Genomic DNA, 70829 nt, shown 5'->3' with positions numbered 1-70829 from the left:
ACCTTGCGTCTGGGAGGCATCTTGCGAGAGGCGCAATCTCCAGGTGCCACACGGCTATTAAAGGCGGCATTAACCTAAACCATTTTACAGGCTTTTTCCTTGGGAAAGAAAACAAACAAGCCACTGTTCTGGGTGTCAGTTTGCAGGACCCACCTGGAACTCTCAAACCAGACCAAGTTGGCACTGGTGCCACCTTGCGTCTGGGAGGCATCCTGCGAGAGGCACAATTCCAGGAGGCACCCGGCAATTTAAGGCCGCAGGACCCTGAACCATTGTACAGGCTTTTTCCCTGGGAAACAAAACTCACAAGCCACTGTTCTGGGTGTCAGTTTGCAGGAGCCACCTGGCACTCTCAAACCAGACCAAGTTGGAACTGGTGCCACCTTGCGTCTGGGAGGCATCCTGCGAGAGGCCGAATTCTAGGAGGCACCCGGCAATTTAAGGCCTCAGGCCCCTGAACCATTGTACAGGCTTTTTCCCTGGGAAACAAAACTCACAAGACACTGTTCTGGGTGTCAGTTTTCAGGACCCACTTGGCACTCTCAAACCAGACCAAGTTGGCACTGGTGCCACCTTGCGTCTGGGAGGCATCCTGCGAGAGCCTGAATTCCAGGAGGCACCCGGCAATTTAAGGCCTCAGGACCCTGAACCATTGTACAGGCATTTTCCCTGGGAAACAAAACTCACAAGCCACTGTTCTGGGTGTCAGTTTTCAGGACCCACTTTGCACTCTTAAACCAGACCAAGTTGGCACTGGTGCCACCTTGTGTCTGGGAGGCATCCTGCGAGAGGCCGAATTCTAGGAGGGACCCGGCAATTTAAGGCCTCAGGCCCCTGAACCATTGTACAGGCTTTTTCCCTGGGAAACAAAACTCACAAGCCACTGTTCTGGGTGTCAGTTTTCAGGACCCACTTGGCACTCTCAAACCAGACCAAGGTAGAACTGGTGCCACCTTGCGTCTGGGAAACCTCTGGCGTGATGCGGAATTCCAGGAGGCACCCCGCAATTTAAGGCCGCAGGACCCTGAACCATTGTACAGGCTTTTTCCCTGGGAAACAAAACTCACAAGCCACTGTTCTGGGTGTCAGTTTTCAGGACCCACTTGGCACTCTCAAACCAGACCAATTTGGCACTGGTGCCAACTTGCGTCTTGGAGGCATCCTGCGAGAGGCGGAATTCCAGGAGGCACCCGGCAATTTAAGGCCGCAGGCCCCTGAACCATTGTACAGGCTTTTTCCCTGGGAAACAAAACTCACAAGCCACTGTTCTGGGTGTCAGTTTGCAGGAGCCACCTGGCACTCTCAAACCAGACCAATTTGGCACTGGTGTTGCTTAGCGTCTGGGATACCTCTGGCGTGATGCGCAATTCCAGGAGGCACCCGGCAATTTAAGGCCGCAGGCCCCTGAACCATTGTACAGGCTTTTTCCCTGGGAAACAAAACTCACAAGCCACTGTTCTGGGTGTCAGATTGCAGGACCCACTTGGCACTCTCAAACCAGACCAAGTTGGCACTGGTGCCACCATGCGTCTGGGAGGCATCCTGCGAGAGGCGGATCTCCATGAGGCACCCGGCAATTTAAGGCCGCAGGACCCTGAACCATTGTACATGCTTTTTCCCTGGGAAACAAAACTCACAAGCCACTGTTCTGGGTGTCAGTTTGCAGGACCCACTTGACACTCTCAAACCAGACCAAGTTGGCACTGGTGCCACCTTGCGTCTGGGAGGCATCCTGCGAGAGGCGGATCTCCAGGTGCCACCCGGCTATTAAAGGCGGCATTAACCTAAACCATTTTACAGGCTTTTTCCCTGGGAAAGAAAACTCACAAGCCACTGTTCTAGGTGTCAGTTTGCAGGAGCCACCTGGCACTCTCAAACCAGACCAAGTTGGCACTGGTGCCACCTTGCGTCTGGGAGGCATCCTGCGAGAGGCGGAATTCCAGGAGGCACCCCGCAATTTAAGGCCGCAGGACCCTGAGCCATTGTACAGGCTTTTTCCCTGGGAAACAAAACTCACAAGCCACTGTTCTGGGTGTCAGTTTTCAGGACCCACTTGGCACTCTTAAACCAGACCAAGTTGGCACTGGTGCCACCTTGTGTCTGGGAGGCATCCTGCGAGAGGCCGAATTCTAGGAGGGACCCGGCAATTTAAGGCCTCAGGCCCCTGAACCATTGTACAGGCTTTTTCCCTGGGAAACAAAACTCACAAGCCACTGTTCTGGGTGTCAGTTTTCAGGACCCACTTGGCACTCTTAAACCAGACCAAGGTAGAACTGCTGCCACCTTGCGTCTGGGAGGCATCCTGCGAGAGGCCGAATTCCAGGAGTCACCCGGCAATTTAAGGCCTCAGGCCCCTGAACCATTGTACAGGCTTTTTCCCTGGGAAACAAAACTCACAAGACACTGTTCTGGGTGTCAGTTTTCAGGACCCACTTGGCACTCTCAAACCAGACCAAGTTGGCACTGGTGCCAACTTGCGTCTTGGAGGCATCCTGCGAGAGGCGGAATTCCAGGAGGCACCCGGCAATTTAAGGTCGCAGGCCCCTGAACCATTGTACAGGCTTTTTCCCTGGGAAACAAAACTCACAAGCCACTGTTCTGGGTGTCAGTTTTCAGGACCCACTTGGCACTCTCAAACCAGACCAATTTGGCACTGGTGTTGCTTAGCGTCTGGGATACCTCTGGCGTGATGCGCAATTCCAGGAGGCACCCGGCAATTTAAGGCCGCAGGACCCTGAACCATTGTACAGGCTTTTTCCCTGGGAAACAAAACTCACAAGCCACTGTTCTGGGTGTCAGTTTGCAGGACCCACTTGGCACTCTCAAACCAGACCAAGTTGGCACTGGTGCCACCATGCGTCTGGGAGGCATCCTGCGAGAGGCGGATCTCCAGGAGGCACCCGGCAATTTAAGGCCGCAGGACCCTGAACCATTGTACAGGCTTTTTCCCTGGGAAACAAAACTCACAAGCCACTGTTCTGGGTGTCAGTTTGCAGGACCCACTTGACACTCTCAAACCAGACCAAGTTGGCACTGGTGCCACCTTGCGTCTGGGAGGCATCCTGCGAGAGGCGGATCTCCAGGTGCCACCCGGCTATTAAAGGCGGCATTAACCTAAACCATTTTACAGGCTTTTTCCCTGGGAAACAAAACTCACAAGACACTGTTCTGGGTGTCAGTTTGCAGGAGCCACCTGGCACTCTCAAACCAGACCAAGTTGGCACTGGTGCCACCTTGCGTCTGGGAGGCATCCTGCGAGAGGCGCAATTCCAGGAGGCACCCGGCAATTTAAGGCCTCAGGACCCTGAACCATTGTACAGGCATTTTCCCTGGGAAACAAAACTCACAAGCCACTGTTCTGGGTGTCAGTTTTCAGGACCCACTTGGCACTCTTAAACCAGACCAAGTTGGCACTGGTGCCACCTTGTGTCTGGGAGGCATCCTGCGAGAGGCCGAATTCTAGGAGGGACCCGGCAATTTAAGGCCTCAGGCCCCTGAACCATTGTACAGGCTTTTTCCCTGGGAAACAAAACTCACAAGCCACTGTTCTGGGTGTCAGTTTTCAGGACCCACTTGGCACTCTTAAACCAGACCAAGGTAGAACTGCTGCCACCTTGCGTCTGGGAGGCATCCTGCGAGAGGCCGAATTCCAGGAGTCACCCGGCAATTTAAGGCCTCAGGCCCCTGAACCATTGTACAGGCTTTTTCCCTGGGAAACAAAACTCACAAGACACTGTTCTGGGTGTCAGTTTTCAGGACCCACTTGGCACTCTCAAACCAGACCAAGTTGGCACTGGTGCCAACTTGCGTCTTGGAGGCATCCTGCGAGAGGCGGAATTCCAGGAGGCACCCGGCAATTTAAGGTCGCAGGCCCCTGAACCATTGTACAGGCTTTTTCCCTGGGAAACAAAACTCACAAGCCACTGTTCTGGGTGTCAGTTTTCAGGACCCACTTGGCACTCTCAAACCAGACCAATTTGGCACTGGTGTTGCTTAGCGTCTGGGATACCTCTGGCGTGATGCGCAATTCCAGGAGGCACCCGGCAATTTAAGGCCGCAGGACCCTGAACCATTGTACAGGCTTTTTCCCTGGGAAACAAAACTCACAAGCCACTGTTCTGGGTGTCAGTTTGCAGGACCCACTTGGCACTCTCAAACCAGACCAAGTTGGCACTGGTGCCACCATGCGTCTGGGAGGCATCCTGCGAGAGGCGGATCTCCAGGAGGCACCCGGCAATTTAAGGCCGCAGGACCCTGAACCATTGTACAGGCTTTTTCCCTGGGAAACAAAACTCACAAGCCACTGTTCTGGGTGTCAGTTTGCAGGACCCACTTGACACTCTCAAACCAGACCAAGTTGGCACTGGTGCCACCTTGCGTCTGGGAGGCATCCTGCGAGAGGCGGATCTCCAGGTGCCACCCGGCTATTAAAGGCGGCATTAACCTAAACCATTTTACAGGCTTTTTCCCTGGGAAACAAAACTCACAAGACACTGTTCTGGGTGTCAGTTTGCAGGAGCCACCTGGCACTCTCAAACCAGACCAAGTTGGCACTGGTGCCACCTTGCGTCTGGGAGGCATCCTGCGAGAGGCGCAATTCCAGGAGGCACCCGGCAATTTAAGGCCTCAGGACCCTGAACCATTGTACAGGCTTTTTCCCTGGGAAACAAAACTCACAAGCCACTGTTCTGGGTGTCAGTTTTCAGGACCCACTTGGCACTCTTAAACCAGACCAAGGTAGAACTGGTGTCACCTTGCGTCTGGGAAACCTCTGGCGTGATGCGGAATTCTAGGAGGCACCCCGCAATTTAAGGCCGCAGGACCCTGAACCATTGTACAGGCTTTTTCCCTGGGAAACAAAACTCACAAGCCACTGTTCTGGGTGTCAGTTTGCAGGACCCACTTGGAACTCTCAAACCAGACCAAGTTGGCACTGGTGCCACCATGCGTCTGGGAGGCATCCTGCGAGAGGCGGAATTCCAGGAGGCACCCGGCAATTTAAGTCCGAAGGACCCTGAACCATTGTACAGGCTTTTTCCCTGGGAAACAAAACTCACAAGCCACTGTTCTGGGTGTCAGTTTTCAGGACCCACTTGACACTCTCAAACCAGACCAAGTTGGCACTGGTGCCACCTTGCGTCTGGGAGGCATCCTGCGAGAGGCGGATCTCCAGGAGGCACCTGGCTATTAAAGGCGGCATTAACCTAAACCATTGTACAGGCTTTTTCCCTGGGAAAGAAAACTCACAAGCCACTGTTCTGGGTGTCAGTTTTCAGGAGCCACCTGGAACTCTCAAACCAGACCAAGTTGGCACTGGTGCCACCTTGCGTCTGGGAGGCATCCTGCGAGAGGCGCAATTCCAGGAGACACCCGGCAATTTAAGCCCGCAGGACCCTGAACCATTGTACAGGCTTTTTCCCTGGGAAACAAAACTCACAAGCCACTGTTCTGGGTTTCAGTTTTCAGGACCCACTTGGCACTCTTAAACCAGACCAAGTTGGCACTGGTGCCACCTTGCGTCTGGGAGGCATCCATCCTGCGATAGGCCGAATTCCAGGAGGCACCTGGCAATTTAAGGCCTCAGGCCCCTGAACCATTGTACAGGCTTTTTCCCTGGGAAACAAAACTCACAAGCCACTGTTCTGGGTGTCAGTTTTCAGGACCCACTTGGCACTCTTAAACCAGACCAAGTTGGCACTGGTGTCATGTTGCGCCTGGGAGGCATCCTGTGAGAGGCGGATCTCCAGGAGGCACCCGCCAATTTAAGGCCGCATTACCCTGAACCATTGTACAGGCTTTTTCCCTGGGAAACAAAACTCACAAGCCACTGTTCTGGGTGTCAGTTTTCAGGACCCACTTGGCACTCTCAAACCAGACCAATTTGGCACTGGTGTTGCTTAGCGTCTGGGATACCTCTGGCGTGATGCGGAATTCCAGGAGGCACCCCGCAATTTAAGGCCGCAGGACCCTGAACCATTTTACAGGCTTTTTCCCTGGGAAAGAAAACTCACAAGCCACTGTTCTGGGTGTCAGTTTGCAGGAGCCACCTGGCACTCTCAAACCAGACCAAGTTGGCACTGGTGCCACCTTGCGTCTGGGAGGCATCCTGCGAGAGGCGCAATTCCAGGAGGCACCCAGCAATATACGGCCTCAGGACCCTGAACCATTGTACAGGCTTTTTCCCTGGGAAACAAAACTCACAAGCCACTGTTCTGGGTGTCAGTTTTCAGGACCCACTTGGCACTCTTAAACCAGACCAAGGTAGAACTGGTGTCACCTTGCGTCTGGGAAACCTCTGGCGTGATGCGGAATTCTAGGAGGCACCCCGCAATTTAAGGCCGCAGGACCCTGAACCATTGTACAGGCTTTTTCCCTGGGAAACAAAACTCACAAGCCACTGTTCTGGGTGTCAGTTTGCAGGACCCACTTGGAACTCTCAAACCAGACCAAGTTGGCACTGGTGCCACCATGCGTCTGGGAGGCATCCTGCGAGAGGCGGAATTCCAGGAGGCAACCGGCAATTTAAGTCCGAAGGACCCTGAACCATTGTACAGGCTTTTTCCCTGGGAAACAAAACTCACAAGCCACTGTTCTGGGTGTCAGTTTTCAGGACCCACTTGACACTCTCAAACCAGACCAAGTTGGCACTGGTGCCACCTTGCGTCTGGGAGGCATCCTGCGAGAGGCGGATCTCCAGGAGGCACCTGGCTATTAAAGGCGGCATTAACCTAAACCATTGTACAGGCTTTTTCCCTGGGAAAGAAAACTCACAAGCCACTGTTCTGGGTGTCAGTTTTCAGGAGCCACCTGGAACTCTCAAACCAGACCAAGTTGGCACTGGTGCCACCTTGCGTCTGGGAGGCATCCTGCGAGAGGCGCAATTCCAGGAGACACCCGGCAATTTAAGGCCGCAGGACCCTGAACCATTGTACAGGCTTTTTCCCTGGGAAACAAAACTCACAAGCCACTGTTCTGGGTGTCAGTTTTCAGGACCCACTTGGCACTCTTAAACCAGACCAAGTTGGCACTGGTGCCACCTTGCGTCTGGGAGGCATCCATCCTGCGATAGGCCGAATTCCAGGAGGCACCTGGCAATTTAAGGCCTCAGGCCCCTGAACCATTGTACAGGCTTTTTCCCTGGGAAACAAAACTCACAAGCCACTGTTCTGGGTGTCAGTTTTCAGGACCCACTTGGCACTCTTAAACCAGACCAAGTTGGCACTGGTGTCATGTTGCGCCTGGGAGGCATCCTGTGAGAGGCGGATCTCCAGGAGGCACCCGCCAATTTAAGGCCGCATTACCCTGAACCATTGTACAGGCTTTTTCCCTGGGAAACAAAACTCACAAGCCACTGTTCTGGGTGTCAGTTTTCAGGACCCACTTGGCACTCTCAAACCAGACCAATTTGGCACTGGTGTTGCTTAGCGTCTGGGATACCTCTGGCGTGATGCGGAATTCCAGGAGGCACCCCGCAATTTAAGGCCGCAGGACCCTGAACCATTTTACAGGCTTTTTCCCTGGGAAAGAAAACTCACAAGCCACTGTTCTGGGTGTCAGTTTGCAGGAGCCACCTGGCACTCTCAAACCAGACCAAGTTGGCACTGGTGCCACCTTGCGTCTGGGAGGCATCCTGCGAGAGGCGCAATTCCAGGAGGCACCCAGCAATATACGGCCGCAGGAATCTGAACCATTGTACAGGCTTTTTCCCTGGGAAACAAAACTCACAAGCCACTGTTCTGGGTGTCAGTTTTCAGGACACACTTGGCACTCTTAAACCAGACCAAGTTGGCACTGGTGCCACCTTGCGTCTGGGAGGCATCCTGCGAGAGCCTGAATTCCAGGAGGCACCCGGCAATTTAAGGCCTCAGGACCCTGAACCATTGTACAGGCTTTTTCCCTGGGAAACAAAACTCACAAGCCACTGTTCTGGGTGTCAGTTTTCAGGACCCACTTGGCACTCTTAAACCAGACCAAGTTGGCACTGGTGCCACCTTGTGTCTGGGAGGCATCCTGCGAGAGGCCGAATTCTAGGAGGGACCCGGCAATTTAAGGCCTCAGGCCCCTGAACCATTGTACAGGCTTTTTCCCTGGGAAAGAAAACTCACAAGCCACTGTTCTGGGTGTCAGTTTTCAGGACCCACTTGGCACTCTTAAACCAGACCAAGGTAGAACTGGTGCCACCTTGCGTCTGGGAAACCTCTGGCGTGATGCGGAATTCCAGGAGGCACCCCGCAATTTAAGGCCGCAGGACCCTGAACCGTTGTACAGGCTTTTTCCCTGGGAAACAAAACTCACAAGCCACTGTTCTGGGTGTCAGTTTGCAGGACCCACTTGGCACTCTCAAACCAGACCAAGTTGGCACTGGTGCCACCATGCGTCTGGGAGGCATCCTGCGAGAGGCGGAATTCCAGGAGGCACCCGGCAATTTAAGGCCGCAGGACCCTGAACCATTGTACAGGCTTTTTCCCTGGGAAACAAAACTCACAAGCCACTGTTCTGGGTGTCAGTTTTCAGGACCCACTTGACACTCTCAAACCAGACCAAGTTGGCACTGGTGCCACCTTGCGTCTGGGAGGCATCCTGTGAGAGGCGGATCTCCAGGTGCCACCCGGCTATTAAAGGCGGCATTAACCTAAACCATTTTACAGGCTTTTTCCCTGGGAAACAAAACTCACAAGCCACTGTTCTGGGTGTCAGTTTGCAGGAGCCACCTGGAACTCTCAAACCAGACCAAGTTGGCACTGGTGCCACCTTGCGTCTGGGAGGCATCCTGCGAGAGGCGCAATTCCAGGAGACACCCGGCAATTTAAGGCCTCCGGCCCCTGAACCATTGTACAGGCTTTTTCCCTGGGAAACAAAACTCACAAGCCACTGTTCTGGGTTTCAGTTTTCAGGACCCACTTGGCACTCTTAAACCAGACCAAGTTGGAACTGGTGCCACCTTGCGTCTGGGAGGCATCCATCCTGCGATAGGCCGAATTCCAGGAGGCACCTGGCAATTTAAGGCCGCATTACCCTGAACCATTGTACAGGCTTTTTCCCTGGGAAACAAAACTCACAAGCCACTGTTCTGGGTGTCAGTTTTCAGGACCCACTTGGCACTCTCAAACCAGACCAATTTGGCACTGGTGTTGCTTAGCGTCTGGGAAACCTCTGGCGTGATGCGGAATTCCAGGAGGCACCCCGCAATTTAAGGCCGCAGGACCCTGAACCATTGTACAGGCTTTTTCCCTGGGAAAGAAAACTCACAAGCCACTGTTCTGGGTGTCAGTTTGCAGGAGCCACCGGGCACTCTCAAACCAGACCAAGTTGGCACTGGTGCTACCTTGCGTCTGGGAGGCATCCTGCGAGAGGCGCAATTCCAGGAGGCACCCAGCAATTTAAGGCCGCAGGAATCTGAACCATTGTACAGGCTTTTTCCCTGGGAAACAAAACTCACAAGCCACTGTTCTGGGTGTCAGTTTTCAGGACACACTTGGCACTCTCAAACCAGACCAAGTTGGCACTGGTGCCACCTTGCGTCTGGGAGGCATCCTGCGAGAGCCTGAATTCCAGGAGGCACCCGGCAATTTAAGGCCTCAGGACCCTGAACCATTGTACAGGCATTTTCCCTGGGAAACAAAACTCACAAGCCACTGTTCTGGGTGTCAGTTTTCAGGACCCACTTGGCACTCTTAAACCAGACCAAGTTGGTACTGGTGCCACCTTGTGTCTGGGAGGCATCCTGCTAGAGGCCGATTTCTATGAGGGACCCGGCAATTTAAGGCCTCAGGCCCCTGAACCATTGTACAGGCTTTTTCCCTGGGAAAGAAACTCACAAGCCACTGTTCTGGGTGTCAGTTTGCAGGACCCACTTGGCACTCTTAAACCAGACCAAGGTAGAACTGGTGCCACCTTGCGTCTGGGAAACCTCTGGCGTGATGCGGAATTCCAGGAGGCACCCCGCAATTTAAGGCCGCAGGACCCTGAACCATTGTACAGGCTTTTTCCCTGGGAAACAAAACTCACAAGCCACTGTTCTGGGTGTGAGTTTGCAGGACCCACTTGGCACTCTCAAACCAGACCAAGTTGGCACTGGTGCCACCATGCGTCTGGGAGGCATCCTGCGAGAGGCGGAATTCCAGGAGGCACCCGGCAGTTTAAGTCCGCAGGACCCTGAACCATTGTACAGGCTTTTTCCCTGGGAAACAAAACTCACAAGCCACTGTTCTGGGTGTCAGTTTTCAGGACCCACTTGACACTCTCAAACCAGACCAAGTTGGCACTGGTGCCACCTTGCGTCTGGGAGGCATCCTGCGAGAGGCGGATCTCCAGGTGCCACCCGGCTATTAAAGGCGGCATTAACCTAAACCATTTTACAGGCTTTTTCCCTGGGAAACAAAACTCACAAGCCACTGTTCTGGGTGTCAGTTTGCAGGAGCCACCTGGAACTCTCAAACCAGACCAAGTTGGCACTGGTGCCACCTTGCGTCTGGGAGGCATCCTGCGAGAGGCGCAATTCCAGGAGACACCCGGCAATTTAAGGCCTCCGGCCCCTGAACCATTGTACAGGCTTTTTCCCTGGGAAACAAAACTCACAAGCCACTGTTCTGGGTTTCAGTTTTCAGGACCCACTTGGCACTCTTAAACCAGACCAAGTTGGAACTGGTGCCACCTTGCGTCTGGGAGGCATCCATCCTGCGATAGGCCGAATTCCAGGAGGCACCTGGCAATTTAAGGCCTCAGGCCCCTGAACCATTGTACAGGCTTTTTCCCTGGGAAACAAAACTCACAAGCCACTGTACTGGGTGTCAGTTTTCAGGACCCACTTGGCACTCTTAAACCAGACCAAGTTGGCACTGGTGTCATGTTGCGCCTGGGAGGCATCCTGTGAGAGGCGGATCTCCAGGAGGCACCCGGCAATTTAAGGCCGCATTACCCTGAACCATTGTACAGGCTTTTTCCCTGGGAAACAAAACTCACAAGCCACTGTTCTGGGTGTCAGTTTTCAGGACCCACTTGGCACTCTCAAACCAGACCAATTTGGCACTGGTGTTGCTTAGCGTCTGGGATACCTCTGGCGTGATGCGGAATTCCAGGAGGCACCCCGCAATTTAAGGCCGCAGGACCCTGAACCATTGTACAGGCTTTTTCCCTGGGAAACAAAACTCACAAGCCACTGTTCTGGGTGTCAGTTTGCAGGACCCACTTGGCACTCTCAAACCAGACCAAGTTGGCACTGGTGCCACCATGCGTCTGGGAGGCATCCTGCGAGAGGCGGAATTCCAGGAGGCACTCGGCAATTTAAGTCCGCAGGACCCTGAACCATTGTACAGGCTTTTTCCCTGGGAAACAAAACTCACAAGCCACTGTTCTGGGTGTCAGATTGCAGGACCCACCTGGCACTCTCAAACCAGACTAAGTGGGGACCGGTGCCACGTTGCATCTGGGAAACATTCTGCGAGAGGTGGAATTCCAGGAGGCACCGGGCCATTTTAGGCCTTAGGCCCCTGAACCACTGTACAGGCTTTTTCCCTGGGAAACAAAACTAAGAAGCCACTGTTCTTGTTGTCAGTTTGCAGGACCCACTTGGAACACTCAAACCAGACTAAGTGGAAACTGGTGCCGCTTAGCGTCTGGGAATGTTCCTGGAGGAGTCGGATCTTTAGGAGGCACCCGGCAATTTAACGCCTCCGGCCCCTGAACAACTGAACAGGCTTTTTCCCTGGGAAACAAAACTCAGAAGCCACTGTTCTAGGTGTCAGCTTTCAGGACCCACTTGGCACTCTCAAACCAGACCATGCTGGCACTGGTGCCACCTTACCTCTGGGAGACATCCTGCGAAAGGCGGAATTCCAGGAGGCACCTGGCCTTGTAATGCCTCAGGACCCTGAACCACTCCACAGGCTTTTTCCCTGGGAAACAAAACGCAGAAACCACAATTCTTCGTGTCAGTTTGCAGGACCCACTTGGCACTCTCAAACCAGACTAAGTGGGCACGGGTGCTGCTTAGCGTATGGGAAAAATCCTGCGAGAGGCAGATCTCCAGGAGGCACCCAGCAATTTAAGGCCTCAGGACTCTGAACCGTTGCACAGTCCTTTTCCCTGGGAAACAAAACTCACAAGCCACTGTTCTGGGTGTCAGTTTGCAGGACCCACTTGGCACTATCAAACCAGACCAAGTTGGCACTGGTGCCAGCTTCCGTCTGGGAGGCATCCTGCGAGAGGCTGAATTCTAGGAGGCACCCTGAAATTTAGGACCTCAGGACCCTGAACCACTCTACAGGGTATTTCCCTGGGAACAAAACTCACAAGCCACTGTTCTGGGTGTCAGTTTGCAGGACACACTTGGCACTCTCAAACCAGACTAAGTACGCACTGGTGCCGCTTAGCGTCCGGGAAACATTCTGTAAGAGTCGGATCTTTAGGAGGCACCTGGCAATTTAAGGCTGCAGGACCCTGAACCACTCTTCAGGGTATTTCCCTGGGAATCAAAACTCAGAAGCCACTGTTCTGGGTGTCAGTTTTCAGGACCCACTTGGCACTCTCAAACCAGACCAGGTTGGCACTGCTGCCACGTTGCGTCTGGGAGGCATCCTTCTAGAGGCACCCGGCAATTTAAGGCTTCAGGCACCTTAACCATTCTACAGGCCTTTTCCCTTGGAAACAAAACTCACAAGCCACTGTTCTGGGTGTCAGTTTTCAGGACCCAATTGGCATTACCAAACGAGACCAAGTTGGAACTGGTGCCACATTGCATCTGGGAGGCATCCTGCGAGAGGCCGAATTCCAGGAGGCACCTGGCCATTTAAGGCCTCAGGACCCTGAACCAATGTACAGGCTTTTTCCCTGGGAAACAAAACTCACAAGCCACTGTTCTTGGTGTCAGTTTTCAGGACACACTTGACACTCTCAAACAAGACTAAGTGGGCACTGGTGCCGCTTAGCGTATGGGAAAAATCCTGCAAGAGGAATATCTTCAGTAGGCACCCGGCAATTTGATGCCACAGGACCCTGAACCAATGTACAGGCTTTTTCCCAGGGAAACAAAACTCAGAAGCCTCTGTTCTGGGTGTGAGTTTGCAGGACCCACTTGGCCCTCTTAAACCAGACTAAGTGAGCACCGGTGCCGCTAAGCGTCTGGGAAACATTTTGCAAAAGGCAGATATTTAGGAGGCACCCGGCAATTTAAGGCTGCAGGACTCTGAACCATTGTACAGGCTTTTTCCCTGGAAAACAAAACTCACAAGCCACGGTTCTGGACGTCAGCTTTCAGGACACACTTGGCACTCTCAAAGGAGACCAAGTTGGCATTGGTGGACGCTTGCATCTGCAAGGCATCCTGCGAGAGGCCAAATACCATGAGGCACCCGGCAATTTAACGCCTCCGGCCCCTGAACAACTGAACAGGCTTTTTCCCTGGGAAACAAAACTCCGAAGCCACCGTTCTGGGTGTCAGTTTTCAGGACCCACTTGGCACTCTTAAACCAGACCAAGTTGGCACTGGTGCCACCTTGCGTCTGGGAGGCATCCTGCGAGAGGCCGAATTCCAGGAGTCACCCGGCAATTTAAGGCCGCAGGCCCCTGAACCATTGTACAGGCTTTTTCCCTGGGAAACAAAACTCACAAGACACTGTTCTGGGTGTCAGTTTTCAGGACCCACTTGGCACTCTCAAACCAGACCAAGTTGGCACTGGTGCCACCTTGCGTCTGGGAGGCATCCTTGTAGAGGCGGAATTCCAGGAGGCATCTGGCCATTTAACGCCTCAGGACCCTGAACCACTGTACAGGCCTTTTCCCTGGGAAACAAAACTCAGAAGTCACTGTTCTGGCTGTAAGTTTTCAGGACCCACTAGGAAGGTGGAAAGCTGCACGCTCAGTGCCAGTGTTCTGCAGCTTCTTTTTTCACGTTTCAGTAGCTACCACTCTCTCCGTGTGCTGGAGAAGCAGGAGAGGCTTCCTTGCCGGAGAAGCGGCACCTTCGCCGGCAGAGAGCATCCTGCCGGCGGCGGTGCGCTCCGGAGCGGGGCTTGTGCCGAAAGACGCCGGGAACAGGCGCTTACCTTCGGACAGCTCCGGATCCCCGTCTAATGCGTCTCTTGTCGCCTACATGGCAGGGAAAAGCTTTTCCACTCTGTCTTGGAAGGAGAAACTGTGCCAGCACAGCAAATGCCTGCCGGACTTTCCCTAGAATTCAGCAAGTGCTTTGCAGCTTGAAATTGGAAGGAAAGCCTCAGATTTAGCAGCCAGAGCTTCAGGAGGAGCAGCAGCGAGCACAGCATCGTTTTTGCAGCAGCTTTTTCCATGTGCATGTTTTTGGGAGTTGAAAGGCTTGCAGAGTTTTAAAGTAGCTTTTTCTGTCCGCTGGAAAGCTGCACGCTCAGTGCCAGTGTTCTGCAGCTTCTTTCTTCACGTTTCAGCAGCTAGCACGCTCTCCGTGTGCTGGAGAAGCGGGAGAGGCTTCCTTGCCGCAGAAGCGGCTTCCTTGCCGCAGAAGTGGCTTCTTCGCGCACAGACCATACTGCCGGCCGCGGTGCGCTCCGGAGCGCGGACCCTGAACCACTGTACAGGCCTTTTCCCTGGGAAATATAACTCACAAGCCACTGTTCTGGCTTTCAGTTTTCAGGACCCACTTGGCACTCCCATACCAGGCCAAGTTGGCACTTGTGCCGCATTGCGTCTGGGAGGCATCCTGCGAGATGCGTAATTCCAGGAGGCTCACGGCCATTTAAAGCCTCAGGACCCTGAACCACTTTACAGGCTTTTTCCGTGGGAAACAAAACTCAGAAGCCACTGTTCTGGGTGTCGATTTGCAGGACCCACTTGGCACTCTCACACCAGACCTAGTTGGCACTGGTGCCACCTTGCGTCTGGGAGGCATCCTGCGACTGATGGAATTCCAGGAGGCACCCTGCCATTTAAAGCCTCAAGCCCCGGATCCACTCTACAGGGTATTTCCCTGGGAAACAACACTCAGAAACCACAATCCTGGGTGTCAGTTTGCAGGACCCACTTTTCACTCTGAAAACAGACCAAGTTGGCTCTGGTGAAACTTTACATCTGGGAGGCATCATGCAAGAGGCGGAATTCCAGTAGGCACCTGGCCATTTAACGTCTCAGGACCCTTAACCAACGTACAGGTATTTTCCTTGGGAAACAAAACTGAGAAGCCACTGTTCTGGGTGTCAGTTTGCAGGACCCCCTTGGCACTCTCAAACCACACCAAGTTGGCACTGGTGCCACATTGCGTCTGGGAGGCATCCTGTGAGAGGCAGAATTCCAGGAGGCACCCGGCCATTTAAGGCCTCAGGCCCCTGAACCACTCTACAGGCTTTTTCCCTGGGAAACAAAACTCAGAAGCCACTGTTCTGGGTGTCAGTTTTCAGGACACACTTGGCACTCTCACACCACACCAAGTTGGCACTGGTACCATGTCGCCTTAGCACGACTTCTAGTGTCCTTATAGTGCAAGGGATTTTGTATCTCCAAGGCCTTATACCTCCTTGAAGTTCTTTCACAACCCAGCTCCTCTATGCACTGCCTTTCCCTGGTCCTTGCAGCAGTCATCTGACTCCTCTTCCTCACAGCCAACATATCCATCTCGCTTTACAGTGCGGCCAACAAATGGCATCTCTCTTCTCAGCACAGCCAACAAACTGCAGCTCTCCTAACAGCTAGCTAGCAAACGGCAGCTCTCTTCTTGCAGTTAACCAGCAAACTGCAGCTCTCCTTTCAGCACAGCCAACAAACTGCAGTTCTCTCTCCATAACTAGCTAGCCAACCTGCTCTTTCATAGCACTCTTCTTATTGGACTCAGCTGTGGCCTATTCCTATTCTTGGGTGATTAGTTCTGCAGGTGTGAGACTGCCTGCTGCACTATTTTCTTACAGTCCGTCTCCCCACAATTCCCCTTTTTCTTTTAATTACAAAGTTGTAGCATCTTTCGAACTATTTGTTTGAGTAAATTGATAGTATAACAGTCACAGTATACAAATGCTCAGGCAACACATCACAGTAAGAACATACATTTTAAAGTTCTGATTTAGTTTTGCTTTCCACAGTCTAGAACATCAACCTAAGGCTTTTCACAAATTATTTTCACAGTCTAGAACATCAACCTAAGGCTTTTCACAAATTATTTTCACAGTCTAGAACATCAACCTAAGGCTTTTCACAAACTATTGTTGTGTTTACTATCTTTTGCAGGGCCCTTTGCAAAAGACAGTAAACCCAGTACAAACATCTTCTGTGTAATTTGTATTTAACTTCAGAATGTCTGTGCACTGACCTTGATTCATTACTCAAACTTATATTACGTATTAGCAGAAACTCTTATACTTGCACTTCTAGAACATTAACAATATCAATAGCTGTACAACTTTATAAGACAACTCACAAGAATAAGTTAAAGGCTATATATTAGGGTACTAACAAATCAACAGTTACAGAATTTTATCACTAACTATATGACCTGAACAACATTGCTCTAGTATCCTGGCTGTGGCTCTCTGGACCAATCCATAGGGAGCTCTGGCTCTCCAGCTCTCTGGCTCAATCCACGGGGAGCTCTGGCTCTCCAGCCCAATCCATGGGGAGCTCTGGCCCCGTGGCCCAATCCACGGGGAGCTCTGGCCCTCCAGCTCTCTGGCTCAATCCACAGGGAGCTCTGGCTCTCCAGCTCTCTGGCTCAATCCACGGGGAGCTCTGGCTCTCCAGCCCAATCCATGGGGAGCTCTGGCCCCGTGGCCCAATCCACGGGGAGCTCTGGCTCTCCAGCTCTCTGGCCTAATCCACGGGGAGCTCTGGCTCTCCAGCTCTCTGGCCCAATCCATGGGGAGCTCTGGCTCTCCAGCCCAATCCATGGGGAGCTCTGGCCCCGTGGCCCAATCCACGGGGAGCTCTGGCTCTCCAGCTCTCTGGCCTAATCCACGGGGAGCTCTGGCTCTCCAGCTCTCTGGCCCAATCCATGGGGAGCTCTGGCTCTCCGGCTCTCTGGCCCAATCCACGGGGAGCTCTGGCTCTCCGGCTCTCTGGCCTAATCCACGGGGAGTTCTAGCTCTCCGGCTCTCTGGCTCAATCCACAGGGAGCTCTGGATCACCAGCCCAAATCACCATGGGAATCATGTCAGAATCACGTCGGGGTCACCATTTGTCACCTTAGCATGAATTCTGGGGTTGTTATAGCGCAAGGGATTTTACATCTCCAGGGCCTCATACCTCCTTGAAGTTCTTTCACAACCCAGCTCCTCTATGCACTGCCTGTCCCTGGTCCTTGCAGCAGTCATCTGACTCCTTTTCCTAAAAGCCAATATATCCATCTCGCTTCACAGTGCGGCCAACAAATGCCATCTCTCTTCTCAGCACAGCCAACAAACTGCAGCTCTCCTAACAGCTAGCTAGCAAACGGCAGCTCTTTTCTCGCAGCAAGCCAGCAAACTGCACCTCTCCTTTCAGCACAGCACCCAAACTGCAGTCCTCTCTCCATAACTAGCTAGCCAACCTGCTCTTTCATAGCACTCTTCTTATTGGACTAAGCTGTGGCCTATTCAAAATCATAGGTGATTAGTTCCGTAGGTGTGAGACTGCCTGCTGCACTATTTTCTTACAGTCCATCACCCCACAGTGCAACTTTGCGTCTGGAAGGCATCCTGCGAGAGGCAGAATTCCAGGAGGCACCTGGCCATTTAAGGCCTCAGGACCCTGGACCACTCTACAGGCCTTTTCCCTGGGAAACAAAACTCACAAGCCACTGTTCTGGGTGTCAGTTTGCAGGACCCACTTGGCACTCTCAAACCAGACCAATTTGGCACTGGAGCCACCTTATGTCTGGGAGACATCCTGCGGGTGGCGGAAATCAAGGAGGGACATGGCCATTTTAGGCCTCAGGAACCTGAACCACTGTACAGGCCTTTTCCCTGGGAAACAAAACTAAAAAGCCACTGTTCTGGGTGTCAGTTTTCAGGACCCACTTGGCACTCTCAAACCAGACCAATTGAGCACTGGTGAAACTTTGCGTCTGGGAAACATCCTGCGAGAGGTGGAATTCCAGGAGGCACCTGGCCATTTAAGGCCTCAGGCCCCTGAACCGCTCTACAGGCTTTTTCCCTGGGAAACAAAACTCAGAAGCCACTGTTCTGGGTGTCAGTTTTCAGGACACACTTGGCACTCTCAAACCCGACCAAGTTGGCACTGGTGCCACCTTGCATCTGAGAGATATAATGCGAGAGGCAGAATTCCAGGAGGCACCCGGCCATTTAAGGCTGCAGGACTCTGAACCACTCCACATGCCTTTTCCCTGGGAAACAAAACTCAGAAGCCACAGTTCTGGGTACAGTTTGCAGGACCCACTTGGCACTCTCAAACCAGACCAAGTTGGCACTGGTGCGACCTTGCGTCTGGGAGACATCCTGCTGGTGGCAGAATTCCAGGAGGCACATGGCCATTTAAGGCCTCAGGCCACTGAACCACTCTAAAGGATTTTTCCTTGGGAAACAAAATTCACAAGCCACTGTTCTGGGTGTCAGTTTGCAGGACCCACTTGGCACTCTCACACCAGACCAAGTTGGCACTGGTGCCACCTTGGGTCTGGGAAGCATCCTGCGAGAGGTGGAATTCCAGTAGGCACCTGGCCATTTAAGGCCTCAGGCCCCTCAACCGCTCCACATGCCTTTTCCCTGGGAAACAAAACTCAGAAGCCACTGTTCTGGGTGTCAGTTTTCAGGACCCACTAGGAACTCTCAAACCAGACCAAGTTGGCACTGGTGCCACCTTGCATCTGGGAGACATCCTGTGGGGTGCGGAATTCCAGTAGGCACCTGGCCATTTAAGGCTACAGGACTCTGAACCACTCCACATGCCTTTTCCCTGGGAAACAAAACTCACAAGCCACTGTTCTGGGTATCAGTTTGCAGGACCCACTTGGCACTCTCAAACCAGACCAAGTTGGCACTGGTGCCACATTGCGTCTGGGAGGCATCCTGCGAGAGGCCGAATTTCAGGAGGCACATGGCCATTTTAGGCCTCAGGACCCTGAACCACTCTACAGGCTTTTACCTTGGGAAAAAAACCTCACAATTCAGCGTTGTGGGTGTCAGTTTTCAGGACCCACTTGGCACTCTCAAAACAGACCTAGTTGGCACTGGTGCCACCTTGCGTTTGGGAGGCATCCTGCGAGAGGCGGAATTCCAGGAGACACATGGCCATTTAAGGCCTCAGGCCACTGAACCACTCTAAAGGATTTTTCCCTTGGAAACAAAACTCACAAGCCATTCTTCTGTGTGTCAGTTTGCAGGACCCACTTGGCACTCTAAAACCAGACCAAGTTGGCACTGGTGCCACCTTGCATCTGGGAGACATCCTGCGAGAGGCGAAATTCCAATAGGCACCTGGCAATTTAAGGCTGCAGACTCTGAACCGCTCTACAGGCCTTTTCCCTGGGAAACAAAACTCAGAAGCCACTGTTCTGGGTGTCAGTTTGCAGGACCCACGAGGCACTCTCAAACCAGACCAAATTTGCACCGCTGCCACCTTGCGCCTGAGAGACATCCTGCGGGGTGCGGAATTCCAGGAGGCACCCGGCCATTTAAGGCCTCAGGACCCTGAACCACTGTACAGGCTTTTTCCCTGGGAAACAAAACTCAGAAGCCACTGTTCTGGGTGTCAGTTTTCAGGACACACTTGGCACTCTCAAACCAGACCAAGTTGGGATAGGTGCCATCTGGGAGACATCCTGTGAGTGGCGGAATTCCAGGAGGCACCTGGCAATTTAAGGCTGCAGTACTCTGAACCACTCCACATGCCTTTTCCCTGGGAAACAAAACTCAGAAGCCACTGTTCTGGGTATCAGTTTTCAGGACCCACTTGGAACTCTCTAACCTGACCAAGTTGGCACTGGTGCGACCTTGCGCCTGGGAGACATCCTGCGGGTGGAGGAATTCCAGTAGGCTCACGGCCATTTTAGGCCTCAGGACCCTGAACCACTCTACAGGCTTTTACCTTGGGAAAAAAAACTCACAATTCAGCATTGTGGGTGTCAGTTTGCAGGACCCCTTTGGCACTCTCAAACCACACCAAGTTGGCACTGGTGCCACATTGCGTCTGGGAGGCATCCTGCAAGAGGCGGAATTCCATATCTAGCGCCCAGAGCTTCAAGAGGATCAGCAGCGAGCAGAGCATTCTTTTTGCAGCAGCTCCTTCCATGTGCATGTTTTTGGGAGTTGAAAGGCCTACAGAGTGTTAAAGTAGCTTTTTCTCTTCGGTGGAAAGCTGCACACTCATTGCCAGTGTTCTGCAGCTTCTTTCTTCACGTTTCAGCAGCTAGCACGCTCTCCGTGTGCTGGAGAAGCATGAGAGGCTTCCTTGCCGCAGGAGCGGCTTCCTTGCTGCAGAAGCATCTTCTTCGCCAGCAGAGAGCATCCTGCCGGCCTCGGTGCGCTCCGGAGCGGGGCTTGTGCCGAAAGACGCCGGCAACAGGCGCTTACCTTCGGACAGCTCCGGATCCCCGTCTAATGCGTCTCTTGTCGCCTACACGGCAGGAAAAAACTTTTCCACTCTGTCTAGGAAGGAGAAAGTGTGCCAGCACAGCAAATGCCTCCCAGACTTTCCCTGGAATTCAGCAAGTGCTTTGCAGCTTGAAATTGGAAGGAAAGCCTCAGATTTAGCAGCCAGAGCTTCAGGAGGAGCAGCAGCGAGCACTGCATTGTTTTTGCAGCAACTCCTTCCATATGAATGTTTTTGGGAGTTGAAAGGCTTGCAGAGTGTTCAAGTAGCTTTTTCTCTCCGCTGGAAAGCTGCACGCTCAGTGCCAGTGTTCTGCAGCTTCTTTCTTCACGTTTCAGCAGCTAGCACGCTCTCCGTGTGCTGGAGAAGCAGGAGAGGCTTCCTTGCCACAGAAGCGGCTTCCTTGCCGCAGAAGCATCTTCTTCACACACAGAGCATACTGCCAGCCGCGCAAATCATGCTGGATTCTTGCCTTGTGCCTCTTACCCTGCAAGGGCAGGAGGACACAAAACTCAGCACCTTTTGCTGTCCTGTCTTCCCCAGGGTCTTGAGTAGCATGAATGAGAGTAATAGGAGGATTTATTGAGAAACACTGCTAGTGCATAGCACACCCCTCACCCTTTAGATTAGGAGAGGAGTGGAAGTCTAGGTGACAGTAGAAAAACTGTTGTGTTTTGTAAAGGAGCACCTCTTGCCCCTTAACTGAGGGGAGGTACTTGTGGTCCCTCTTTCTGTGGAAGGCAGCTCACAGTCTCTTGGGAGTCAGGCACACGGGATAAAGAAATTTCCAGGCCTCTCTGCAGGGTTGACAGTGACTTTGAAACAGAGTTCATCATGATATTATCTCGAACTGGAAGAGGGTAAGGTTTTGACACCCAAGCTTTTCTCTTAACTTGAAAGAGAACTAGCCGTTGTTAGTGTTAAATTTGAGTCTGCAGATGTCACTATGGAGTCTGTGCTACACTTGATTAAAAGTTAGAGTTCTTCTTAACTCGCCTCTTAGCTAAGAGAAGACAAAGAAAAGAAAATGAAAAGAAAGCAAAAAGAAAGAAAGAAATGCCTGCCTTTCTCTAAGAAAGCAAAAGCAAAAAACCAGAGAACTAGCGAGACACTAGGCAACTCACTGTTCTTGCTAAAATGAGCTGATGTGATTTCTGCCCCGGCTTTACTGCACATTGTCAGCTCCTCCCTCTCCCGACCCACCCAGAAGGAGCTGTGGCTGCCACTCAGCACCAGGGACAGCGGTGGGCTGGGGCTCCCCCTCCCCTGCGCGCTACTACTGCGCTAGTGCCCTGAAGTCACTGTCATCCACGTGGATTCCCGCGGCCCCCAGCCCGAAAACCTCGCGCAAGCGGGTCCGCCCTGCCAGGTGTGACCGTGCTTGGTGCGTCCCAGTTGCCCCTGGCAGCCCTGACAGGGGAACCTGTGGCGCCGGAGTTTTACTGCGGCTAGTGCTTTTGATCGCCGCTGCTAGCTTTCCTCTGCTTCTGGTCCCTGCCGATTCCGGTTCCCGCCGCCAGAGACCCCGTGCACCCAGAACCTTCCGATCTAGGAGTGCTGCCCCCATGATCGGCGGTTCCAGCCACCGGCAGCCCAGCGCCCCAGGTCGCCGCAACCCACGTGGATCAGTCCCCATCCACAGGCTGGCCCCTGACCATTGGCAGCACCACACCCCAAGTCGCTGCAGCACCTAGCGGCAGCCTGTTACCGCCCTCGGCTTTCTGCCGCTTCCCACAGCCAGCAGCCCTGGACGAGCATGGTCTTGACGTTCTAACATCCCCTATATCCACTAACTCTCCACCTGACATTCCCAAGTGATCTTGAGTTCCTCTCTTGCTTGCGGTTCCCTCTGCAGGTTCTTTTCTTCTTGTTCCCTGCCCCTCTTTCACTGGCGTCCCACCTTCTGCAGTTCTCCCAGTTCCCTCTTACTTCACCTTGTTAGGAAAATTAATCCACAAACACCAGAGGTTTATGTCTAAAAAGGACACAGAGGAGTCCTTTTACTTTATTTGAATAAAGGGAGAGACCATGGGGCTTTCCCCTGGGATCTCCAATTTTTGGAGGACGCAGCCTCCTTTTTATCCCAATTTCCTGGCCACATTTCCCTTCTCTCTTTCCCCATTGGCTGAGGTACTTGAGAGGTTCAGACTTCCCAGAACGCCTGATGCCAGAGATTCCCCGCTAATGTATAACCCTCCCTTTTAATTTTTATTTCTTATGGAATTTTAGGGGTTTTCTTCACCATTGTTTCTTTCATCTTTCAATGTCTAATTACATTGATCAGCAAATCTAAAGTTTATTTGTAAAAGCAAATCTCTTTTTCCATTCATCAATCAGTGGAATCCTTCCCACTGTTTCTTTTATCTCCCAGTGCTGGTTTTATCTACCAGCAGACCCACAGCTTGTTTGTAAAGACAAATCCACAAATTCTCTCAACGTCCCACCCTATATCCGCCAAACCGTGGCCACAATACAGGGGTTGGAAGGGGACTGTGGGGAGAATAGAGGACATCTGAGCAACAAACTACAATGACATAGCCATGCATCAATAAAACCTCTTTTAACATACACAAAATATTAATCCCCTAATTGTGAGAGACAATCAATATGTGAAAAATGCGTATTTTATGACTGGCTTTTCTCGAATATTAAAATGAATGTTATATATTTTGTGTTAGAAAGTAACGCTGTATTAATTTTCTTAAGTAGTGTGTTAAATATAGTTTTAGGTTATAAAAAATGTTAAAATAGAAACTATGCTATGTAGGATATTTTTTTTAAAGAAAGGACTTGCCGCAAGATCGCAGCCACAGGACACCTAGAGAAAAATAATTTATTGCCCTCTTATGAGAAGAAACTAACTTCTTCCAGCCTTGAAGGCGCTGTTATGATTCAGAGGAAGAAGTTGATGATGACCAGACAGAATCCCGTGTTTGAATGGAATTTATGCATCATGTATGAAGTGTATGAATATGCAACAGGCTGTTGTTTTTAAGGGTTAATCCTCTGTTAACATGGGTCCTTTTTCGGGTTGTGCTGCCCAGAAAAAGGTACCCAGACATCCGTGTTTGTTTCTATTGTCTCATATTGTCCTAATTCAAATTGCCCAAATTATTATTACTCTAATTGTATTACTATTTTTATAACTATTTTATTACTATTAAACTTTTAAAATTTTAAAAAACAAGTGATTGGTATTTTTTACAATTAATTACCTATCTATGATATTGGGTCACATCCTCACTGCTTTCTTTTGGCTGTTATAGCACTTTATCAGTTCTCTTTTGTTGTTGAGCTCTCTTTACCAGGAATGACTAAGAAATTAGGCCTAGGAGGACTTTTGTGACAGTGCTGATTTACATGAGTAGAGATACAGCCAATGCTAACAAATCACCAGCTCTCTTCAGTAGTTTTGACAGCAATGAATTAGGGAAACTTAATTAAACTAATAGTGAAAATGAGGATTTGATGAGGTCTTTTTCCAGCACTTGTTCTTATGATAAGCATCCCAATCCATGTGAAAGATCTTCTTGGCTTGGTGAATACAATTTCCATCTTAAGAGATCCCTCATTATTCCACTCATTTCAGGTATACACACAGAAGGAGTTAGGATGCATTTGTGGTGCTGTCATTTGTGATGAAGTCAGAGGGTCAACCCTATGTCAAATTAGAACCCATTTCCCCTCTCTTAGCTTGTTACAAGCTGCAAAACAGTGGATGAAAATTTCCAGTTAATTGGCAGTCAAACTCTGCATGGAACTGTGTCCTGTACCTTGCAAAACTCTCAGGAAGGACATATTTTATGTTTTTGAATTCATAGAATATCTTTTCACTGGAGCATTAGGGGTGTACTTGAGCTGCTCTAAAAGAAATCACACAGCTGATCCAGGGGCTGCTTGTGGTTTGTATGAAGTCTTTCATCAGTCATCCTGAAACTATAGGGATAGTGAGTTCCTGACTGTCTTGAGGTGGGAAGGGATTTTGATTAGAATCCAGGCTATGAGATGTTGGATTTTTGTGAATCTTTTATAGTCTTCTAATTTTGAAATGTCCGATTTAATATAATACTGTGATAAGAATAATTATTTTCTTTTATTGTTATTATTGTTATATGTGTATCCTTAAAATTAGTGGATATTTTGGGCTTAGTTATGGCTGAACATCATTAAAAACAAGACAACATCCCTCAAAAAAGTCCAAAGAACCAAGCAACCTTACAGTTTTCTCCTGAAAACCATTGGTTCACAATAAAAAGTGAAGTAATACTTTGAGATGAAGCACATAAGTCACCTCTCTCTGGTATATTAGTTTTGGCAGTTCCACAAATTCTCACTTGAAATATCATTTTGACTGTCTATTATAATAATATTAAAACCTTTCCATTTGCCATTCAAAAAACAGAATGCACTGCCACTGCCAGCTGAATTCAGCAGAGACTTTTACACTCCCAAAGACTGGGCAAAAGAAGGAAGATTAATTTTAGATATCCCCAGTACAAAGCCAATATCAGTTGAACAGTATTTTTTCAGGTCAGTGTACAGTCTAAGATACAGAAATATGCTATTCTATATCTGGTTCATCTTACCTTGCAAAAGATAACTATAACTGGTTAGAGGAGCCTCACTGTGGAAAACCTCATCTTTTTAACAGCATAACCAGGTAATCTAGAAATACCTCTGAAATGCTGGGTTCAGATGTGAGATACCAAATAACAGGTGAGAGGACTAGGTGTAGAATCTGCTCTGGTGGGTAGGAATCTGCTCTCGTACAGCAGGTCAGAATTACAGCCAGAATGAGTCTGGTTTCTGGGCAGCCTCAATTATTAGTTAATGCCCCAGCATTACATGGTCAAATGTGCTCTGAATTAGTCCAACTCCCTCTCCTGTAACACAAGCCCGTTCATACATGTGGTACATTTACTGCAAGCAGGCGAAACAGTACAAAATGCTAAATATTTTGATTTGCTATAATTTTCCTAAAATAATCAAGAATTGAAGTGACAGCTTTAGTGTCAAATGATGCAATGTTGCAGCCAGAGGTTACAGATGGCCTGGCTGAAACTCTCCTGAGGAGGCTGTCAGCAACAGGCAGAATGAAAGCAAAACCTGTTTCAAACAAGCACTTCCGGGATAATACTGAATTAAAACACAGAGCCATGGCAGGGGTTTGGGGTGGATTTTCACAATCTTTTATCAGTTGATCATTCAAATATTTTGATACAGAATCATTTACATTCAGTTGTGAAGTACATGTGCTTTCTGATACCTGAGTCGGTCCACTCCATTAAGAGAAATCATAGCAGGAAAAATAAAGGAGCAGAGGCACTGTCCCAAAGGTGGCTCAGTGGTGGAACTGCTGTGTCTGTGATGAACAATTAATGAGACTTTGATCCTGTTTTAATAAAAGTTTACCATCAGTACTCTTCTGCCACTGAGCTGTTTGCACCATTTCACCTTTCACCGATGCAGGTCTGTGTTTCTACGGCTTGGATGAGGAACAGCAAGTGAAACCAGGAGCTTTCAGTTATAGGAGACCTTTGGGTTTTGAAAAAAGCCCTGTCTATCCCCCTCTCATCAGCCAAAGCCCAGAGAGAGGATAGAGGTTTCCTTATGCTCCATGTGCCATCCTGTGAGGAAGGGGCAAACGGCCTTGAGCTGAAATAACCACACAGGTTGTATCAGCAAATGTCATGTTCATGCACCTCTCTTTCAGTCTCAGTTCAAATTGGACTTGGAAATGACAAACACCAAATGCAGATGATACACTCTCTCCGACACGAATCTCAAGAGAATACATTCTATTCTTTAGTCCTAGTTTAAATTCTGTTGTACTCCGAAGTTTGAGTGTTATTAGCACAGTATTAAATCATTATTAAATCCATAAAAATATCTGACGGTCTGGTAGTCTTTCCCTATATATAGTTAATTCCAAAAGCCAATAACTTTTAAAAAAATCATAAAAATTTGCAACTTTAGATTTGTCTTAGTACCAGATGCTTAAATGAAACAAATCTTTTAAGTATAAAGTAATAAATAGATGGGTAAAATTTAATGGCAAACCAGTCATGTCTGTTTACAAGTCATTTTGATATTGAATGTTGTCATGGTTTGACCCGGAAGTGAGGTTTTTTTTGGAAAGTATATGGTCAAACCAATCAGTGGCCAGATGTGAAATTGGCACTTGGTGTGGCCACTGAGGACTTGGGTACGCCTCCGAGAACACACACAGGGGTTAAAAGCAGAGGATTCAGAGAAGGACTTCTCTCTTTGGAGTCCGGCCGGTGAGTTGCTCTGACCTCTCCCCTGCCCAGCTGCGTCTGGGTGGGGGAGGGGAGGCCATGCGGCCTGAGAAGGAAGGCCGGAGCCCCGGCAAGGTGCAGGGGTGGAGGAGTCCTGGGATGGTTTGGGCAGCCCCCCTGGGAGAGAGAATGATAGAGACTGTGCAGGCTGGAAATTTGTTATCTTGTGCTGGGAGCACAGCCAGGAGGAGAAAGTGGGGGGGGGGGGGGGGCAAGGTGCCCAGCTGCCAGCAGACTGGGCCGAGCTTTTAACCTTTTTGAACCTTTGAAAGCTGTAAAAACACTGATCCTCCCCAGCTGAGGAGTGAGAGGGGACGGAGGATGGAAAGAAGAAGAAGTTTGACTAGGTGAAGAAATGCCAGCAGATGAGAGTGCCCTAGGTGGAGGAGATGATTGGAGTGGCTTTGGCTGGACTTTTCTCTTACACAGCCACGGGCGAAACCAAGTTCTTCTGATAATACAGAGACTGCTCCTTGGGGGAGGCGGTTGGCTAGAAGCCAGGAGTGACAAGGCTGCGAGGAGAAGCAGAGAGAACAGAGACTGAGGGGGAGGGTGTGGTGGAGCCCTCTGCCTCCAGCGAAGGATCTCTGTTCCTGAGAACCCCAGGCCCCAGGGGAGTGAATATGGGGGGGACAGGTGTCCCAAATGGTGAGAGGCGGCCACTTCTTGGAACTGGGCAAAGCATTCTTAAAAGGACCTAAGGAGCAGTTTGGATCCATGGACAGTGGTGAGAGCACTGGACATGGAAGGAAGATGGTCACCACGGCAGATTTTTTTCGGGCGGCTGCAGTGTGTGACATGGAATCACTGGAGACTTTACAGTGTTTTCCTGGGGAGGCCCATGGTGTGAGAGGAAGACTTCTCTCTCCTGATGAACTGGGGAGAGCGTGTGTGAAGGAGGGTATTGGACTGAGAATTGATGTGTTAGAGGGGATTTGTTTGTTGGAGAGGTGGGGGGAGGAGGAGTGTTTTTGAAGATGTTCCATTGTGGATTGTTGTGTGTGGTTTTTTTCCCTTTACCCCTTTTGTGTCTATGTAGATTAATAAAATGTTGTCTTTTTTCCCTCCATTCCCAAGTTGGAGCCTGTTTTGTTCTGTTCCTGGGTCACATCTCACAGTAACCATTTTGGAAATACACCTTTCATGGGGGCACTGGCACTGTGCCAGGGTCAACCCATGACAAATGTAATCCAGAGCTCTACTGTATTTTAAGTATTTCCACACTTGTCCTCTTTTTTAAGCATTTCCATACTTAATTTTCTTACAAAGCATTCTCTTTGCTTTTTCTAGCTATATTTAATTGTACATCTAATCAGTGTTAAAATGGGAAACCTTTATTTTCTTGGCTGCCTTTCTCCTGGTGTTCAAGATAGCCTAAAGCAGAGGAAAATAAGTCAGCTTTGGAGCTTAGAACTCCAAAAGACCTTAAATTTTTACACAATTCTTATTTACTTTGAAATAAATAGGGCAGGAGATCTTTCTCCTTTTTATTGCCTTTATTAAATGTTATCAGCTCAGGTGGGCAGAACCAACGGGTCCAGGCTCATGGCACTGCTGCTCCCTGGAGTGGCACAGAGGAGGAGGATAAGCATAGCTTTGTCCACTAGTCCATGGGCAGAGCTGGGAGTTCTGTCCTCATGAGAGCACCAGGGATTCCCAATTTTCTGCTTTGACATTTGAGGTTGTCTGTCCAGCCAACATCTTTTCAGTATGGTGAGGGGCAAAAAAAGGGTCTCAACATCTCTGCAGGCTCTGGACTTTGTTCCTCACGTCCAGACATCACTTTGATCTCTTAATTTTATGTTGCCTCGTTGTCTTTAGGTGTTTATTTGCTAAGTTTGGTGGGGGGCTTCCCCCCCACCCCTTCCACCCCCACCCCCCAACCCCTTCCCCCCCCACCCCTTCCCCCCCCCCCCCCCCCCCCCCGTTGCATCTTTGCGTCTTGGCTCCGAGGTTATTTGCATGTCAACTTCGAGATGGGGGGATGCCATCCTCCTGGCCCCAAGCAGGGTGGTACTGACAAAAAGGGGAATTCTCAACAATAGGGAGTTAATGACCGACTCTTAAAAGGTGATTACAATGTGAAGCTGACAAAGAACTCTGCCAGAACTGGCTCAACTTGTAATTCTACAACCTTTTAAAAAATGGGTGACCCTTTTTTTTTTACTCATAACAAGTTGTTTTCTTTAAATATTAACAATTTAATGAATTGTCAAGAGGGATATTAGATATAAATGAAACACATTAGATATCAAAAAGAGGGAGGAAAAAATTCAAGAAATGCAAGTTTCAGAAAGTAGGAAAATTTACATGGTATCGAGTGTGAAGTAAAGATATTTAATTGAAGTTCTCCACAAAAACAATAAGCAATGACAAGAAAAAGAAACCCCCCACAGTGTTCAAGTTCTGGCCGTTGGGCTTTAGTCCTTGAATTCTTTGAAAGTTTGTTGCACTAAAATTCGATTGGTTCCCTGTTTTATGTGCTGGTGATCCCTGATTCTTTGTTTCAAAAAAATGAAATTGCCTGTACCAGCACTTATGAGCTTTTTCTGGAACATCTAGAAAGAATGATGCCATCTCCTTAAAGACTTTTTGCATTTAATAAGGCTTTTGTTCTCATCTAATTCTAACAAAGTCACTGTGTTTTCTTTCCTTTGAGCTGATCAAGAAATTCTACATACCCACCCGGTTTACCAGAGCATTGCTAACAATGAGGCATTGACATATGCAAACCAGGGCAAGGAGCTGGATTACTTTTTAAGGTGCCATGACAAACTAAGGAAATTTCTAATTTCTTATATTTTCTGTAAGAAAATACTCTGCATTTACTTGCAAGATTATTTTGGATTTTGTGGGTTAGAGCATTGAGCATTTACTCATACAGCTATGATGTCAAAGAGCAGGGCTACATCAAACAGAGGAGGAGCCCCAAGCTGTTTTCCACACCAGGTTCAGTGTCTGAATGAAGACCAGCTGAAGCCTTATCCTTTGAGGAAACTTTCTGGGTTGTTTCTTTTCTCCTTTTCTCAGGATTCAAGACCTACAACTACATTAAGCTATTGGATTTTTAGGTGCCCATCCCTGCTGAGTTCGAAGGATGTTAGGACTCCTAGTAACCTGCTAAAACCTATTCACAATTTAAAGTTTTTGTTATCTTGCATTCCAGATAGGAATTTTAAAGAGGTACTGGTATTACCGATTAAAAAAATATGTTTTCAGCAGTCTTTGTTGTTCAACAAACTCTTTCAGTCTGTGTCCCCTTTCCCTCCCTTCAAATTCTGTTTTGCCTCACAGCTTTTCCGGAATGTTACCATTACTCCAGGAAAATAAAATCATCTTTAATCCTGCAGTACATCTAAACCACAGCAATACTTACCCTGGAACATATTCTATGAACAAGAGGGTTTTTAATTGAATCAATGAGAAGTAAAGAAAAAATTTAAATATAGTTATGAAACTTGCTTGAACTTGTTATATATGTGTGATTTATTCATGCTGTTAGTAAATATATGTATGTATAAAATATTACATTAATCCACCACATGCCCTTGACCACTCCGGCCGGGAGCAGGGTCTTATTTCTATTCAAGCAGTTCCCAGAACACTGCTAAAGATAATATCAAGTCTTTAGCCTAAGAATGGAGTCTTCTCCGGCCATGAACGTCGACTCCCTGGACACCAGGCAGGAGCTGATTACATCGGGCTTCCAACACCAGCACTACCCGAATACATGTGAAAGACAGCTATACAGACATCGAGGCACGCCTTTTGCACCCGTATGGACTCGGCCAGCCATGTGAGAGGACTGTAGAAGCACCGGGACTGACTTTTTGCATCCCTATGTTCTAACTCTACATATGAACAAATACAAGGGACATCCTGTGTTATTTAGGCCTCGGGGAGAATATAGGGTATATAAGCAGGCAGTAAGAGGCAATCGGGGTGAACCTCCGGGGAAACGCTGGCACTCTGTCAGTCGGATCCAGGTTCACCCAGCGCCAAATTCCAGAGTTGACGCTGTCTTGGCTGTGGCAGATTTTTTTTCAATTTGTAATTAATAAATATTTTTCAATTTTTTTTAATTTGGCTGCGGAGTCAATCATTTATAACAAACTAATTTTTTTATTGATACTTCTATCACCTGGTGAGTCAGGGATCACTTCCTATGTTTGAGTGTAACACACTCTACATTTGCTCTTTGCCTTGTAATTGTAAACTTGCTGCCTCCAAAGTTCCTACTCAAAACCTTCGCTTTGATCTTGGAGTTGAACTCTCCATTGCACAGGTATTTAATCTATTTTCCATTACAGAGGCATTTTTCTTTGTCCCAATTCTGATTTTTAATGGCTATTTAGGCAAAGTAAACTTCATATTTAACTAAGTTTTGTGGACAATGATTATTAGCTAAAAAGAGATTAACTCCCTGTTCCTCATGTAACACTGCTGAATTGTGTTACAGAACAGGAACTCCTGTCCCTCAGCCAATAAATGGGTTTGTATTTCTTTAAAAGGCTGAAATAAAATGCAAATACAAGGATAAGAAAACTTTCTTAATGATAAATTATGTATTACTCTAGCATAATAATATTCTCCAGAGTGTGAATTTGCCTTCTTTGACCAAACCAGATTCTTTTCCTTCACCTTCCAGGTCCTATTGCAATCTATTGTCCATGTAGTGAAGAGAAAAATGAGAATGCATATTTTAAATAGGCATTTTCCCAGTGACTAATAGGCACTTTGTTATCTTGCAGATCCGTTTACTGAGGAGCTGATGATGAAGTTGCAGATTGTGATGCTGCTGCTAAAGTGACATTTCTCTTTTAAATGTGCCAGTTACAGGAAAAACACCACATATAAATAGGATTTTAAAGGCTTGGAATGACTGGGAAAAATGTGAAATGCCAAACGAGTGGAGCAAGGCTTCAGCTCCTGTGTCTATAACACAACTCACTTCTCAGGAAAGCTCAAACAGCTGGAGTGAGTCCCTTTCCTTTCATGGATGCGCTCCTCCTTCTATGGGTTTTGGCCAAAGGAGACTCTTCCCATGCTGTTGGCTGGTGCTGCAGTGACATCTAGTAACTGCCTGACTAACTACAGGTGGGACTTTCACAAGCTCTATCTCATTAGCTCCAGCAGTGAGGAATTCCTACAGCAGGACTTGCCCTCTCCACTTCCAGCATATTGCCTTCCAGCAGAGCACGAGGCAAAACATTCTCAAATATAGAGAGACAAAAAGTAACTTGCTCATGCTGACACATTCCTTAGAATATAAAATCGTGTTTTGAATTAAATTTTAATTAATTAATGATTATGTCTCTTCTAAATACACTTCCTCCTTTTTTTTTAAATAACACTGTCCCCCATCTAGCCACTATGCCAAAAGAACTAAGTCTGGTAGTTACTGAATGGACTAAATTGACTTCTTATATAATATTGGAGAGTTAACAATGCTATCGATTTTGTTATGAACAAAAAAAAAAGGTTTTACTTTTTTTAAAGATGCAAAGTTCACAATTTAAACCAATAAGCGCCAAGTGGGAGTTCTAACTATTTATGGTTAATAATTTCATGTTGTAACGTCCTGTTAACAGTTTCCTTTTAATTACCTGTTCTCAATAGTGTTCTGAGCCCTCCCGCCGCTGCCTGGTGACCCCGGAGCGGTGGGGCACCCTCCCTCAGGCACGGGTCCCGGCAGGGACGAGGGAGACCCCACTGGAGGTGCTCCTGGAGTGCAGACCTGCTCCGGGGAAGGGCGGGCCGCCCCCCCTCAAGCACGGGTCCCGGCTGAGCCGGGGGCGGGGGGCACCCCGGGGATAGCACGGGGGTGGGTCCCAGAGGAGGGGAACGGCCCAAGTCACTGTTTCCCGCAGGGACAGCGGCTGGGCGTAGCCCGGCTGTTTCCTGGGAGATGGCACCCCGACAGATTGATATGCAAATGTAGTCGTTAACTCTATTGTATCAGTATCACCCTGCCTGAGAAGGTAAGTGACTTTTCTCTCGGACGGTGGAGGGGAGGAGACCGCGGAGTTGATATACAAATAAGTTTGGAGCCAGTATGCAACGGGGCAAGCCCCCCACCAAACCCAAGCTAATAAACCCTAAACCAGTGAGCCAATACGGAATTTAGAGATCAAAGTAGTGTCTGGGCATCAGGGGCAAAGTCTGGAGCTGGCAGAGACGCTGAAAAAAACTTTAATGGCACCCCCACCACAACCTAAGATGTCAGTCGGAGCCAGGAGGCCAGATTACAAGTCTGAAATGGGGGATCTGAGAGTGTATACTATTGCCTATTCTTGTGAGCAGGGGTGCCCTAGAGAGCCCTAGCTTGGCTCCCTCCTAGTGGGCGAAGCTGTGTTTTCCTCCTCCAATGAATCACTTCTGGGCGCGGCAGACCCATCGGGCCTCCCAACCTTGAGCTGATCATTTTTAGCAAAGTCGTTAAAAGGAGAAAGATCTCCTTCGCTATTTAATTCAGATTTGACAAACCCATCAAAAAGAAAGCTGCTTTTTCACCTGTATTGTATATAATAGCTAATCTAAGCAAGTAGGACTCTGCATGATTTTGCATGATTTGCAACCAGTGGCTTGAAAAGGTTTTCCACGTATTAAAACTTACCAACACTACTGTAAGGATTACAAAATTCCCATTTTAAGCAAAAAGACACTGAGGCACTGCAGTTCTTAGAAGTTTATGTGTAATGAGAAAACCTTATTTACACCTTGTACTTTCTCTCAGTAAGTCAAACTGTATAAATGAAGGCTACATCCCAGCCTTTGATAAACAGCCTTTGAATGCTGAGGAATCTGTTGTACCCTCAGATTGGCAGCAGAACCAAGTTTGGAAGGGGTTGTTCAGGTGCCTTAGAGAGCAGAACAGCAAGATAACTGTGCAGATAATTGGCAATCAAAATAATTATTCAGTGATTGTTCTCTATCTCCAAGCTTAAGACAAAGCAATGGCTTTTAATCTCATTAACTTCACTTAGTTTTTTTTCTTGTGGATGAAGAAAGGAATTCTAAACCACCCTTCATTCTTCATTTACAGATCCTGACTGAGAAAAACATATAAAACTCTCATGACCTTGGAATTCCACCAAGAAACCCTTATATTAAGTACCCTTTCACTGTTTTTTTAATACTCCTGCTTTTCTTCTGCTTTAACTAAAGCCAAAACAAGCATGTTTATGTCACACAGTCCTTTTTTAACTTCTACTGTTGTCTTTTAAAGTCCAAACACTGACAGCTAATTACTTTCAAAGACCACAGGTCAAGGAAACCAGTAGTGAAGTCAACGGCATTTCTGTTGATTATGTCCCAAAACTGCCTCACCTAATTGGAAACAGTTGGCTAGTAAGTTGTGTTTATAACGAACCTCCTTTAACCTTTAAAATCACAACCTGTGGAGATTCCTGTAGTCCCCTGATGTGCGTCTGGAATCACCTCTAACAGTGACATACTTTGCTTCTGAGGTTTCTTCTGATTTGAGTTTGAGCTTATAAAGTGATGGGATTTTGTCCACAGCTTCCAGCCAAGGGGACCAGAGCACACTTTTACATATGTCAACAACAACATAGAGAGTTTTCTCAGCTGGAGTGTGATGAACTTTCAGGAAAGTTCTTATATTTTACATTCTCTAATAACTACCATGGCCTCAACAAAGTGGGAATTTTCCTTTGTTTTATGAGGGAGAATGTAGGCAGAAGGAAAACAATTGCTCAGATCTTGACTTGAATGCTAGCACAAGAGTTGAATCCATGGAAAGCAACTAGAAAATACAGCTGTTATTTGGAAGTGAAGCTAGGAAAGAACCTGAAGGTTTCACTGCACTGTACATTAAGAAGCCTGGACCATTTGCATCTCAGCAAAATAACTGATCAGTACAAATTTGCTGTACAAATTCTTTTAAGCTTATTTTTAAGGCTCAGATTTGTACATGAACTTTCTGAATTCTTGCCTGATTTACACATTTTCTCAATTACATGAACTTGAAACATATTGCTTAATACATTATAATTCTTTTTACTTTGTGATGAGGTGGTATATATTTGTAAATTTTAAGGACTTTATTATCCCCTATCTTGCTGGTTAACTCTGTACTGGTTATTGTCCACCACTGGAAACCTGATCCATATGTGGAACTGTGCTCACTGGTGTTCACATTGGACCTTACAAACGGAGTACTGACTGTGTGAATTAGAAGGTAACAATTAAGCATAAACTGGTAATCATCCCAAGTGAGGAGCACCCAGCATATTTGATTATTCTTGAAGAAAATCACTTACTAAGCAGACACTGCATTCACAGAACATTGGATTCCTCCTTTATCCCACATAGATTAATACCTTCTGAGTCAGGCTTATGTCTGGCTTATGGGAATGAGGAAAGAAAGGTCTTGTGGTGACTTGTTTTGCACAAACTGGTTGTTTTCAGAGTAGTGGTTTTTACCACAAGGTGAAATGAAAACAGCTGCCAAGAGCAATTTGATTCAAAAAGGTAGTGGCCACTGGTCACAACCCACACACGTCCATGGCTCTGCAAAGCTCTGACCTCTGTTGTGCTGCAGCTCCTCAGCACATTCATGTGCCCGAACATATAACACTGAACTGTGACCTTCAAAACACCACTGTGTTGGATCTGAGTCGCAAAGAGCAGCTCAGCTGAGCAGGCTCCTCACCCTCTCTACACTCTGCTAGCTACAGCTTGTAGACAAACCCACCACATGCCTAAAGTAGAACTGAGCATGGATTCTGCACTGCCTGTGCTGTAGGACTCCCAGATATACTAGAGTGCTTCCCACACACTGGGGATATTGGGGCCATCTCAGTGCATGGCTACAAGTATTCAGTGCAGATGATGAGTAAGGCATAAGCAGCTTAGGTCTGTTTTTACCTATCAAATTGAGGGATTTAGCCTTGAGGGCACGTGATAACGTGTGCACGTTATCAGGTGCGGTGTAGACACTGCAGCTCACCAAGCTGCCCCAGTCTCCTGTTTTTATTCAAAACAGGGAACTTTAGGTCACTGTTCACCTGACCCAATTTAGATCTGCCAGCGCACAGTGAGTGCACCAGAGCTGACACAACGGGAGGCTCAGGCTGTGCCAGCACCGTGAGCTGACTCAGATTTATCAGATGAAGCCCAGCCCGGGGTCTGGGTGTGGTGTGCTGCCCTTACAAGTGCTAAAACTGCTTCTGAAAATAAAAGGGACATTTTCCTTTCACACCCACACACTAGCCCATGATCCAGGGCTGATCTGTGAGCTAACAGGCAGCTCACCTGCCAGAGACTAATTTAGAATGTGCTAATTGCCTGCTTTGGAGGTGCTGCCTTCCCTCTATCTGATACCTTGGTATTCAGCAGGGAAATTAAAGGAGATTGAAATAATGAGGCTATTTTGTATCCTTCTCCAGATGAATCCATTCTGAACCAGATCTCATGGAATTTTCTAAAGAGTCTTTTAAAATGAGCATGCTCAGTTCAAGTTTAGAAGAGTTGATAAAAGGCGGACATTCTTCAGGCCTGTGAGAAAGGACCTCTGGTTACTAGAAACTGCGCTTTTCCCCATAGGCCACATTTCTTTTGGATTAAAATATAAATAAATAAACCACATTCTGATCTTCAGTGTTTCACACCAGTAGTACAAGCTTTGCTGAGATTCCTTTGAAGAGAAAACACATACCTGAATTCAGGTCAGATCAACCTGAGAGGGTTTAAGCTCCAGTCTCCTTTAAGTCCAGTCTCCTTTTCCCTGCTGCAGTGCAGTGTCCCTCTGCATTACTTCCACTGCTGTTTACAATTAAACAGAGCAGCCCTCCCTGAGATCGTCTCACCTCTTGGGTGAAAACCAGAAATGAAAAATAATTTCTTCCTTCAAAGAATCCTGAGAGTTTCTGCTCCAGGCGCCTGCCCTGTGCTCTTCATCCAATCAAAGACAAAATCAAATGGCCCCCATAAACCCAAATGAAACCTCATTGAAATTTAAAAGCTGTGTGGATGAGGCAACTAGGAACATGGGTTAGTGGTAGGCTTGACAGTGCTGGGGGAACGGTTGAACTCGATCAGTTTAGAGGACTGTCCCAACCTAAATAATTTCATGATTGATTCTGTGATTATAAAATTGCCTCTCTCCTGGGCACAGTGCTGAAGCGGGGCCAGTGCTGGTTCTGACCCCAGGGAAAGGAGTAGTGGGTGGAGACTGTCCCAGGCTACTGAAGGGATGGGGAAGCCCCAAAGAAGAGGGAGGTGAGGAAACAGCACTGAGTGACCAGCGCAAGCAAGGGAAGGTGTGTGGGAGTGCTCCAGCCAACATTTCAAACCGACCAGTGGAACAGAGACACCATATCCATGGGACATGCAACCAAAAACCACAAGGAATCAATACAAAATCCCCCTGACCTGGGCACCTTGGAACCTCCTTTGCTGCAGGCAGTGTCATTTCAGCTTTACATTCATTACTTGTTGGGGACATAGGCAAAGACAAGTTTTGCTTTTCCCAATTAAAAGGAAGGGAAAAAATAAAAGGAAGAAAAGAAGTGGATAAGGAAATTTTATTTCCAAGTTTCTAAAAGGAACTTACAAACCACAGAGAATTAAAAAAAAAATATATATATATATATATATATATATATATATATGTGTGTGTGTGTGTGTGTGTGTGTGTGTGTGTGTATTTGACAGGGTCTTGTTAAGCAGTTCTTCACATTGTCTGATGGTGATAGATGATACCATGTAACCAGATATGTGTTTCCATGTAATCCTGATCACTGCTGACAGCTCACAAAACTCTTCTCAGACAACATTTCTCCCAGACTGTACAGATTTATTTTCTCAAAAGCAAAGGCGAAAGAAAAAACACAAAGTAATCCAGAAGAAAGGAAAAAAGAAAACTCTCACCTGGTGAGAGCCAAGTTTAACACCTCCTGCATGGCTGTGGGAGCTCCTTCCCAGTCTCTCCATGACACAGAATTTCTTCCAGCACCTATCACTCCCCACCATCCCACCCATAATGCCCCGTGTTACTCTGTTCCCACCCTGTGCAGGGTGTCATCACTTCAAAGGAGCCCCGACTCTGCCCAGCTGCACCCTCAGCACTGCTTCGCCCCCCCACCTGCCCATCAATCCTAACCTCAATCTTTATTTTTTAGGACTTCATAACATCTCTGCCCATCCAGGAGTTAATCCTAATCCTCCACCCCCACCAGCAGCACAGCTTCCAGCTCAGCATGCTATTCCAAGCACCCCTGCAGCAGGAATTCCAGATGCTGGGGATGAGAAGGGTCCACGCTTGGCTTTTCAGGCTCTAGCTCCCACATCAGGAAGGCATGGGCTCATGGACAGAACCAACTGCTCCAAACTAGGAAGGACTTCAGGAAATAAAGACAGAGAAAGCTGAGAGAGTGGAACAGAGCTGAGGCAGATCTATGTGCTCCAGATTCTTCCTCACCCTGAAATTTCACGGCAGCTTCTGTAAGTTGCCAAAAATGAAACAAAAACTCAGTGGTACCTGGTTTCCTCATTCCACCCCCCAACAATTTCTTAAACACTTAATATCCAGCTTAAGTGAAATAAACAGATTTTAAAATCCACACAGGTGTCAAAAAAGAGACTTACAAAAATTTCCTTGTTCCTGTTCTTGCAGCAAAACCAACCTCAACTCGAGCCTCAGAGGCAAAGGGCTAAAGGCAACATCATTTGTAGGACTGTGTCACCCCACTTCAGAGGTCCAAGGGCTCTTTGGATCCCATTCCTAGCAGGGAACTGTCATGGAGGACCTAACAACTCACTGTCTCCAGGCATCCTTCATCCCAGGGATGCTGCTGCATGCAGCTGATGGAGGATGGCTCAGCCCTGGGCACTCCCACTCCTTCCTGCACAGCTTAAAACCAGGCAGGAAGCCACACACTGCCTTCCTTCTCCTCCTCCACCTCCTCCTCTGCTACACCCTACATGGAAATAGGCAACCACACACATCCCAGTCAGCTGTGTGAAAAAACGTATATATTCAGCACGGACTCAGTACAGTATAGCAACAAAAGCTACCATAATTTCCTTAGAAAACCAACAAACCACCAACTTCAAAACAACCACCAAAACTTCCCAAATCCTCCCCACCCTACAGCACTGATCCTCAGCCTTCTGGGCCCAATGAGGCACCAGTGGCAAGTGACCCCAACTCCATGCCATCCCTGCCTGGCAAGGCACCCAGGGTGGTCCCAGATCTCTGGCAGCATCTCCTGCCTCGGCACCCAACTCCTCCTGTGGGGTCTGGGGTGCTGAGGGTGCTCCACCAGAGGGACTGGGCCAGTAGTTTGCTGTGGTGCTCTCCTGTGCAGTTATTTGGGGGACACACACATCAGAGAAAATGGGACAAGCTCTGGCTTAAAGAACAGGGAAGCTGCCACAGCATCACTGGGGCTGTACACAGCCCTAGGAATATGCCAGGGAGGAGAGGATTCCATCGCTGATCTGTGGGGCTCCACGCTGGGATCGCTGCAACAGTGTCTCTGCTTTCTGCTGGAGGCGGGGATGAGGCTGAAGAGAGGGAAGGAGCGGCACAGTGGTGGGGCTGGGAGCTGGCAGGGCCCTTGCCGCCACACACAGAGGGGAGGTAGATCGGCTTTGGAGACGTCTTGCCTGGGAGGATGTCTTTGCGGACACCAGCTTGGTTCCTGGGGAAAGAGCCTGCTGCAGGGCCCTGAATCCCCACGCTTATCTTCTCCCAAGGCAAAGGTGTCGTGGAGCCTGTTCATGCCACTGGAAAGCTCTCCAACTTGTGCAGCAACTTCTTTCAAAACTTTTTAGCTCTGAAACTGCCACCACAGCTGCTGCAGGCAAAATCCCAGCAAAAGCCCAGAGGTGACGGCAGTGACATGCGGGGCAGGAGGGACCCTGGCTCCCTCCGCTTGCCCACCTGGCTGGACCGCAACCATGATCCCAGCCCCTCTCCCTGCTCTACCACACCAGTCCTGCTGCCACCCCTGCCCCGTGCAGCATGGGGATAGCATGCATGATGCTCTCCATCCTCCCCCCTCCCCAGATCCCCATCCCCAGCGTCCCCTCTGCCATTAGTCTTGCTGCTCGTTCATCTCCATGTCCGACACCAGGATGTTCTTCTCAGCAGATTCACTGGGGTTGGAAGTGGTGCGACTGTAGCGAGCGCTCTCAAAGGCACCTCGCTCTGCACTCTGTCGGCGCTTGTATAGGAAGACAACGACCCCCAGCACAGTGCACAGTGCCAGTGTCGACAGCACAACCACTGCAATGGCTGTTGTGTTCTCTGGCAGAGCTGCAGGGAGGAAAAGGCTGTTGAGAGGCAGACAGATCCTGTTCCCTCCTCGGCCTGCAGGAGAGGCTGAGGCTGGTGGGGCTCCAGCTAGACCCATGTTTCTGGGCAGGGTGATTTAATCATAGAATGTCCTGAGTTGGAAGCAACCCACAAAGGCCACCAAGTCCAACTCCTGAACCTGCACAGGACACCCCAAGAATCCCACCCTGTGCCTAAGAGTGTTGACCAAACACTTCCTGAACTCGGGCAGTCTTGGGGCTGACCACTGCCCTGGAGAGACTGTTTCACCTGTGCTGGGTCAGAGCAGGACATGACTGGAATGAGATTAGCTCAGTTGGTTAAGCATGATGCTAATAACACCAAGGTTGTGGATGTGATTTCCGTATGGGTAATTCACTTAAAGAGCTGGACTCAATGATCCTTGGTCCTGGTGGGTCCCTTCCAGCTCAGTATATTTTGTGATTCTACCAATCTGCTTTGGTGTTTTGTGGACATCTTGCTCCTGGGCAGACCTCCTGGGTCTTTCATGGTGTGTATGAACATTTAGCAGCTGCCTGGGATGGATCTTTGGAATCCTACCAGCAGACATGCTGGCCATCCCCCTGACTGACCACGCAGTGTGGGCACTGGAGAGAAGGAGAGTCTGGCAAGCAGCTGGGCAGACACACACTTTCATGAAAGGACTGGCCCTGCTGCTGAGGAGTCCTAAGTCAAGGCCAAAGGCACTTGGGAATGGCATTCCCCACCCGTAAACCCCATTCCTTTCATTATTTACAGAAGTTGGGCTGTGGCACAGGCTCCCAGTCCTGGTTTCCAGTCCCAGTACTACGCCCAGACTGATGGTGCTACTCACCTGCCCTGGAAAAGCTGCTCTCCTCCACTGCAATGGCAACATAGACAGGTGAGTGCATAGTCACGACGCCCTCCCATCTTCCCACAACCAGCAACTCTGGTCCCACACTCTGCACTGCTCCCAGTGCTGCACTACACGGGCAACAGGTGATGAATAGCTGGGGTGGTCCTCTGGCTCTGCTCTACCACTGTCCCACCAGCCTCATCCTGCCCCAAGGAGCTGATGCAGCCAATGAGACATATTGGGCACAGCCCATCACTGAGCCCAACGGAGACCTGTAAACCCCAACAACAACCCATGCAAGCCCCCGCACTGGAATTATGGAAAACAGGTTCGTGCTGCCACTGTGACTGTTCTGCCATGCACCACCCCGCTCAGACTCCCAGCTCACCCTACATCAGCCCAGAAGTCTCAAGCAGCAAAGGGGGCCCTACCTCGGGGGATCTTGCAAATGACCCCCATGGTTACATTTGTGCAAGAGCCTAGACGCCACACGCCGTTGCTGCTCTGGATCCAGTAGCAGCTGTTCTGGCTAAGCATGCTGGGCCCTGTGTCGTGCTGGCCCCAGTTGGAGTAGTTCACAGCACTGTTGTCATGCCAAACCAAGGTGCCACCTGGGAAATCGGAAAATTAGGCTTAAGGAAGCTGAAGAGGGCACCCCACCTTTGCTCCAGTTTAGAAAGTACAAGGAAGTGTGACAGGGCTCTGGGAAACCTCGTCTAGTGGAAGGTGGCCCTGTCCATGGCAGGGGGTGAGACTGGATTGGCCTTAAGGTCTCTTCCAACCCAAACCATCCCATGATTCTGTGATTCTATGGTGGGGCGATGTGATGAGGACCAGGGGCTACAGCGCACCTTCCTGAATCTGCAATCTCCAGTGCCTTGAAGAAGGCTTTGGTTTCCTATCCCACTGAGCCAGAGGAAGACACACGCAGTATGTCCAGCACAGCCTGAGACACTGGTGTGCCTGGTCACACTGTGGTATGAGCCCTCCTCAGTGGTGCCACCACCAAAGGCTTCCTCTGCTCACCACAGACTTGGTGGGAGTTTATGGAGATGCCTGAGGAAGTATCTCAAACCTCATTTCTTCCTTTGTACCTTTGGGATTGAAGGTCATGCCCAGCCAGGCCCCCTTGGAAAGGCCCTCGTACGCCTGGAGATGTTCCCACACAAAGACGTTCTCCATCTCATCCTGGATGGACAACACTGTGCCGCCAACTGCAGAGGGAAGACTGTCACGGAGAAGCCCAGAACTGAGAGGATTGAGTTAGGGAGCAGCAGTTCTCAAGAGGACAAAGTTTAGGACCTACCTGCTGAACCACATGACGACTGGGGAACCCTAACATGGAGCAGCAAGGAGACGATGGCTGACCAAGGCTGGACAGGGGCACAGGGGCACAAGGGGCTCTGCTGCACCCACAAACATCCTGGGGATCCCACTCTCTTCCATTTCCAAGGATGCATCACCCTCCTTTACCACTCCAGCTCCCTCATACCTTTCTGGCACCTCTTTATGGCATCCTTCTGCCCAAGAGTGATCTCCATGTGGAAGGCGTAGCAGTGGTCCCGGAAGGGGATCCAGGAAGAGTCCTCCAGCGATTTGGGACAGCTGCCACTGTAGGTCCACTTGTGCATGCGGGGGTGACCTGGGGAGCACATGCTACATTAAAGGTGTGGTGGGGCACAGGATGTTGGGGTACCAGAGCACACTGGGGCACCCAGACCACAAGGACATGCTCCAGAAAGTCCCTGGTGGGATGCTGTCTCCAACCCTTGGTCACACCCCACCCAGACTACACCAGGCCCCCTGGCCAGCACCTGTTTGGAGCTGGCAGATGCCCCCCTGCAGCCTGGTGTCACAGCCAGCTGTGCGCCAGCTCCCATCCGTGTCCATGTAGGAGCAGCCAGTGATCTGCTGGGGCTCTCCGTCCTGCCAGTTAGTGTAGATGAGATTCTCCTCTGTCAGCCACGAGTAGCTCCGGCCTCCCTGGAACACCACAGGGAGGAGGTGCCTGGGAGGTTGCTGTGATCCCTCTGGGGACCCATGCCCCAGGTGCCTGCCCCCTTCCCTCACCTCATCATTGGCCAACCCAATCCAGAGCGGAGCCTGCAGGCTGCTGACAGCCTGTGTGAGGAAGGCCTGGCTGTATGGGTTGGGGATGGTGGCCAGGGTGGCATTGAGGGTCTCGCAGAGCAGCAGTGCCTCGTGCCACCTGAGGGGTTTCTGCAGGATGCGGTAAGTGCTGTTGTGGTAAAAGAGCGTGCCAGTAGGAGAAGGGGGGAATGGTGCCTGTGCAGGGCTCAGGGCCGGGTCTGGAGGAGCAAAGAGACATGGTCAGAGGGCACGGAGGACATTCCTGCATCCCAGGTGGGTCACCCTTTTGTCCATCCCTACCCAGGCCAGTCTGTCCCTGGCAGTATTGTGCTGGTTGCACCTGGAGACATCCTGGTGCAACTGGGAGGGGCAGAGGGACATCCTCAGGAATGACAAGCAGTGACACCCTAGCGCCATCCCCACCTAGGAGCTGTCCACCAGGATGCACATCCCTGTGGGGACGCACTGAGCCGGGTTGGTGTGCACAGGTTTGGGGTTGTCCCACAAAAGACTGGGATCAGGGACTCACCCGCCTAAGTTAAATCTGTCTCCCCAAGCTAAACCCATTGCCCCAGGTTCCCCAGTCCCACCACAGCATGGGGCACCAGGGTGGCAGTGGCAGATCCTCAGCCAAGAGAGCTGGGGCTGTCCCATCATCCCCCTCCTACCTATGCTCCGCTGGCAGACAAAGCCATGTTTCTCCTCCAGGCAGCTCCGGTCATCCCAACGTCCCGTGAAGAGGGGGGGTGAGCCATGCCACACCACAACACAGTTGCTCTGCACAGCCAAACCACAAGGTCAGCACTGCCCTTCGCACTGTTGTCCTATACCACAGAGATTCCCATGCCAGCAACCCCCATCCTGCAGGGCTGCATCCTGCACCGCCCTTGGAGAGCCACCCCAGCCCACTAAATCTTTCCTTTTCCAAGGCTGGGCCTGGCACTGTGGAACCTTCCTGGGTGCAGGGGGTGTTATGGGGAATCTCCCTCACCGGCTTGTCACTGGGGCTGGAAGAGCTGCAGCCTGAGGGCTCTCCAGGTGCCCAGTTCACATGCCGCAGCGGTTCCCCCGCCACCCACTGGAACTCCCCCTGGGCATCGTGCAGGCCAATCCAGAGGTCCAAGGAGATGTTGGGCAGCATGGATGTGATGAAGGCTGCAAATGACAGATGAGATGCTGAGGACCACCCCTGGCAGGTACAACCCTGGTGGGGTGGTGGGGCAGAGGAGACCTACCCTGCTCCAGGGGGCTGGCAATGGTGGCCAGGATGGCGCCCTGGTTCTCACACAACTGCTTTGCCTCTGGCCACTTCACTATCTCGCCTTTGTTGTGGCCATTGAAGCTGAAACACTGCACAGGCAGGGACACAGGATGGGCCAGGACACACAGGTGACCCCAACTGATCCCTGCACCCTCCCCACTCAGCCACCCTCTGCAGCCCCATTCTGCCGCAATGGTCCTTCTCCCATTCACACCCTCATGCGGGCCACCCCCCAACCCCTCTGGCCCTTCGACATCTCTCCTGGCAAACCTGAGCACACACCTCACCTTCACCATCCCACAGCATGTCTCCCAGCATCCCTTTAAGTGCACCCCCCACCACTCCCCACAAAACATATGCAGGCATCTCCATCCTGCCATTTTGCAGACACCCGCTCTGTGCCTCCACAGGGCTGGTGGAACACCAGGAAGTAGCCATCACCACTCCATCCTGCCATCCCCTCTCCCATCCTGCTGTCCCCTCTCCCTCCAGTGGTACCTTGCTGAGGAAGGGCAACCAGCCTTGGGGACAGCCCCCACTTGTGGCAGCAGGTACCGGAAAAAGGGAAGGCTTCACAGCTGTCCCGTTGCTTCGCTTGCAGATGTAAGGCAGCGCTGTCATGCACTTCTGGTCCCCCCAGTCCTCTGTGGGAAGGGACAGGCTGGGCATGATGCCCCTCTGCACCGGTACCAGCACCCCAGACGCTCAGAGCCCCATGTGGAGCCCTGCCGTGCCCTGCCCTCACCTCGGCTGGCTGTCATGTACACACACTTCCTGTCCTTGCTGATGGGCCGAGGCTTGCCTGGTGCCCAAGAAACAAAGTTGAGGAGGGACCCATCAGACCACCTGGAACAGCATCAGGAGCATGAGCAGTGACTTGGTGAATGGGACCACTTGAATGCCCTAACTGGGAGTGTTTTCCACCGCTACCCTCTTGGGTGAGGAATCTTGAGCCCAGGACCCCAGGATGAGGCCCCTGAGATGCAGCTGCTGAATCACAGCACTCAGAGATGTGGGGACAGTAGTGTGCAGGCACATAATGGTATGGGGACGTGATGTGCACTGTAGGGTAGGGATGTCTAGGGATACAGTGGCTGTCTGTGACTTACTTGAACCTCCCATCGTTCTCGTAGGTGTGCAGCCCAATCCACCAGTGCTGCTCCTGGGCCCTGGAGAACTGCACGCCCAGAGAGGACATATCAGTGCCCTTCAGGGACTGAAGAGTCTTTGGGGGCAACCGAGGCTGCCATGGGGATCAGGCACCCTTCCCCAGCTTGCAAAGCAAGGCAAAAAACATCACTTTGCTAAGCCTCAAACCCACCTCCAGGCATCAGGACCAGCCACCACAGAAATCCATCATGACCCCAGAAAAGCCCAGCACCCCCAAATATGGTCCCTCCAGAAAAGGTGAAAGAAGGCAAAGAAGAGCACCCACAAAGTAGCAGAGCCCATGGCCACCGGGGCCCTGGGAAGTTCCTGTCCCCTTGGTACCTTCTTCAGGTTCTGGCCCAGGAAGTGCAGCTCGGCCTTGCTATGCACTGACGTCAGCTCAGCCTGGAACCAGCTGCAGATGCGCTGTGCCTGCAGCCATGTTGAGTGGTGTTCAAAGAACTTGTACTCGGCCTCCTGGTACTTCACCCACTCTTTACTGCCTGCAGACAGATACCAGACCTCACACTGATGCTGACACCCCTGCCAAAGTCACCCTGCCAGGATACCCATGCCCTGTCTGTTGCACTGCTTTGCTTTTGTCCCTCTCCTGCAATGGAGCTGCAGCGGGATACCTGGCTTCCCCTCCCTCCCACAATCCTGCCCAGGGTCCATCCTCCTCTTAATAACACTCCAGCAGACAGACACCCATTGAAGACATCTGGTGGTCTATGCATCATCTGAAGTTGAGCCAGGAGAGGTTGAGGTTGGATATCAGGGAAAGGTTCTTCCCTCAGTGGGTGGTCAGGCACTGAACAGGCTCCCCAGGGCCGTAACTATTGCTACAAGGCTGCCAGAGCTCAAGGAGCATTTGGACAACACTCTCAAGCACAGGGTGGGATTGCTGGGGTGCAGGGCCAGGAGCTGGACTCAGTGGTCCTTGTGGGTCCTTTCCAACTCAAAATATTCTGTGACTGTCAAAAGGCTGTGGCCAACACACCTTGGGTTGTGATCTCCATCTCCTTCACATCGGCACCTGGAGAAAGGGCAAGAGAAGGTGTCAGTGGAGTGCAGGCTGGGATGCTCCCATGGATGCTTCTCTGCAAACCATCCATGAGCTACAACAGCAGGATGCCCCTCCTGAATTCTCCCAGAAGTGACAGCACCTCTCCCAGTCCCTGAATTAGGAACCACCCTCCTTCCTCCCAAGGATTCCACCACCCCACAGCCCATGCTCCTCCAGGTCAGTCACATCTGACGGGTTTGGGGACCCCTTTCCAGTACCTTTGGGCAGTTTGCAGATCCAGTCCAGCTGGGCTTCACACTGCATCGGCATCCACTGCAGGGAGGCCAGATCCAGCACTGTACAGCTCCGGATGTCATCGTCATCATAGTTGCTGCGGTCGAAGTTGTGGTAGAAAAACTGGGGGTTGAGAGAGATGGGCAGTGTTGGTCCTTTCCACCAGCACCAGATTCGACCCTCCCACAACTCAAATGCCTCCTGGACTCACCCCCAGCCCGTCGCTCCACCTCCAGCTCTGGTCCCCAGCAGGGTCCCGCCGGTTCAGGCCAATCCAGAACCAGTGCTGCTCATGGAGCTCCGGCTCTGACTCCCTATGGGGACCCAGGGGGACATGTGAGTACACAATCCCCTTCAAACCAGAGGGGTTTATACTTATATACAAATATATATTTATAATCAAGGCTTTTTCTGTTCTCAAAGCCTGCCATCCCCACTCACCTGAAGATAGGAACTGGGGTAACAGGCATACCTTCTCAGGACTGGAGCTGCTTTAAACCCAAGCTCCATCCCCAAATTGCACTGAACTTTCTGCGCATCTCCCACATTAGCCACACCAACTGATGCACCTTCTGTACACCGGTCTGTGCTCAGAGAGATCCATCCATGCATGCATCCATCCATGCATGTATGTATCCGTCATCCATCCATCTACTCATCCATCCATCTACTCATCCATCCATCTACTCATCCATCCATCCATCCATCCATCCATCCATCCATCCATCCATCCATCCATCCATCCATCCACTCACATGTGCTAGACAGCAGGAGGACTGTTGTGGCAAGCATACACCAGCAGTGGGACACACACTGATGCTCCCAGATTCTCACCCAAAAATCTTGTTGAGGGTGTTGGCAACAAAATGCTCCTCCTCATAGCTGCCTAGGCTGAGCAGCTGGGCTCCCAGTTCCCGGCAGAATTCTTGTGCAGCAATCCACGTCTTCTTCTCTTGCAGCTTTTCGAAGTTGAATACCTGGGAAAGGAAAAACCCACAGCATGGGGGGCTCAGCAGCAGAACAGGAGCAGAGCCCTGTTCCAACCTGCAGGCAGTCATGTTCCAGGGCACAGTGGTGCCATCCAGCCCCAGCCAGGGTTGTGGAGTGCCTCTTGCAAGCACCAAAATGTGCCCCTTCACTCCCCTGCACTGGGGAGGCATGTGCATCCCCACACCAACCTGTCCAACCCCCCTTCACCTTGTAGCAGTGACGAAGTTTGGGGTCGGAGCTCCATCCTGGGGGGCAGGTGGCAGTGAGGCTGGGCGTGGGGAAAGGACTGGGCAGTTCAGGATTGACTGGGGTGCCCAAGTTCTGTCGACAGATGTACTTGGCCTTGAAGGTGCTGCAGTTCTTCACCTCCCACAGCCCCATGGAGCTGCCGGTGGCCAGGGCCACGCAGCCACCCTTGTTGTAACCTGGAGGGCTCACAAGAGCAGGGGAGATGCCAGCCTTAGAATTGGTCTGTGCTGGGGGGCAGTGCCAGCCCTTCCCTGCATGAAGGGGGAGTCCTCATCCCACCCCCATCCCTTACCGGGCTGGTTGCGGTTCCAGTGAGTGTATGTCACCTCATCACCGCTCAGCCAGTGGAATGCGCCTGTCTCATTGATGTCCTGCAGAGCTGTCCAAAAATACTCCCCATCCCAGCCATAAATGAGGCTGCTCACATATGCCTGCTCGAACCTGGAGGGACAGTGACAGTGGGATCGCCCACTGTGACACTAAGCTGCCCATGATGCTCCAGCCCTTGGAAGTCACTTCCTTGCAGGGCTTGTTTTGGAGCAAACTCACTACCACTGGCATGGCACTGACCTGTTGGTGATGGTAACCAGCGTGGAGCTGTAGTCAGAGCATGTCTTGCGGGCGTCACTGTAGGGGACACGGTCCTCGCCCAGCCAGAAGCAGGATGGGCTGTGCCACTTCCAGCCCTGGAGACAGGTGACAGGGAACATCCACCACTGCCCACCTGGACCTCCCCAGAAGGATGGGAGCAATCCCAGGGCATGAGAGCAACATCCCACGTTCCCCACCACCGCCTCTCCCTTCTCCTGGGACCTCTCCCGCCCCCAGTTGCCCCAGTTTGACCCTGCTCAGCTTTGAGCTTCAACAAGCCCCTGGCCCCAGAGGACATGGCTACAAGGGAAAACAAACACCCAGGCAGCTTCAAAGCTGGGGAAACAGCTCTCCCTGCCAGCATCGAGCCCTGGCCAGGGAGCAGGCAGGGGAACACAATCCTCCTCTTTACACTGCAGGACTGAGTCCAAAGCGAGTACCACCGCAGCCAGCTTTAATCCCCTGCCTTGTTGATGCTGGAGTCTCTCCGGGATTGGAGACACAATAGGGTCTGTTTTCTGTCAAAGCAGGGTGGCCCTGGGGCTGGCAGCGGTGGTGGTAAGTCGGGAGGGACATGGGGGCTCATCTGCAAGAGGGGACACACACCCTTCACAAGGGTGAAGTGGCTCAGCCAAGGAGTCAAGTGGCTCCAGGCTCATGGACCTGCTGGAAGGGGGAAGCATCACTAGGGTTCTACTCCTGGGTTCCCCAGGCATTGGAAGGACAGTGGGGGCACATGCCATATGCTGTGTCATCAGCACAGTGGGGAAGGAAGCAGGAGAGCAGCTTTGGGAAATGAAAACCACAAATCCCAGTTTTTCCTCCAAGTTCCTACTCCTACAGCCTTTCTCCAAAGCTGACAAATCCAGGTACAGACCCATAAGCTGGGTCCCTCTGGAACAGCATGGATGTAACTGAGCAACCAAGAAAGGAGGCCTGTCCTGGGACAATGCAATGTCCCCAGATAGGTCCCCAACCAGCACCAGCCTCAGCACCCCTAATACCCCAAGGGTTCACTCCCACACACAGCACCACAACAAGTCCCTGTGATCTAAAAGAGGAGCTGGACAGGATCCCCAGCCCCAAGTGTTGCCTCTAGCTTCCAAATCCAGTGTGCCCCCACATCCCTCTCCTGATCTGCCTTTCCCATTGCCCAAACCTCTACACTTCGTTGCTTCCCTTTTAAGGCTGTTCCTGAAATAAAGGAGATTTTTTAAAGGGGGAAAAAGCAGCAAGGCCACCATGAAAAACCAGCACAGTGGCTGGAGTGGATAGAACCAAATGCCTGAGCAAGATGTGCCTCCTCTCTACCAGCTTCTGCCTCTGGGTGGCAAAAGTCCTCATTGAGAATGAGTAAGTAGAGGAGGGATGGTTCTTGGTTCATTTGTCCCTCGCATTGGTTCATTGGTTCATTTGTCCCTCACAGTTTGTTTCCCAGTGCATCTCTACGGGGCACCCAAGGCCAAGCTAAGCCTGGGGCTGGAGAGCCAGAGGGAGTTAAATCTGAACAGGAGGTCCTCAGGACTGCTTTGGGGACACACAGATGCATGGTAGCAGAACTCTGCAACTGAGTGTCTCATCCCCAGCACCTGTGGAGACAGAGGCTCTTCCAGCTATGTCTGGCAGCCCTCAAATCTGGCTCTGCATGGCAGCTCTCTCGACTGCTGTGCTCCCCCAAGCTCTGGCATAGTCAAGCAGCTGCTAGAAATGGGGCAAAGACATGGGAGGGGCCCGGCAGCGCCTCTGGGAGCTGGCCTGGAGTGGCTGCTTGCTAGCCAGGGCGCAAGCGCGCTGGCCAGCTCTGAAAGGCTGGGAGAGGTTCAAGAGCCACGCTGCTGCCAGACTCAGTGCTTGGAGGCTTTGCAGAGAACCACAAAAGCCACTTCCCAGCAAGCGTGGGAACAGGCCGGCTTCAGCCCCATGCGACAGCTCAGGAAACCGAGGCAGGGCACAGGCTGAGTGAGAATCTGCTGGTTTAGTGTCCCCAAAATGCCCATGCCCTGTCTGGAGGAGGGTATCTGCCATCTTGTCAAGGCATAGGGCTGGCAGCCGCTTCCATCCTGCCAGGCTCCTGTGTTTGGCACAAAGAGAGGGAAGGGGGGATAAAATGAACATCCTGCTGGCAGCCAAGGCTGCCTGATGGGGAGAGTCTTGGACAATGTGCCCAGTCACATGTGTTTTGCGTCCCAATTTCTTCCCATGGACTCCTCCACCATGGCAGCGAGGGGCTCAGCAGCCCCAGAGCGCTCCAGCTCAGCAGCTCTCATGCACAGACCAGCTGCTCTGGGTACTGGTCATCGGGGCTCCTCAAAATGGTATTAGGAAAAGGTCCCCTTGAAGCCTCAAGCACCATGCAGAACCGTGGAGCAGCCAGAACCACTGCTGCCCCATGTGCCCCTCACCTTTCGGCACCCATGGTCATCCTCCTCCTTCTCCTGGCTCACCCGACCAGGCTTTTTGCAGATGGATGGCAGGGTCTGGTTACAGGGGCTGTCATTCCACCTCCCTTCCTGCAGGATGGTAAGAAGAGTGGCAATGAGCCCATCTGACAGCCTAGGGAATGTCCCAGCCCCTTCATCCCTACACTGGGTCCAAAGACTTTACTTCCCTACACCAAATCCCCAAGGATGATGAGACGGATTCCTCCCATCCCAATGGCTCAGATGACCTAGGCTGAACCCAGCTGGAGACACTCCCTGAGGAATGTCTTTCTCAGCAATGAGGATGCTGCAGTGCTCCCTGCAGACATGCAGGATAACCCCCCCATCCCCTCCAGGTTCTCACCGGTCCCCAGATGGTAACACAGTCCTCCAGGCTGTCACGGAAATTGTTGGGCTCAAAGGGGTGCCAGTACGTGAACCTCACAGGCGTCCCGTCTGACCACTCAAAGTTCATTTGCAGCTTGAGGTCATTTAGGCCAATCCAGAGCTCCTCCACATCTGCCAGGACAGGAAGGGAGGGAGGGAAGTTCCCTCCTCCTGGCTGACCCCGTGTAGAAACCCCCATAACCTCAGGCCTCATGATGGAACTGGTCTCTGCACCAGCACCTGCCAAAACCCACTCAGGGCTCAGCTCTGAACTCCTTGTGCCAGTGGGCAGGAGAGGGCAGGGCAGTTCCTGCCTGCAAGGATGGACCCCCAGAGTGGGAAACACAGGGACATTTGCCTGCAGCTTTCAGAGAGAGGCTAGCAGTATGGGAGAACAAGTTCAGGACTGCAAGCTCAGGTCCAGTGAACTACTGGTTTTCAACTATTCCTTTCCAGCACATCCCAGTCTGCTCCCAGCCTGGGGGCAGCAGTATTTCTTCTCCTTCCTCCACTCTCCTATACCTTCTTGCTGGCTGCCTCCAGCAAGTCCAGCAGAAATTTTTTTCCCATCTTTTCCAACATTAACTAGCTGGGACTAGCACTATTCCCAGCTGCAGCAGTGTAGCTTTGACTTAGCGCTGCAGGCTCTGGGAACAGATTTTACATTTGCTGGATGGAGGATGCACCCAAATTATGGGCTCCTTCAAGGAACACAGCACCCCCCAGGCTGTGACTTCCGCTCCCTGCACAAGCACAAAGTCAACTCTGCAGCCTCCAGCACATCCTGGGACTTTTCCATGGACCCCATAAGACAGGAAAGGGGCTGCTGGCATAGAAAGCTCCTCTTACCTTGCTTGATCTCCTTGGTGACAAATTCGAGCTCAGAGAGGGTGTGGATGCTGACCAGATCACCCCCACTCCGCAGGCAGGTCTTCTTCGCCTCCTGCCAGCTCTTCTTCTCTCCTACCAGCCGGTAGCAGTTGGACTGGAAGGGCTGCCAGCTGGGCTCGCAGTCCACCTTCACCTCTGACCACGAGTCTGGCAGGTCACAAAGCAGCCTGAGGGTTCCTGCCCAGCTATCCAGCCCTCTCCTTGGCAGGGAAAGGACTGCAATCTTACGTGTGCTCAGCAGGTGAAGCCAAAGCCACAGTGGGAAAGCCACAGCCAAAATATAATAGGCAGTGCAAGGTATGGTAATGGTGTCTTGAGAGCTCCAGGGACAAAACAAAATCCCTTCTGTCTGCAGAAGAATGAGGGCAGAGCAGAGAGCATCCTCTCTCCTGGGAACCACGGGGACAAGCTGCTCTCCATCCCTCCCTTACCACCCAACCTAGAATGGCATAAAGCACTTCTTGGAAATGTTCCTTGGGGATGACTTTTCCTAAATCTAGGGAGCTCAGGCCCTGCTCTGCACACCTAGGACACCAGCAAGCTGAGGACACCATGGGCACCTATATGGGCAGCATCCCCTCACCATGCTGGGGTGGGAGCACCAGATGGGTTATAGAGCTGCCGATTCCCAGTGCTGGTCATCCCCTGCTCACCTGTCAGGAAGGGGTCAGCTGTGGCATTGGGCTTCTTCTTGCAGACGTAGGGGAGGGCGATGCCACAGTCGCGGTTCTGCCATCCCCCAGATGACTCGGTGCGAATCACCCCGCAGTTCTCCTCACTGGGGTTGTCAGGCTGGTCTGGAGAGTGGGATAAGGAGGGGACAGGCTACTGGGGATAAGGAGGAGTCAGGACAGAGCCACCAATGCAGCTCTCCCAGCTTCAACACCATTAAAACCCCTTTTATTTTGTTATTTTGCACGATGAAGACATGACCCCAGGATTATTTATAGCGCCCAGGATTATTTATAGTGCCTCAATGCACAAGAACCCAAAGGGTCACTGTTTAACCTGGAAATGTCAATAGCAGTCAAGAGGTCAAAACACCAGACCTGAACTTCTCCTGCCTGTCCTCAAACCTACTCCAAGAGTATCACTGTTTTCCTCCAAGTGCCTTTGGGTGATGGCACCAGGCATGATCAATGGGCCCTCTTCCCTCTGAGTATCCCAGGGTTAGGGATGGGTGTCTGCAGCCGGGAACCATTCCTCAGCCACACTCCAGCACTAAGCAGGGATGCAGCAACCCGCCAAACAGGGAATGACAATCCACGTTATCCACAGGGTTGAGTGTTTGCAGAAGGACAATTCCCCCTTAGCACCCTGTGTCCCTGCTCCAGCTCCACAGATGTCCCAGGCTGTTACATAGGCCCCTGGAGCTCTCTGTCCCGATGCAGTAAGGGGATACCCTCCAGCAGCCTGGGTCACCTCCCTTGCCACGGAGCCACCTCTGGTGGTCACAGGGTGCTCCTCAAGCCCCATCACCACCACAACCTCCCCTGTCTCACCATTCTCCCAGTTAAGGTACTTGAGGGGTGAGTTGTCTGACCACTGCCAGCCTCCATTGATGTCCAGGTCATTCAGGCCAATCCAGAGCGTGGAGCTGTACCCAGTCAACAGACCTGGAGCCAACACAGCCAGAGGGACAGAATCAGTCCCCCAAGCCCAGCTCAGTCCCCAGCTTGTCACCCCCCCCAAACCTGGGGGAAGCAGAGCAAACTGCCAGTGGCAATGCTCACATTGCCATCAGCTCTGCTCCAGATGAGGAGTGCACAGATAGGCTGTCAGAATCTCACCATTGATGTAGGTCTGCTCATGGATCTCTGTGATGCTCAGCAGGTTGGCCCCTTGCTGCTCACAGCTATTCCAGGCTTCCTGCCATGACAGGGTTGACTGGAAGTTGAACTGGTAGCAGCTGTTTGTGAGGTGGTCCTTGTCCCAAAAGGTCTCACAGTCATTGCCTGTGGGGATGAGCAGGGTGAGCACCCAACACAGACACAAACAAAACCCCAATAACCCAATAAACCCCAATAACATGCTGCTCTGGCTTGCAGGGGGAGACAAGAAGCCTGGAAGTCCCCAAGAGGGATTGGCATGGGGTTTTTCCTTTTTTCCATGGGATGTGTCCCCCTACTTACTCTTAATGGGGCAGAAGCCCCACCTCTCGTCCTTGCCATAGTCCTGGGTGGTGGCACACCAGAGGTGCCCATCCTCCCGTCCTGTGCTGGTGCACTCGTGAAACCACTGGTTGTCATACTTGAAGGGAATGGTGCACGGCTTCCCATGGGAGTTGCCCTGGATGGTGTAAATTTCTGAGGAAAAAGAGGAGGCCTTGCTTGAGGATGTGTCTATGGGGGCTGGAGGGAGATTTGGGGTGAGGGGTGCAGGTTGGCCCAGTGTGGGGGGGCTATGTGGTGCCCGGAGGCTTCCCACTCCCCATTGCCCTGATCCTGCCTGGTTCTGCAGCTCCAACAAGCTGGGACTGAGCTTCCCAGGCAGGACTCAGTTGCTGCTGAGCTTCCCAGGCAGGACCCAGCCTCAGCTCACATTTTGGGGTTGGTTTGGGTTACAGGCTAACACTAATGCCCAAGGAGGCATTACCAGAGTAGGACATGGAGCACAGATCTTCCTCGGTGCCATATGTCCTCCACTGTGAGCCATGCACCTGGTCCCCCCTGTCCAGGGTGGAATTGCCCAGGCGGGCACCTAGATGCTGCGAGAGCTGCTCCCCGAGCCCACGGCAGCTCCAGCGCATGTTGACTGACTCGCGGTCACACTCATAGGTGGCCAAGAGGTGCAGCCCTGCTGTGGCATTGGTCCCATGCCATGATACTCCCAGGCACTGCATGGCCCCCACATTGAAGAGGCGATTTCGGGAGACCCATTTCCACTGCTGGGCTGGAGTACTGGCGTTGCAGCCCTTGGTCAGTCGCACCAGCGAGTCCTTGGTCTCCAGGCAGCCCTGCGTGCCCGTGTTGTAGATGAGAAAGACTTTGGAGTCTGGGGAGAGAACAAATGGAAAGGGTGAAAGCATTGCTGGGTGAGATTCAGTATGTGCCATGCATGGCTCTGACTCCTGACAGGACATTCTGGCTCTGTGCAAAGCAAGTTTTGGCATGCATCCCTGGACACAGCACCTGGGATGCGGGGGACCACCACTTCCCTTCTGCACCGACTCAGGGTTTGCTCCAGTGCCTATTCCCGCTGGTGGGCTCTGGGCAGAGTGACACAGGTGGGTGTCTGTATCCACTGTGGCATCACCAAGGGTGGCTCCTGGGCATCAGAGCCAGCGCAAAGTGCTCTCCCACTCTAACTGCATCGTTAGAGCTGTTCAAAACCAACCTCCCATGGGCAGCACTTGGCTGCAGCATTCCCAGGCATTGCCACGATGCCAGCGCTGGAGAAGCCAACGGCTACCACACCAGCCATCTGCTCCAGGCACAGAAAACCAGAGCAGGGAAATAGCACATCCATCACTGCTATGTGTGTCTCGGGACCTGCTTAAAACTGTGGAGCAAACAGGAACTGCTGGGGGAAGGTCTCCCATCCTGTGAAGGAAAATGCCTGCACAGCCCCAGCCCCAGCAAATACAAAATGTCATGTCAGGACCCTCTGAAAGCCCAGGCATTGGGAGGCAGAAGCCAAGTGAGGGGAATTGCTGCAAGCAGACAGAGGTGCAGCCAACGAGGGAAGACAGGCCAAGATCAACCCTAACTCCACAGTTCTACCTGCTGCCACGGGCCAACTATGCTTCCCCAAGGAAATTCCCTGACCCCCAGCATCACTGGGGGCCACTCCGCCATGTGACTTTATCCCAAAACCTGCATAAACCAGTAAATCCCAGACATTATGCTGGGATACGCTGCTCCAGCTGATGTTTCAAGTTTAAAAGACACTTTATTTCTCCAAATGAATGTTTCTAAGCTAAAAAGCCACCTCAGGGCTTGTCACTGTTTCTTCTTATCCCAACACCCCAGCAAGAATCTTCCTAAAGCACCACATCAACACCACCACTTTTATTGTTCTTTGTTATAAAACATCCACTTTTTTTCCACCACAAACATTCACCAGAAGTCGAAGTGAACTCATGGGCCCCACTATATTTAGCTTTGGTTTGCTTTGGTTTTTTGCCATTGTATGAATTTTTTTGGGCTGAAAAGGTTTTCATTTCCTATTTCCCCACAACCTCACCCTGCCCCAGCTCTGTTGTTACAGACAGCTCCTGCACATTCAAGCAACAAATATCTTGGTTCACAGAACTTTTCTGCCCTGTGTATGAAAGAAAAAAAGAAGTGGAGGAAGACAGACATCTCCATTTCTTCTGGGACTTCCAGCATCGACCCAGCTATGTGTCCAAAATCATGTCAGAGGCCCCTTCCCCAGGCCAAATGACATTTTTTTATTATGTCAAATGAACAAAAGTGAAGCTTGTTTGCACGGGTTTATTTAATTTAATTTTAAATATTTATTTACTATTTAATTGATTTAATAAAATTAAATTAAATTTTATTTAATTTCATGTTAATGAAACATTTCGTTTCACTGAAAATAATTTAAAAATCATAGCAAGTGAGAAAACAGGGCTGATTCTGGCTGGCCAAAGCTCAGGCTCCTTAAGCTGGTGCTGGTGTTTCTCCAGCTGGAACTGGCCTGATACCGACCTGGACAGTGGAAGACCAACTCATCTCACACCAAACACCTTCTACCCATGCCAGCACCACCCATGCCACACCCAGCCCATTGCTTTCCCCTTCCCACCTACAGCGAGGGCAGTGAAGCCCCTCCAGCACCAGGGCTGTGGGGGTCTTTAAGCAGGTTTGGGTGATGTAGCATCAGTGCTGTGACCCACTGGAGCAGGATGAGGCCTCACTGGGGCCTGATGCCACATTGGCTCTTCTGCAAGGAGCCAAACACCAGTGCTTTGCTCTTCAGAACAGAAAAGCTGCTCTACCATGAGCATCACCACAGAGAGCATCAGCAACAGGACACCTGTGAGCCCCGTCTTGCAAGAAAAAATTAGTATCATGTTGGAGAAGCCCTGGAGCAGTTCAGGAATCGGTGTCAGGGTGCTCAGTGCCACACTGGGGCTGGCAGCACCATGCAAGGGCCACACTCACCAGTGGTCCTGCAGTAGCACCGTGTTCAAGGAAGCCATCCAGACTGGAGGGGGCAGACCCGGGGACAGAGAAGCACAAAATACCATTTTACTCTAAAAAGAGAAGAGCTGAAGGTAGGAAATTATAGGCTACGGGATTTGGGCAGCCCATGCATGCTGCAAGCAGCACAGCCCCTTGGCTCAAAGAAGGCAGGAGAGGTCACGCAGTGTGTGTCCCCAGTGTCTGCTGGGCCATGGAGGAATGGGAAAGCTCCAGCACCAGCTCAGCCCTGGCATCCCCCTCAGCTCTTACAGCAAAACTGCTCGCTGTGCACTGCTGGGGAGAAGCTGGGGGGGATGACCTGCATGAGTTCAACACAAGGCAGCAAAGCTGTGCTTCATCAAAAATACATCTTTCTTTCCCTTATTTCTATGGAATTTGGAATTGACTGGGTCCATGGTGTCCATGACATTGGCAGCGGTGCTTGGATAAGCTCCTGGGCTAAATGCTCCTGAAAGGAGCTCCTGAAGGAGCTCCTTGGCACTCCTGCAAGGAGCATTTAGCATTCGTGACCCCAGGATGATGTTTAGTTGGGTGGGAGGAGGCAAGTTTGGATCAATGAATCCTTTTACCCAAGCTGGTATTCTGCAGGGCAAACCCAATCCTTGCAGGAGGTGGCTCCAGCGGAGCATCCCAAAAAGACTGGGAATGTCCCAGTCCCCTGCTGGGCCAGGGCCTGCTGTCCTGCACTACTCTCAGTAGCCATGGCACAGCTATGGCTGACTCTTTCAGAGATGTTCCTCAGGTTTTGGTACCCACCTGTGGACCTGAAATCACACAGGCAAAGCTTTCCAAACGTCCCCCAATTACGCAAACCCACCCACATCAACACCTGCAGATCCTTCCCAAAGAGTGGCTGTCCTCTGGCACAGGACAAAGAGCACTGGAAAACACAATCCTGCTGGATGCTCTGCCTGGAATTACCAAAATTAAACCAGGGCTGGTATTGGCACACTCCGTCTCTCCCTCCTGTATCCTCCCTCTTTTGAGCAGGGCCAGCTTGGAGCAGCTCGAACCCATCACATCCTGGTCCTCCTCCTCTGTGGAGGACTTGTGAAAGCAAAGCAAAATCCCACACACTTCCATCAAGGATGGTGTCTTGCTCCAGCCATGCAGCTACTGCGATGCTGCCTTCAGCCTACTGGTGGGATCACAGAAAGCAGCTGGTGCTAAAGGCAGTATGATGGTGGGGACATGGGGAACTGGGACTGAAAGCAGGACACTGGCTCTGCCAGCAGAAACACTCTCCTCACCCATGTGGGTGCTAATACCTGAGCACCACAGGAGAAATTGGCCTTGGCACTAGTGCCTGAACACTGCAGGGATGGAGAAGCTGCCATCTTTTGAGGCAGCCCTCAAGGGAGCTTTTACACCCTGGGGTGGCTCCAGGTTCTTTTTCTTACTCAAAAAAGAAAGTCCTTGGCCAGCAGGAAGCCTGAACTGAAGGAACTCAGCTCAACCCTTTCCACAACAGCTTTACCACCCCCAAGCAAATATGGAAAACCGCACAAACTTTCAGCTATTTTGGGGACTGTGGGCAGCACTGGATGAGAGAGGCCACAAGGACAGCGGACAGAGAAAGCCTTGCAGCACAGCATGGATGGGCATCCTTGGCATCACCCAGCCCCAAGCACATTCCAGCTCAGCCACCCACAACACCCAGAGCATCCCTGCTCCATTGCCTTTGTCACCCTCCTATCACCAGCAGGGAGCAAATTCCAAAAAGGACCCCAGCCCCAGTTATCCTGGACTGGAGCAGCTCCAGGGCTCTGGCTTCAGTTACAACTGAAAGCAAATGCCATCCCCATGTCAGTGCTGCAAGGCTCTGATACCACATCCCTGCCAGCCCCTGCCACCTCTTTGACTCCTCTGTGAGGGTGATCACGACACCATGTGATGCCAGAGCCCCTCGCAAACCTCTGGAACTCAGCCCTGCCCTCCAGCTGCTCTAGGAAAGGTGCTCCCTGACCTTGTTTTCACTCAAGGTTCCCCTTTATGCGGGATGTCCCAAAAAACACAGCTCCAAGTTGCTTGTGCAGGAGGCTGAACACCTCTGGAGCCACAGGGACGGATCCCTCTTGGAGGTTCCTGTGCTTCAGACACACGATGGATATGATTTGCTCCAAACCAGCCGGTAAAGACAGCAAAGCCTTGAAGCCTACAAGATGTCCTAGCCATGCCAGCAAACAGGGCTCCAACTGGCACTCTGAGACTCATGAGCTCCCTCAGGGGCTGCAGCCCTCTGTGCTTACTAACACCTTCATTTGGATTTGTGAGCCCAGGAAAAGGTTTTACCTGTAACGTCCTGCAGCAAGAAACCCATCCTTCACTTGCAAGGTGCAGAAAGAAATCCCAGTTTCAGCCTGAACCTCCTCATGTAATGTGTCTCACCTGCCAGCAAACAGGGCACAGCAGCCCTGAGCCACCGACTCCAAACCATCATCTTCTTAGCCCATTTTTGCAGCCCAAGGGTGAGCAGTGGCTCTGAAACCCACAAGGCCCTGATGAGTGAAAAACAGTGGGAACCGGGAACTCATTCACAATAAACATGGTGGGGATGCACCAAGTATGGAGGAAAGATCAGCAGCAAAGAAAAATCCCCCTGGAATTTAAAAAAAAAAAAAAATAGAAAAATATGATAAAAAAAAATGCAGACAGGCTGAAAGAGCTGGGGATGTTCAGCCTGGAGAAGTTTCCAGGGAGACCTTAGAGCCCCTTCCAGTGCCTAAAGGTGCTCCAGGACAGCTGGACAGGGATTTTGGATAAGGGCCTGGAGTGACAGGACAGTGGCTTTAAGCTGGAGGAGGGCAGGGTTAGATGGGAAGAAATTCTTCCTTGTGAGGGTGGAGTGGCCCTGGCACAGGTTACCCAGAAAATCTGTGACTGTCCCACCCCTGGGAATATCCAAGGCCTGGTTGGATGGGGCTTGAAGCAGTCCATACTAGTGGAAGGTGTCCCTGCCCATGGCAGAGGGTGGGAGGAGAGGGTCTCTAAGGACCCTTTCAACCCAAGCCATTTTGGGACTCCACAAAGATGCAAAAATCATTGCTCATGGAACACAGGAGAGTTTCACCTGACGGAACATCAGCTGGGCCCAGCCTGCACAGCCCTGAGGAAGAGAAGGAACTGCTAGAATGGGGAGAGACCAGCCTGACAATTCACCTTCCAGTGACATTTGGGAGGGCACGACCCAGGACTGCCCCTGACTATGACCAGACAGTTCTGCTGAGGGATACAGCAGGGTCACAGAAAAGTCCCAACTCCATCTTGATTTTCATATTACTGGACAAATTATTCCTCTGGAGGAAAATCCCCTTGCTGGAGAGAAGTTCCCAGCAAAGCCCAGCTCCAGTAGTCAGCCCAGGCATGGCTGATGCTTACAGTCTTGGTGTGGAGAAGAGCAGAAAGCATAGCCACTGCCATGCAGAGCACCATTTTTTGCCCGAAGGAAGGAGGTCTGTACATTCTTCTGCAGGCTGGGAATGGGAAACAGTGATAAAAGCATCATCGGTGCCCATGGGAGCTCCCAACAGCAGAGCTAGAGCATCCCTGCTGCCAGCGATCACAGGACACAAGAGCATTCCCAGCCTGCGGGAGGGACACCATGGCTCTACCTCCCCCCCCCAGCTGCCTCTGGCATCAGTAACTCCATGCAACTCCTTAGAGAAGAACTTCAGACTAAAAAAAAAAAAAAAAGGGAAGGAAATGCAGCCATTCTGGCAGGCCCAGAACACATCCGGCTCAGGAAAGGCACCAGTCCCGTCTGCTTCAGAGCTGAGAGGAGACACAACCCCCACCCCTGACGCTCCTAAATTAGAGGTTTACAGCAAATGAGCTATGATGCCCAACATCCCACAGCATCATCCAGGACAGCACAACCCTGAGGCTAGGCTGGGGCCAGACTTGCCAGAAGCAGTTCTGGGTGCTCCAAGCCAAGCTGCAGAATACAAGAGGCGGGGGGCTGTTGTTTTGTTTTAAAAACAGACTAAGGACTTCTTGCTACAAAGAAGAAAGTGAAGGTTCTGATAGTCTGGTTGGGGGTATGGAGAGGCTGGATGTGCACTTGGAGCTGAGAAACTCCTCTTGGCTGGCCCAGCAGACAGAGAGAAGCTGCTGTTTACATGGCTGGAGCTGCATGTGATGAGCTCCTTACTTGGCTGCAACGATGATGGCTACCTACCTCATAAAGGTTTCGGAAATGGGCCCCATACTTCACTTCAGCCTCTCTGCAGACATTAAGAAGCCCATTCTCCCAACATCCTGCCTGGGTCACAGATGAATGAATGCATTCCAGAAAGGATGCTTGTCCCTTGGCAGCCCAAAGGACTCACCACAGCAATGGCCACAAGGGACACAAAAGCCCCAGAATCTGCCCTCTGGTACCCAGCAAAGAACAGAAGGATGGAAATTTTCCCCAGTTTCTCCCTAGACCTGGCCCAGGCTCCAGCCCTGCAGCAGCTGCATTCACCCAGAGGTTCTGACTCTGCAGGGAGATGAAGGCAGCACTATCCACTGAATGGGCTCCAGCCAGGATGGAGGAGTGCAATGGACTCCACCAAGAACACGGTGGGAGAGGCAAAGGCTCTCTCCCAGGACACAGTGGTCAAACACTCACCCCTGAGCACTGCTCTGGCCCCAGATCCTCTGACTGTCCCCATTCCCTCATCCACCAGCACCCCACACCCCCTGGACAGGAAAATGGCCAGTGGTGTGATGTGACGTGCAGGACAGCCCTGACATGTCCTCATAGTCAAGGTACTTCCAGCACAGTTGGCAGAGGACTTATCAAGTATTTCAAAACTACTAAAGAAACCCTCCCCAAAATGATGAAAGATCCATAGATTTCTCCTCCCTTGTTTTTCCAGTACCACTCCTAACGTTACTTCCCTGAGCAGTGGTATCACTGTCTCTGGACAAGGACACCCCTGCTCACCAAACCTAAGAACATTCACACTACCAGGGGCAGTCTCTGGTGTCCAACATACATACATACATACATACATACATATTTTTTAATTAAAATTTTATTTACCATGAAACTTCCCACCAGCTGCCCTTTGTCTGCCTCATGCCCAGCACTTCCAGACCAGGCATTACTGGGGTAATGGGGCCTTTACTACAGAGCCCCAAGCTGCCGTGTCGGAATTCAGATGGAGGAATGGGAAAAGCTCAATCTGTCCATCCCACCTATGCACCATCCTCCAAACAAGGCTGTTTTACATGGAAAATCCCATATGTGTCCTTATTACGACACCACAAAGTCCAATGCAGCACTGAGCAGTGGGATGGAAAATACTCTGTGCCCCCTGAAACCACCAAACCTTTGCTCCCAGACTAAAGAGTGCTTCCAAGAATTTCAAAGTCAATCCACTAATCATCTTCTAATCCTTAAGAAATTACAGATGGGCTCTTTAAGAACAAGAACATCTGTGTGGGTCTCTTTTGGGCTCCAAGCAATCTTAGGAATGAGAAAAATGTTGATGCTCTGTGAGCTGCGCACAGTTCAGATTCATTAAAATCCTGCTCCACACTGCACGTGAAGAAACAAACTTTACAAATTGCTTAAAGAACCCATCAGGAAATGCTGGCTTAGGCTGGGCTGGAGCGGGTGGGAGGGTAGCTACCATTCCCCGTCCCACTCAAGATCCAGCCACATTCATGTGGCTGAGCAGGGCATGATGATCTAGTGTGTAACACTGGGACCTCTGGCAGAGCTGGACCAAAGCCTTGTGTTCCCTGCTCCAAGCACCCACTGAGGCAATGGGACCAGAGCCTCTTGTGATGGATTTATCATCTGGAAAAAATAATTTAGTGCAGAGGGATGATAACACCCTCAGCACATAGTTGCTTTGATTTTGGGGCAAAACATTCCCCTGGAAAACACTTAAGGAAGTAATACTTAAGGAGAGTGCCTCTGCCTGCAGGGAAAGGTGCAAAATCCAGCCAGAGAGAATATGAAACCAGAGAGAAAAATCTGCAACGTGGCTTTAACCATCACCAAGACCTCAATGCCTGAAAATGCCTTTGCACATGCTGTCAAGGAGCACCTCCCCATGGGAAACCACCTGGGGTCCCCATACCAGCTGGGGGGCTTTAGGGGAAGAGGACAGTTTTGCAGTTGAACAGTTTTACATGGAAGGTTAAATTAAATCTCTTTTCACTCTTGTCATTCTTGCACAAGCACCATCCCCAAGTCTGCTGCCACGTCCCACTGCTGCTGTGGCTGCAGATGGTGGGGAGGTGAGGTTTGCACTGTCCCTTGTGCCCTGCCAGGCTCCAGCTCTGACCCCTTTTCCTGCTCCCAAACAGCCTGAAGAACACTGAGATATAATTTCTTGGGGCTGCATTTGCCATGCAACAAGCTATTTCCATTATGGAGGGGAAAATGGGGGGAAATTCATGTAAAGGCTGCTCTGTTTGCACTACAGGCTGTAAATTCTTTCCAGGTCCCTTTTGCATTCTCTCTTGCCCCACAGCTGGCATGGCAGGACCTACACTGAGCACTGGATAGGTGGGAAGTCAATCCACTACCAAGTCCTGGCACTGAGACAAGGACCTTGTCCTGCCTGCAGCCATGGCAGGATGGGAGCTGATGCCTCAGTTTCCCTGAGAAGGTATGCGGGTGCCCACACAACGCTGCACAGATGGGTGAACTGAAGGAGATATCCCAGCAAGGAGCCCCAAACCTCCGGTCAAGAGCTCTGCTCCACCTTTCTGGCTGTCCTGGAGGTGAGGGTTTGGCACAAACCTCTCAAAGAAGCAAGAGGTCTCCAGGGGAATCAATGCTTGTCTGCTGGGCTAGCCCCCACTGAAAGTGTCCTTGGGAACAAGGAACTCTTGGGACTACTCCATCCTGATCCCAAACTCCCAGTAAGGATCCTCTCTGAACTGCAATCCAGACTGGTGCTGGGGGATCCTGGATGTGGCACCTCCATTGGTGCCCTCCTCTGCCCCCTTCATCCACCAGGTCTGGAACAGGACTGATGCAGGGCAGGAGCAGCTGAAAGTGGGGATGGGGAGGAGAAAGAGCTGAGGGTGCTCAGCACCAGCAAGGCATGAGTGACATGGCCCTGCGGGCTGGCGGCCGCTGAAAGCTCCCTTGTTCCTCGCCCAGGCCTGGCATGGGGTCGGCTGCCACTGCTCCCGCCCCACGGCCGGGATAGAGGTGCCTCTGTCCTCGGAATTGCCAGACTTGGATCCCACTGACATTTTTTGGGATGAAACAGACAGAATCAGCCTGTAAAGGTAGCAAAACCCCCTAAAAACCCACAGAATGAGGAATTCACGGCCCTCAAGTAAATTATGGGGAAGTCTAACAGGAATTCAGCTGTGAGAAGTCCAGCTGAGATGTCTACAAACAGCAGCAAACCCTGACCGCTCTTCTAAGTACCCCAGGGTACAGGGGTCTCCTTTCCCATTGCTTCCTCCTTTCTCCATCTCCCAGCCAAGCAGTTTCTCCTCTGATGCCAGAACCAACCCCTTGCTTGGCATGAGATTGCTGCCCACTGTCATCAAGTCCACCTTTGCCCCTTGAGTGACATATCTCAGTCCCAGGCACTGTGAAACTGAGGAGAGAGGGGAAAGCCTTGGGGGGGCAAGGGGAGATCGAAGAGGGGATCAGTGTGTTCCTATGCTGCCACTTCCAAATCTGCTTTGGATTTGCCAAATGTGCTCACACAAAATAGGCCAAGGGATTACAGTTACTTTCAGGCAAAAGTAGCCAATTTTGCTTTCTTTTCAAATCTTAAAATTTTCTGAATAGAGCCAAAATAATTCAAGGAAGTCCCAAAAGCAGTTCCTTAGTTCTAGGCTAGATTGTCTTGGCATGAAAAGGGTCTCAAACGGCAATTTCAGGGGCCATGCAGAGGAGCCTCCAGTGTCTGGCTCATGGTGCCTTCAGAAGGTTAAAAAAAGATAAAATACAACCCGTTGACTTTATTGTGAAGACTTACTAGAAAAAAAAAAAAAAAGAAGTTTGCAAATACCCACTCGGGCCCAGATCCGATCAAAAAAAGATTTTATGAAAATCTTTTTCATAAAATTAACACGTCGGGAGAGGGGAGTGGGTCAGGATGGGAGAGGGCTGCAAACTCCAACAAACCCCTTCGGCCCCTTCCCGACCTCCCGCTCCGCGAACTGCCCTCCTCGGAGAGACAAAGGGCCGGAGCGGGGCTGCGGAGCGCAGCGGGCCGGCGGCCGCCCCCGGGCCAGGAGCCCCCCTTCCCCCCCCGCCCCGCCGCGGCCGCGGAAGCGTTTCCGCCGGCCTCGGCCAGCGCTGCGTGGCCGCTCGGCGCGGGGAGTTAAATTCAAGAGTGTTAAAAGGGAGTGAAAACGCGGCGGAACGGGAAGAAAACACGGCGCGACCAAACTGAAGGAAACAAAACGCGGCGGAAGGCACCACGACCGCAGAGGGATAGACTAAAACAAACCTTAGTAAAAGCAAATAAAACATTCCGCGAGGAAATAAGCCACAGCGATGTGATCCTCGTTAGAGCGAGGCGCCCTCCCCCGCCCTGCGCGCCGCCGGGGTCCCGCCACCCCCTCCCCGGGGGAGCCCGGCCGGGGGGCGTCCCCCAGCCCTGGTCTGGCTCCTCGACGTGGTTTGGCTTCTCGCCCCCCCTTTTTCCCCCGATAAAACAACTGGGGAAAGTGGAGGGCGGGAGGGAGAGCGCGGTCCCACCTGGGTGCGCAGCGCCGAGCACCAGCTGGAGCCCGAGGAGGCAGCAGAGGGGGCCGCGGAGGGGGGGGCACAGCGGGGAGCAGACGGGCCGCGGTCTCGCTGAGCCGCGCCCCATCCCCAGCGCTGCCCGCTCCGCTCCGCTCCGCTCCGCTCGGGCCCCTCCTGCCGCTCCTGCCGAGCCGGGAACGCGGACGGGCAGGGGGGGGTGAGGGGAGGGGGAGAAGGAGGAGGAGGAGGAGGGACGCGAGCGGGAAAGGGAGGGAAAGGAGGGGGGGAAAATGTTACAAAATAAAATAAGAAAAAAAAAAAAAACGAAGCGTGCTCGCCAGGCTCAGACACTGCGTCAGCAGACCGGGGCCCGGCCCCGCGGCGGGGAGAGAGCGGGGCGAGGCCCCGGCCCGGGGGGCTCCGCCCGCTGCAGCGCATCGTTGGGGCGGGGGTCCAGGGATGAAGCGGGGGAGTGGCAGAAATGAAGCCCAGTTTGGCCCGGGCGTCCTGCAGACGCTCGGGGATGGCTGGCTCCCCCAGCAGAGTACACACGCAGCCCTCTCCACGCCCCGGGGGTCGCAATGTCTCCGGTACAGGGCGAAGGGTGTGGGGGAGATGCCCGCGGTGCCGCCTGTTCTGCGTCGGTTCCCGCTGCGGGTCGTCAGCGTGGGACCCCACCTCGCCGGGGAGAGGAGCCAAGGGCTGCCTTGAACTCCCACCACACATCGTCGCTTGCACCTCTGGGTGCCAGGCAGAGTTATCTCCAAGCACAGCCAGCCCAGCTGGATCCTCCTCCATCCGTCCCTGTGGCACAGAGCTAGGCAGCTCCCAGTTCAGCTGTGGATGCTGAAGTTGGACACAGCTCACTACACCTTCCACCACAAGCCCAATCCCTCCAGCCATAGGGTGCTGGCGCTCTCCAGCTTCTGGTGTTTTGCTTTGGGCATGAGACAAAGAGCATCCACAGTATCCAATGTAGGCTCCAGATCCAGAGCTGAACATAAAAGGCTTTTAAAAACTTTTAAAGAACTTTTTAACTTTTATTTTCGCACCTCCACTCCAGCAGGGCTGCCCATGGCCACAAAAGCCACTCAAAGAAGGCAGTATACATGTAGAACACTGGAAGCTGGCATATTCCTGGCTTTTTACATCCATTTGGCGCATTTGGGTGATGCTCATGCTGCCCATTCTTCTAAGGGTGTAGAAGCCTCACCTCCTCAAACTCTCCTGGGATTTGAGCAGTGCAGGGAGGGTCAGTCAGCCCTTGAAACACAGACTCTGCCATACAGATTCAGGGGAGATGATGCTTTTGAGGAAACCAAGCTGATGGCAGAGCTCCCTTGTGCAGAGAGCAGGATCTGGCCCCAAGATGGCACAAACACCTGAGGGGATGAGGAATGGGTGTGAGCCAGCGATATTTTGGCCATTCTTCAGAAAATAAAGGAATCTGTTGTTTCCCAGCAGGAAGGACCTCCAAGCTGGTGCCAGGATGGGCTTTGAGGATGCAAACCCTCTTGGGGGAAGGGGGGGGGGGGGCTAATTAAGTACATCAGCATCTGGACTGTTGGTTTTTCCAAAGCAGGGATTATTTTTTAATTGCAACAGCACTGAGAGAAGGGCCTTGCTGGCCTCCATGACTGCCACAGGAAACAAGCATGACAGCCCAGAGGAGAGCAAGGAATCAGCCAGATCCTCTCTCCTGTCCCAAAAAATTCCACTCCAGGGGGATGCCACCCACTGAGGCACCAGTGGCTGGACGTGATGGGACCCTCCAGTGGTCCCATGAGTGGGACCTTCCACACCTCCTGGACAAACCTGACGTCCCTTTCAAGGAAGTTGAACCCATCCGAAAAAGGAACACAGCAGAGTCAAAAGGCTTTGGATCCCATGGAGCATTGCTGCTTCCTGGCCTGGTTCATCCTGTGTCTTGGAGGCCCCTATGCTGCATGTGATTAGCAGATAATTAGCACTTCTTAATTAATTTCTTCAACACAGGCCAACAGCTCCTTACCTACTCTCTTCTTAATCCAGTTTAGTACCGGCTGAATCGCTACTCAACAGAGTGGATCAGGTGGAAATGTGTTTTTCCCTTGGGATGTTTCCAGGCTGTCTGACCCCTCTGGCCCTAATGAGTTGCTGCCAGGCAAGGACAAGGGGACATGGTTGAGTGCAAGGGATGGTCAACTGCACCTCCGGCCACAATCTCAGGAGAGCTCCTTGCCTCGGAAGATTGATTTGGAGCAATGGGCTTATCCCAGGATTACCCAGAACTTGGGGTATTCAGTGTCAGTAGATGATTCCCACAGTTGAAGCATCTGTATCTTGTCATTTAATTGGGAAAATAAACTCTGGGTTTTGGCCAAAGCAATATCCCATGTAGGGAGTTGTCACAGTGGCAGGACTCTGGGTGAAACAGCATTGGCTCGAGTGAAAGTCTTCCTGCAGAAGGTTTGAAAAACATTTCTGGAGATAGATCCAAGCCACTTGCCCACCTTTGGCTGGAGGTCTGACCGGGTCAGGAGTACTTGGGAGAAAGCAGGTCAGTCAGGATACTCAGCAAGTTGCAAAATATGTCACCAACGTGGAGTGGGACCCAACCATAGCGGTGGGGAAGAAACAGATTTGGAGCTGGGGTGCTCAGTGGCAGTGAGGCACACCATGACTTACTAAGTGGGACTGTCATGGGGCACGTGTGGTGTTTGCTTATGTGAGAGGCATTAGAGGAATTATTTGGGGACCTGTGGACAGCATCTGTGGCCTTCAAAATTTTCTGAAGGAAGGGTCTGGCCACCTATGAGGACTGGCAGGTTCTAAGGGTCTATTTATTATACAACCAAGGAGGCAGCATGTCCTGCTCTGTTGGACTCTTCCAAGGGTGTTCCCCCCAGCCCATGGTTCTCTGCGGGACTGAGGGCTCCAGGAGAGCAAAGGCCTGCCTGTGGGCAGCCGCTGTTGGGGGACTCTGATGTCAGGGGCTTTGCTTTTTTGGGGACCAGCAGCACTTGCCAGGTTCTGCCAAGAGCTCAGCACCGTCTCGGCCTTATTCTGGCCCCAAATAAGACTGGTTGGGCCAGGATCAACACCCACCTGGCGGGCACTGTGCACTGAGGTCACTGCTTGGGGAAGAGGCCGTCGTGGCGTCTGCTAGCTCCTTCTCTCTTATGCTGGGAGCAGCAGCAGCAGGGAATGGCCACATCTCTCTCTCTGATGGAGACAGGCAGGATTAGCCAGTCCAGCTCCTTCTCCAAGCTCTAGGCTTTGCACAGCAGGCAGCGAGGGTGATTGGTACCCTCTCACTGGGATGTGAGGTTTGGTGGGAAATCCCATGGGGGTACAGCAAGGGACTCATCCCCAAGCTTTGCATTTGCACCCTTCCCTTTGGGGAGAAGCCTGGGGACACCATGGAGGGGCTCAGCTCCTGCACAGCCCCAGGCACATTGGTTGTCATCGGGGCCCCATAGTGATGCTCCTAAGGGTATGGTTTTCTCATGGTTCAACATTGCAACAGCTGTCTCGGCGCTGGTGGCTGAGGCTCCATTCCCAAGCACGGAGTGTTGGGAGGCACCTCCGGTTTGCGTCCCGTGCTCCTCCCCTAGGAGCTAAAATACAGCGTTTGGGATCAGCCCCCTCAACAGTCAGCTGTGAGTAGAGGGATCCTGGCCAAAATGAAGGGCCCTTTCCCTGCCTCCAGCCCAACCGTCCCTTTGGCTCTTGCAAGGAGCAGATGGAACTTTGCCAGGGTCCCTTAACGTGCTTGGTCAGCCTCATACCTGCGACCTCATTCCCAAATTTGCTGTCTCCCAGCACTGCAAAAGGGGTCCCTTTGTGGGTGCCTCACACAGCAGCTCTCAGAGCTCTTTGCTGCTCTGTCTTCTGCAGCCCTGAAAAGTCAGACAAGTTCAAGCTGCAAATAATTTATTAAAACCAGATGTGCTCACTTGGAGCTGCCATGAGGAATTTCAGGGCGCTCCAGCCTTGTGAAGACCAGCGCTGAGATCCTGGCCTTCCGCTGCGGGGGCGAGACAAGGCTGGGGACTGCCCAAAGAGAAGTACTGCCTTCTGAGCCTGTTGCCTCTCCTTCCTGCCTGGCCTCCCCTGGAGGGCTCCTGGAAAGGGGTAGAGAGAGAATTCCAGCCATTTACAAGAAATCTTCCTTTTAGAAAAACACTTGCTCTGCATGACTCAAGAGCAAATTGGCAGAACTGGGCTGCAGAGTGAGGAGGGAAAGCAGCTGGAGAGTAGTGGAGGACAGTACATCCTGAACAGCATCTTCCTCCTGCCAGAAGTGGGTATAGGACCACAGAGCAGAGATCTCACCCTGTTCCCTGGCCCTTTCCAGCAAGAGTAACATGGTCCAGTTGGCCCCGAGTGCTTCATTTCCACTTCTGCCACTGCCTTACCTCATAGCCATGGGCACATTCTCTTCCACTTCCATCCCTCACCAGTTCCTTTAGCCTAGAGGGGTTTTGGCATCAATCCCAGCCAGTCTCCTGGGTTTGGGTGTGAGTGCGTGGATTTTCAGGATTAGTGGGAGCTGGGATGAGCCAGTGCTGAACAAAGCAGGTTTGGAGTCCTGATCCTGATGTGGAGCTGAGCCAAGAGCAAGGCGGTTGCCAACAGGGCAGCACGTGCTCGTGGTTCCTACACAGCTGGAGCTTTCAGTCGAGAGAGGACAGGGCTGAGCAGAGCTCTGGATTTTTTTCTTCCCCTGAATGCAAAGCAGAGCCAATCACCTTGCAACTTTTCTGCTGGTGTTCCCCAGGG

General features: G+C 51.3%; 1 protein-coding gene across 1 annotated transcript; it reads right to left on the bottom strand.

Moving 5' to 3' along the window:
• Nucleotides 1-39768: 39768 nt before the first annotated feature.
• MRC2 (mannose receptor C-type 2) lies at nucleotides 39769-66610 on the bottom strand. Its single transcript, XM_084222293.1, has 30 exons — nucleotides 66078-66610; nucleotides 54843-55241; nucleotides 54380-54553; nucleotides 54038-54202; nucleotides 53750-53863; nucleotides 52901-53044; nucleotides 52206-52394; nucleotides 51334-51488; nucleotides 50952-51059; nucleotides 48529-48644; nucleotides 48251-48399; nucleotides 47917-48134; nucleotides 47554-47696; nucleotides 46931-47033; nucleotides 46704-46842; nucleotides 46420-46455; nucleotides 45762-45922; nucleotides 45380-45447; nucleotides 45016-45116; nucleotides 44769-44914; nucleotides 44245-44359; nucleotides 44001-44164; nucleotides 43678-43786; nucleotides 42989-43227; nucleotides 42733-42901; nucleotides 42411-42560; nucleotides 42013-42132; nucleotides 41350-41529; nucleotides 40916-40942; nucleotides 39769-40062 (listed from the first exon to the last, which is right to left on the bottom strand). The coding sequence occupies exons 1-30, from the start codon at nucleotides 66190-66192 to the stop codon at nucleotides 39842-39844; spliced, it is 4437 nt and encodes a 1478-aa protein (XP_084078419.1). The 5' UTR covers nucleotides 66193-66610; the 3' UTR covers nucleotides 39769-39841.
• Between the last annotated feature and the right edge of the window lie 4219 nt (nucleotides 66611-70829).

The sequence above is a fragment of the Fringilla coelebs genome (assembly GCF_963513975.1).
Source record: "Fringilla coelebs genome assembly, chromosome: 27".
In the NCBI taxonomy this organism is placed as follows: domain Eukaryota; kingdom Metazoa; phylum Chordata; class Aves; order Passeriformes; family Fringillidae; genus Fringilla; species Fringilla coelebs.
This window is presented reverse-complemented; position numbering and strand designations above follow the sequence as displayed.

Excerpts from the sequence above, each read along its gene's own strand:
- MRC2 (XM_084222293.1), bottom strand. The coding sequence starts at position 66,192 with ATGGGGCGCGGCTCAGCGAGACCGCGGCCCGTCTGCTCCCCGCTGTGC. Across the intron at positions 55,242-66,077 it reads GCTCGGCGCTGCGCACCCAG|ACTCCAAAGTCTTTCTCATC; the intron begins GTGGGACCGCGC and ends TTCTCTCCCCAG. Across the intron at positions 54,203-54,379 it reads GGGCTTCTGCCCCATTAAGA|GCAATGACTGTGAGACCTTT; the intron begins GTAAGTAGGGGG and ends TCATCCCCACAG.